This window comes from Lygodium microphyllum, chromosome 1, assembly GCF_053477565.2.
Source record: "Lygodium microphyllum isolate KBCC chromosome 1, Lygodium_microphyllum_v1.1.10, whole genome shotgun sequence".
Classification (NCBI taxonomy): Eukaryota; Viridiplantae; Streptophyta; class Polypodiopsida; order Schizaeales; family Lygodiaceae; genus Lygodium; species Lygodium microphyllum.
This window is the reverse complement of record NC_141135.1, coordinates 97,254,894-97,326,982: the sequence shown is the minus strand read 5'-3', so window position 1 is coordinate 97,326,982 and position 72,089 is coordinate 97,254,894. Positions and strand designations below refer to the sequence as shown.

The window sequence follows — 72,089 nt, the reverse complement described above, 5'->3', positions numbered from 1 at the left end:
ACAAATAATACTTTGTTTTTTTATGATTTTGGTCTTGAGGGGTCACACAAACTTCCAGAATGCAAGAATAGACATGAACGAAGGATTCTATATCCCTAGAATAGCAAATAACCTCCAAAGTACAAATTGGCAAGCAAATCAAACCCTCTTTCCCTGTTTTGACATTAGAAACCCTAATGCTGATTTTCTTTGTTTTTCTTTGTTTTCTCCTACTCTAATGCATCCAAATCACAAAGTAAATACCTACACTACTCCATCTCACAACATAGCTCTCGAAAAGCAAAAAACCTACTTCCCAAGGAGATCGAATACCATCTTCAACCCCCTCACTACCTACCTATCTCAAGCATCGGTTCGGGGAAACCCTTACTTTGATGCTCGATTCGAAGAACGCAAGCGCTCAAGGCTTGAATTCGTTGGTCCCGGCAATGGAACCAAAATGAAGGGGAGCTATAAGCTCTACCCCAAGACCTACGGACCGCTTATTGGTCAAGCGTTTCAAGCCGAGCGGCAATGGCTACCTCTCACATAGCCGACGCGCCATGCCTACCTTACGAGTGTAGTGATCTTACCTTGATGCTTGATCGAGTACCCTCCTCTCTCTTGCACACCGGTAGCTCCACGATCCTTGTGACAAGCTCAAGATGATGCCATGAGGCATATTTCACGGTGGATTCCATGCCACGGTCGATTCCGTGAGGTTTTACGGTGGATTCCGTAAACTTTGATGACCGGGGCTCATACACAAAGTGGATTCTTTGTGCGAGAAGTTGATGGGGACGCCTATCCTTTTCGGGCGTTTCATTAATTTAGTGTGTACATGGGTGATTCCATAGCGGGTGATTCCGCAAAATGCATATTAAATTAATAAACGTTTATGAGTTTTGAGTGCGCACTCGTAATAAATTAAGGTTAGGATTTATTTCTAACCAGTTGATTTATTTATGTAGCTGAAGACTGCTAGGTATTCACTTTTGTCGGTTTAATTGTATTATTTTACTAACGATTGTGAATGCTTCAGTTGATGTGTAGAGATAGCAGCAGTGGCGGAGGAAAGCATTGGAGGATAGCGAGTATTCGATTTATGGATTATATTTTGATAGGCGCCACGCCTATATTTTGTCATGCCTATTTATTGAGGCATTGATTATTTATTATTATTTTGTATGCGCATGGGCGCACGGTTATGTTATTTCTATTTGGACATTGTATTGGGCGTGCCAGACTCTTTGGGCACGTCCATTAGCTTTATTCCTATTTTTGTGTTAAAGCAAACTCAAAAGCTAAAAGCTTGCTATTTTTTTGTAAATTGGGCTATTATTGAGCATGAAGATGAAATATACATAAAATACATACTTTGTGGAGCGCTCACACAAGGCCATAGAGGTATCATATCTACTTTACGTACATTAACTGAAGATTTTTATTGGCCGCATATGGATACTGATGTATCTAACTTTGTTTCTGAATGTTTGATTTGTCAAAGAGTTAAGAGACATCATGGTAAACAGTATGGATTACTTATGCCTTTGTCTATTCCATCTAAACCTTATGAACAAATTTCTATGGATTTCATTACTGGTTTACCTAATACTAAATCTAACCATGATATGATTTGGACAGTTGTAGATAGATTTAGTAAACAAGCATATTTCATTCCATGTAAGAAAACTTCAACAGCATCACAAGCAACACAGTTGTTTTTGAAAACTGTTTTCACTAACCATGGATTGCCAAAAGTTATTATTTCAGATTGTGATTCTAGATTTTGTAACAACTTTTGGATTACTCTGTTTGCTAACCTAGGCACAAAGATTGATTTCTCATCTGCATTTCATCCAGAAACTAATGGACAAACAGAAGCTACTAACAGCACAATTCTAGATCTTTTACGTACATATACTATCTCTAAACCACAAACATGAGACACACATTTGCATTTATTACAATTTGCATATAACAATACACCACACACATCTACAAAGAAAGCACCGTTTGAAGTGATTTATGGATATAGATTATCTACACCTGTTGCATCTTTGTCAAATAGAATTCAAAATGCTGATGATATTGCTAGTATGCATAACACTATTTTTGATAAGGTTAAAGATATGATTGCTAAAGCCCACCAATCATATACTAAACAAGCCAACAAGAAAAGACAAGCAATGAATTTCAAAATTGATGATTATGTTTGGTTGAGAATAGAAAAACGTAGACTACAAAGTGTAGATAGACACCCAGTTGTCAAATTAGCCCCTAGATTCTATGGACCATTTAAGATCATTCATAAAATTAATGACAATGCATTCAAGTTAGAATTACCACCTCATTGGAAAATTCACAACACATTTCACATTAGTTTATTGAGACCATTTAGAGGCCAATTACCTGTACACCCTGTTAATGAAAACCCACATTTGTTAGAGGAAGAGACTAAAATACTTGAACCCGAAGCTATTATAGACACTGACTTTATGACCACTAGAACTGGCCGAATATATTCTAGATATCTAGTTAAATTTAAGAACCATCCTGTAGAGGAAGCACAATGGATGCACGCTAGAGACTTAAATGCTTTTCCCACTCTATTAGCTCCACATTGAGCTAATAGCAATTGAGGTCAATTGCTATCCCACCCCGGGGGTATGATGCCAGGAGGCATATTTCATGGTGGATTCCGTGCCACGGTGGATTCCGTGAGGTTTTACGGTGGATTCCATAAACTTTGATGACCGGGGCTCATACACAAAGTGGATTCTTTGTGCGAGAAGTTGATGGGGGCACCTGTCCTTTTCGGGCGTTTCATTAATTTAGTGTGTACATGGGTGATTCCATAGCGGGTGATTCCGCAAAATGCATATTAAATTAATAAACGTTTATGAGTTTTGAGTGCGCACTCGTAATAAATTAAGGTTAGGATTTATTTCTAACCAGTTGATTTATTTATGTAGCTGAAGACTGCTAGGTATTCACTTTTGTCGGTTTAATTGTATTATTTTACTAACGATTGTGAATGCTTCAGTTGATGTGTAGAGATAGCAGCAGTGGCGGAGGACAGCATTGGAGGATAGCGAGTATTCGATTTATGGATTATATTTTGATAGGCGCCACACCTATATTTTGTCATGCCTATTTATTGAGGCATTGATTATTTATTATTATTTTGTATGCGCATGGGCGCATGGTTATGTTATTTCTATTTGGACATTGTATTGGGTGTGCCAGACTCTTTGGGCACCGTCCATTAGCTTTATTCCTATTTTTGTGTTAAAGCAAACTCAAAAGCTAAAAGCTTGCTATTTTTTTGTAAATTGGGCTATTATTGAGCATGAAGATGAAATATACATAAAATACATGCTTTGTGGAGCGCTCACACAAGGCACGGGGGGAGATTGCACCCAATTGGTCTCTTGCTCTTGTCGTTCATGCTTTTTACCTTGTAACTTGTGCAAAAAGTAGAGTTCGTTGTTCTTGGGGACTTTCTGGCATTCACTACGCGAGCATACAGCATCCGATCTGCGCACCACAAGCAACCTCAATCCCTCTCCCATGAGCTCTATCCTCCATAGCCACGCGCGAGACAAGGGAAGAGAAGAGAAGAGAAGAAGATCGAGAGAGGAGATGGAGAGCTTCTTCTCCACGATCCCTCACTCTCACACTCACTCCCTCACCCTCTCACACTCCCTCACTCCCTTTCTCAAGCACAAGCAAGAAGGCAAGAAACAAGAGAAGAAGAAAAAGAAGCTTTAGCCACACACAAGAATGAGCTTCTCGTTCACTTTTCAACTTTATATACAAAACCCTAAATCCCTTTTGGGCGGTCATCCCCTTTTCCTCTTTTTTACATGGCCGACTGTAGCTTAGGCCCTTTTTCCCATTGTTCTTCTATCTTTCTAGCTTCCTTTCCACCGCCCGTCTACATTTACAAATTGCACGGGTGAGAGCCCGGTGCTCCTCCTTGAATTAAACCATGATGCACTTGCGCTCTTTTACAAAAGTTTTGACCTGCGCTTTTCCTTGTGCGCCTTTCTCTCTTATTTAGGACTCTTCTCCTTGTGTGTCTTTGTCTTCCGTTTCTCTTTGCCTTGGCCTTTGTCTTTGTCTTCTGCTTTAGCTTTTTCGGATTTTCCACCTTCATTCGTTTGAGGGTTAACACAAGTGATTATATATCTTTCTAAAGTATATCATAACCTTTCTATTTTTAGATTGTTGAATAACTTAAACTTCTGATTTAAAACAAACCCTGCACCATGGAATGGAGGTTGTGTATTTTCCTAGCACACTTCTGTAATCCTTGTGATGGTTCCCTTCTCATGTGATGTGAAGAAATGAGCTCCTTAATCTTTTTGTTAGCCTTATGAAAGTGCCTGTAAATATGTCCTATCACAAATTTATCCTCATTAATAATGTGTAGCATGAGTATAAAAGGTTTCACAACTCAATAATTTGGTCCACTTTTTGCCAAAAACATGTTGCTCTAAATATCCTTGACATAGTTTATTGTGGTTTTGGTAGATTGTGAATATTCTTTACAAATCGAGCATGTAGTGGTCTATTGAAGAGCATCCGTGATCTCTTTCGATTGACTAAGGACAATATATACTGTGCCAAACTAAGTAGTACAAAAAGTCTTGAGAAAGTCCTTTAGCAGTTATTTGAGTGTTGTTGAAACAATGTATATGTGCACTGATGTTCTCCGATTTCACAATATGATTTGCATTTGACAACACAAATTGTATAAATGGAAATCTTTCCCAATCCTATAACAATAAGATAAGATTGTGAGGAGCAAATAGAACCCAAGTAATCTCTAGATATTTTGCCATTATGTGCTCACATGTACTCTTATAATATGAAGCATTATCATATGTAATAGCATTTATGTTATTTGAATCTCTTAACTTTGCTATCGATCACTTGTAGATATTATTTATGAAGCGTGCCATGTTTTCTTGAAGTGATGTATCAATTGGTTCTAGAAAACTTCCACTTGGAAATATAGTTACTACATTAATCAATGGCTTAAGTTAATTATTTGTCCAACCATCCAATGCAATCGTACATCCATAAAATGGTATAAAATCAAATACATAGCATTTAAATTCATATCCAATTCTATTTTAATCCTATCTAAGTATTATGTGTGCATTTTGTTGTAGTCTAGCTATATGAAGCCAGCTTTAACTCTCAGGGAGCTCGACGTGGATAACTTATGGAAGCACGTGTGTAGGGAAAAGGGGATTTTTTCAAAAAGTGCATGTGTATACATTAAGGATAGGCCCCCATTAATTTCCCCCTCTAACTGTAATACTAGAGGGGGAGAGGTGCAATTGGGGGGTGGCACATGGGAAAGGGAGGGGTGTGGGAAAATTGCATAAAGATTGGAATATTTAATATAGCCCTTTCTTTCAATTTCTAAGAGCTTATATTGACTAATTCATAGGCATCACCATTTATTATACATTATATCAACATCAACCTACCCTTACCCTCAATTCATGCAAAAGATGGCAAAAGATCATTTCTCATTAATATTTCCATGTGTAATTATTGTGTTCGAAATGTTCTAATCTTTTAAGCTTAGTCAAAATGAGAAATTGAACAAAATACAAAATCTTATATCTAAAAAAGGGGGGTAAAAAATATTTTTTTTGATACATCATAGAAGAGTAAAAAGGGGTGGTCATATGACTCTTGCACACATCGTAGATAGGGGGTTTTCCAAGATTCTTTGCTTGCAAAAGTGACATGTCTCCTTTACAAAGAGTGAAGTTCCCAACTTTCCTTATTTATATTAAGATATCTTGAAATATAGGATTTGGAATGACATTGAAAGGAATGCCACATGCTACAAATGCTTGTGTCCACTTTAGATACATGTTGAAACCAATTGTCTCAAGAGTAGATTGTGTTGAGACATCTGTAGAATGGGACAATTTGCAAACATGATTCATATTTCCCCTCATCAAGTTTATCAACTCTAGATGCACTTGTAGATCCTACTACTTCAATATTATTAACATGTAAACTTTTATTTTCTCTTGTTTTATATTTGTTATTTTCTCAAAACTTTTTGAATAAGATCTTTTACATTTGTTGACGGATTTGTGTAAGCAACTATATTTTCTTAAATTACTAATAAATGTTTCTTAATATGTGAAACTCCACCTTTAAATTCATGCCCACAAAGTACACACTCCATTTGTGAGTTAGTAGGACCTCGATATACCTGCCTTACATATTTCCACTTAGGTCCATGTCTCATCATTTTGAAACTTATCTCTAAATTGTAGTCTTGATCATTTTTTATTTGTTGTGAGTATGTTTGCTAATGTGCATGATATAAAAAATAAATTACTCAAGATTAAAGGGAGTGAGCATTGAAGTGGAAGCACGGAGTGGAAGCAAGAGCTATGGTGGAAGAGGAGAGAGAGAGAGAGAGAGAGAGAGAGAGAGAGAGAGAGAGAGAGAGAGAGAGAGAGAGAGAGAGAAGATGTGGAAACTCCATTAGTCAAAGAATAAAGAATGACTGACCTTCCCTTTATTCAAATGTCACTCAAAGAATAAAGAATGAAGTGATAGTCATGGGTACCCATCACCTACAATGTACAAGTCTACGGATAACTAATATACGGGTAGCTAGGCACATGCGCCTTTACCCCCAACAACCTCCCACTTAAAGAAAAATATACCCCTAGTGAGGAGAGAATTTAAAAAAAGTGACAAAGGACAAATGTACATAAGTACAATAGGATGAGGAAAGATGTCATCTCATCCAATGCCCATCAACTTCCTAAGGAAGGCAAAACACTCCACCGAGAAACTTTTAGTGAGTAAACCTATAGGATTTTGATCAATTTAGATCTTGACAAGCTCAATGACCTCTCTAATAAAGTGGTAATGCACCTCAATGTGCTTCATCTTTGTATGGAAGACAAGATTCTTAGCCAACTGAATAGGGCTCATCGAATCTAAATGCAATATAGGGACCTCATTAGTAATGATAAGGTCTAGATAATGGCCTAACCAGAGAGCCTCCTTGTAGGTCATCTCAGTGGGTGACTGCAACATACTCTGCCTCTGTAGTAGATATGCCCGTGCATTTCTGCACCCTAGACATCCAAGAAACAACACCTCCAACAAAGGTGAATACATAGCTAGAGGGATGCACTTCCTATTGTCTACATGTCTTGCATAATCCGAGTGAGTGTATCCCATGACTCTTGTATCTAGCCACCATAAAAAATGCACATAGTTGTTGTTCCCTTTAGGTACCTCATGATACCCTTGACAGTATCCCAATGTCGTTGGCCAAGTGTAGCCATATAGCTTGCCACAACTCCCACTACAAATGCTATGTCAAGGTGAGTGGCTATCGTGGCATACATCAAATTTCCCACTGCGGATGCATAAGGGATCTTGGTTATCTCGATCTTCTACTCATCAAACTACAGACAATCAACTTGACTAACCTTCACATGAGAAGGTAAAGGACAACCATCCTACAGATGAAATCGCTCAAGGACCTTCTGGATATACTCCTTCTATGGTAAGTAAAGTATGTTAGAAATCAAGCTCACCGTCAGTGTGTCTTCATCTATGACCGACATCTATGACAGCTAGTGTGTACAGCTGTCTACATGTGACTACATTAAATAAGTCGGGTTAATAGTCAGTCAGTGACCTGACTAGAGTTAGTCAGTCTAGTCTACATTTACACTAGGTCACTTTATCTTGTAGTGTGTGTGTGCTTTTCAAGAGAGAGTGTGGAAATGAAAGGATGAGCTTGAGAGCCTGAAGGCTCATGGATATGGAGTTTCTCCCTTTCTCTCTCTCTACTCTTTGAACATGGTATCAGAGCTTCATCCATGAGGTTGTCGGAGAATGGGCATGACAACTTGCAAATGAAGCCATAGTCAAAGGAAGGAATCAGCGTGGACTGCCTTCTGAAAATCATGGACTGCCTCCTGAAAATCAACAACCTGTGTCTGAAAATCGTGGACTGCATCCTGAAAATAAGCAACCTGTATCTGAAAATCTACGTCTGCTGATATGAATGGACAGCAACCTGTATCTGAAAATCTACGCCTGCTGATCTGAATGGACAGCAACCTGTATCTGAAAATCTGCGCATGCTGATCTGAGTGGACAGTAACCTGTCAATCTTCAGTGGGGCACCTGGACAAGGTTCATAGAGCATGTATGCTCACTATTGAAGGTATTTGAAGTGTGCAAGGAGTAAATGCTTGTGTGGGAGCTCTGTTATGAGCTGGAGTGACAGACACAGACCTGTAATCATTTCTGAACTGCTGTAAACATGAATGGACAGCATGCATTCAGTCATTACTGACACACAGGAGCCTTGTACTACACTCAGAAGGCATCTTTGGAGCACAAGAATGTGTCAAAGCATGTATACATTGGATCAAATGTCTTGGAGCTGAGATCTCTTGCTCAGAATACTCAGATCTGAAAATCAATGACAGGCTGAAAACTGTCATACACAGTTGCTCAGAATACTCAAATCTGAAAATCAATGACAGGCTGAAAACTGTCATACATAGTCAATGACAAGTACTGTGCATTACTGAAGCAATACAGGTCATCTTGGGGGTTCCATCATCTATATGAACTGGCCTATACATGCTGAATGCATGGAGAATTGAAGCAAGCAATGAGCATCATTGAAAACTGAATTTTGAAGCTGAAGTAAATGCAGTTACACTGTCCTGATTAATTACAAATAGCTCATGAGGTTTATGCCATTGGTCAATGAAGACAGGTTGTCTATGCCTACTCAGATGCTCATGTATTGAACTTGCCACTACAAAGTAAATGTATGACATGGTCAAAAGACATTTTGGAGCTGCTTGGAGCTTGGTACGTTGAATTCTGGTTGACTGCAACCTGAAACTGAATTTGTTGAAACACTCAGTTTTGGACTTGAAATTGCTGCTGGTTACTCACAGTTTACAGTTTTCAGACTGCATGTATGTACCCTGGTAGTGAGGTTACATAAGCTTAAGCTGAAGCAAACACATAGCTTATGTATTGACAGTTATATCTACAGTTGAGACCACTTGTTTGTGGGTTGTTTTGGGGTGTCAGTGGGCTGAAATACCCTAGTTTTTTTCTGCAATTTAGTGCAGAAAACTATCATAAACTGTTACGGACTGAACTTAGTCAGTCATACTTATTGGACTGCAGGGAGTCAGGCACTTGATAGACAGTCTATTGCATCATGGCTAATGCACATGGGACTGACAATATCACTCAGATAGTTGGAGAGAAGTTGGATAATAAGAACTTTACATTATGGAAATTCAGAATGAAAAACTTTCTGGTTGGCAGAGGTTATTGGGATTTATGTACAGGAGATGAAGTTGCTCCTGAGTTGCCTGCACACAATCCAACAAATGAGCAGAAAAGAGCCTATAGGCTATGGAATGAAAGAGCATGCAAGGTGCTGCATTGGTTTTTCTTATGTATATCTGATGCTATGGTAATTCAAATCACTGGATGTGAGACTCCGAAGGATGCTTGGGACATACTGATGAAAATTTATGGAACCATGACACATGCAAGAAAGATCCAGTTGAAATAGCAGTTCAACAACATGTCTAGGAATGGCAAGAGCATCCAAACATATACCACGGAGATTAAGACCATAGCTGATCAACTTGCTACTATTGGCTCAAGTGTATCAAAAGATGATATGATTGTTGTTGCTTTGAATGGCTTAGGCAAAGAGTACAAAGCTTTTGACACTTCCATTTCTGTCAGAGAAGAGCCCCCCAGCTGGGAAGAGCTAGTTGCTTTGTTGCTGCATGAGGAAGTCAAACTTGGTTTGAATATAGGTTCTAGTGCATCTTAGAGTAGAGACACTGTGTTGTACTCTAGCCAGTGTGGCAGAGGATCTAGAGGCCGTGGTTCATTTCGAGGTCGTGGTGACACTCGCAATACTTATGGACAGCAGCAGCAGCAGAGTAATTGGCACGGTGCAAATACACAAGGCCAGTGTGGATCTGGTGGGTTTAGAGGCAGGGGGAGATCACCTCGAGGAAGAGGAGGTGGATCTGGATCTTGGCAGTCTACTGATCAATCCAACAAGGACAAGGACTGTCATTATTGTGGTAAGTATGGGCACATAGCGAAGGAATGTTACAAAAAGCAGAATGACATGAAGACAAAAGGGAAACAGCATGGGCATTATGCATCCTCTAGCGGTGGTCAAGATGATTAGGTTGATAGACTCTTTGCCATGCAGCATGTGTCCAAGACTGCGTCAGGGCAGAACAGAGATGACAGGTGGTACATTGACTCTGGAGCGTCAAACCACATGACCCCGCATGGAGAGTGGTTTGATGAGATGGTTGCAGGTACACATGGTCATGTATGTACTGGGGATGATACCCAACATGACAGAAAGCATAAAGGGATTGTTCCATTAATGATGTCTGATGGCAAGAAGAAAGGCCTGCATGATGTCTTACATGTACCGACCATAACAAAGAATTTGTTGTCTGTGGGTCAAATGGCAGAACAGAATCTGCAAGTGAGGTTTAACAAGGATGGATGTTTCATTGAGGAGTATGGAAATGGCTGCAAGCTAATTGCCAAGGGCAAAAGGGATGGCAGGATGTTTACTTTGGAAGCGACCATTCCTGAACTTAAAGCAGCTATGTTTGCTCATGATGAGAGTGCCATCAGAGATGTAGAGATTTGGCACAAGAGAATCGGACATGTCAATGTACAAAAGCTGAAATCTATGCAGCAGAAAGGAGTAGTACTTGGATTACCTAAATTCTGTTGGGGGTAAAGGCGCCTCCGCTGTGCCGCCCCGTGTATTACTACACTGACAGTACCCGCCACTGCACACTGCAGGTGGCGGGCGCCCGTCACGTCACTTTATTCTTTATTCTTTTAGTGACAGTTTGAATAAAGGAAGGCCCGGTCACACATTGTGACTGTTGGAGTTCCCATTTCTTGTCTCTCTCTTTCTTGCTCTTGCTCTCCCGCCATAGCTCGCGTGCAAGCTTCGATCCTTCTCACCTTTCAACTGGTATCAGAGCTTGGCATTCTCTTGCTCGAGCTCGACTCGGTGCTTCCCGACCTTCGCATCGACTCGCTTCACGCATTGGGTCTCCATCCCGGCAGCCATAGCCGACCTCTTGAGCTCCCGACTCTCCCCGGCTTCCCGAGCTCCATCCTGGCCTTCTTGAGCTTCATCAGGGCCTTGCCCTTGAGGTATTGCTTCAGCATTTGCAGGCATTTGAGTGTATTCTCAGATTGAAACAGGGCAGGAACAAAGGGCAGCCACTCTTCTTGAGCTCCATAGCTCATATCTTCCCTCCCCTTTGCATTGGGCCTTCATGGCTTGGTATGTGCCTACCTTGGGCCATCATTGAGCCCCCCATTACCCCCTTTTCAGCCCATGTGGAGCAACAGCAAGTTCAGCACCAACAGGGCAGATTGCATCATTTTTTCCAGGCTGTGAGCACTCATCTACTTCACCTCCACACTTGGCCATTGCTTCTTGCTCTCTACCTTGATCAAGAGGGCTATAGACTTCATGTTTGATGTCATTCAAGCTTTGGGCATTGGTCTTGATCTTTCGGGGATGATTTCTTCAGATTTGGGACTGTCATAAACTGTCATAACAGGCTGAAAACAGGGCAGCACCATTGGCATTAGCATTTGTTGCTTATACTCCATTCCGGTTGTGCTATTTGATGCCCGTATGCGGTCTACATGATGCCTAGTGCCTTGGGAATGTATGCACATGATTATGCCATGATTTTGGCTTGAAATATTGGCTGATTTGGGACTGTTATTTACTGTTATACAGTGTTGGAAATAGGGCAGCCACACTTGGCATTGGCATTTAATGCTTATACTGCCCGTATGCGGTCTACTTCCTACCCGGATGTATTGGGGATGTATGCATTTGGTTTGACCATGATTTTGGCTTGAATTTGGGGCTGAAATCTACTGTTTAGAACAGTAAATACATGCTGGAATAACAGTGGGCTGAAGGTACTTTACATGCTTTGGCACTTACCTACCGATACCGGATGTATGCTTTGAGCTTTGGCATGATATCTCTGACATTTGGGGACGACTTGGAGCATATGTATGAGATTATGGGATGCTTTTGAGCTTCACATTAGCTCCGTCTTCACTGGCATTTGGACCGATTCGGCATGCTCGTGGACCGCCTATGCCTCATGTCTCTGCTTGACAGTTAGGCTTTTGCATTACATGCTTTGGTTCGTGACATATGCTATTTGGTTCGTGTATGCCATACCGACATTTGGAGCTTGGATTTGGATGTATTTGAGCATTCCCGGCTTACTTGATCACTGATCTTGGTTGCTATTTGGATGTCATTGAGTTGACCGAGAGCTTATTTGGGCTTATGTATTGCTTCATGGTTAATACGACCGGTGCTTCATGTATGTCATGCTCTCTCGGATGCGCTTGATGCATTGACAGGGTCACTTATCACTGGTGCTTTCTCTTGGGTTGTTTGAGCTTCTGAGCTCGCTTTGTACGCCTTTTGTGCCAGTGGGAGCATTTTACATGCTTTCTTGACCTTTGACAGTTGCATGCTATTGGAGCACTTACATGTATTTGGAGCAGTTTATGTCTTGAGCAGCTACATACACATTGAGACTTTGGGATCATACTCCGATCTTTATGGATATGCATTGATGTACTCTTGGTTCACAGGATGCTTATGAGCTGAGTCTCATATTTGGATCTTTCTCTTTGAGCAGATACCTATTTGTGTCAGGTTTTGGCAGTTACAGGAACACTTTGCCTAGAGTGTCTAGGGGTGTGCCTTTCACTGGCAGATGTTATTTTGACATGCTTGGTGTTGAGCTCATGTTATTTTCACTGTCATTGGCCTTGCTTATGTCCGTTTCATGCCGGCTTTGGACCTAGCATTGTTTGCTTGACATTGGATCCTATTTTGGGACAGTTTGCTCTCTAGACTGCATACCTGCAATTTATTACAGCAAGCAGTTATTGGTGGACTGAGGTGTACTTTTCATGCTGAAATATCCTGATTTGGTGTACCGCACCTAGTACTAAGTGGGCAGCAACTTTTGGCACACTTTGCTCACCCTTTGGACCCCGTTTTGGTCATTTTTGGGCAGTTTCTGCAGTAAAACAGCAAGTAGTTTTGGACTGTTTGGGCATTTCCAGCCTGCATAATGGCGTCATCTTCGCATGATAGTGCCATCTTTAACATTACAAAGTTGGATGGTACCAACTACTCTTACTGGAAGAGTCAAATATGGCAGGTTTTGGTGCAGAAATCTCAGATTAAGCCACTTCGGTTGAGTGGGGAGCAGCTTGAAACTATGGACATTGACGACTGGCTTGAACTTGATGAGCTATGCAAGTCCACGATTGTATTGTCTCTCACTGAACAGGTACATTATAATGTATTTGAGGAAGCACAGAGTGCATGGGATCTATGGAATAAGATCAAGAATCTTTATGATAAGAAAAGTCCGGCGAGTCAGATGTACTGGTTGAAGCAGCTTATGGATCTGCGCATGAAGGATAATGCGACTATGTCTGCTCACTTGAGCCAGTTCCATGCTATACTGAAGAACCTGACTTCGCAGGATATCACCTTTCGAGAGGAAGTAACCCCTCTTTTCTTGCTTGGAACTCTGAATGAGTCATGGGATGTATTCCGCACTGCTCTTTGTGCCTCTAGTGCTACTCTAAAATTGGCAGATGTTGAGAGTGCTCTTCTTGAGGAAGAGGTGAATCGCAAAAACTTGGATGCCTCTCGTGGTAGTCATGCTTTGACAGTTAGAGGCAGGAATGACAGGTATGACCGTGGTAATGGCCGAGGCCGTGACTCGCAGAAGGGTCGGTCTAAATCTCGTGGTGGCAAGTCGCGTAGTAAGTCGCGTGGACGCAATGCAAATGTCACTTGTCATCATTGTGGGAAAAAGGGCCATATTAGACCACAGTGTCATGAGTTGCGCAATGAGAAGCGCAAGGATAAGGGGAAAGATAAAGTGCAGGAGAAGTCCTCTGATCGCAGCATAGTACCTGCAAAGTCCAACGTCAAGATTGAGGAAATTAATGTCACGCAGACTGAAGAGTCCGATGGTGGTGATGAGTTTATACTTGCAGCTAGTTCTTCTGATGCTTCACACTTGACTGAGACACCTAGTATGTATGCACAGTGCTGGTTATTGGATTCAGGTGCGTCCTTCCATGTGACGCCTTACCGTGAGTGGTTTCACTCTTACCGTACTGTATCTGGATCAGTCAAACTTGGAGATGACAGGTCTCTTGATATTGTGGGCTGTGGAGATATTCAGTTGCAGTTTTCCACTGGCAGTTCCTTTTTGCTCAGGGATGTACGTCATGTACCTGCGCTTACGCGTAGTCTTATGTCTACAGGACAGTTGGATGATGCAGGATTTCATGTCTGTTTTGGGGATTCTACCTGGAAGATTACCAAAGGCAGACTTGTGATTGCTAGAGGCACCAAGGCTGGCAGCCTCTATCCTCTTGTTGTATCTGGGTCTTCTGTAGACCATGTTTTGGCAGTGGGCTCTATCCCACATGTATCACTTTGGCATGCCCGTTTGGGGCATATGTCTTTGAAAGGAATGATTCTAGGAAAGTGTGGGCTTATCCCATAAAGCAGAAGTCCGATGTCTTGGCAATTTTTCAGAGATGGCTTGCTCTTGTTGAGAACCAGACTGGGTATAGGCTGAAATGCCTTAGGACAGATAATGGGGGAGAATATGTCTCGCATGCTTTTGAGCAGTTTTGTGATGACAGGGGTATTAAGCGTCAGTTGACCGCCCCTTACACCCCACCCCAGAATGGTTTGGCTGAGCGCATGAACAGGACTATTCAGGAGCGTGTGCGCTCTATGCTTAGCCATGCAGGCCTACCCCCGAGTTTTTGGGCTGAGGCAGTTAGTACGTCAGTGCATGTCATAAACCGATCGCCTTCCAGTGGATTGGATTTCCAGGTTGCAGAGGAAGTTTGGGCTGGTAAGCCACCCTCTTATGCGCATCTCCGTGTCTTTGGATGTGAGGCATTCTGCCATGTGCCCAAGGACAAGAGGAGTAAATTGGATCCAAAGAGCATTAAATGCATATTCCTTGGCTATGGTGAGTCAGGAGAGATGGGCTATCGCCTATGGGATCCGCAGGCGCGAAAAATAGTACGCAGCCATGATGTCGTCTTCCATGAAGACAAGATGCACAGGCAGCCTGAGAAGGTGGTTGAGATCCGCAGAGTGATCTTTCAGGAGGAGCCTAAAGCTCCAGCACAGCCAGTAGTACAGCCTGCAGCAGTTCCTCCACAGGGCCAGGATGTTGGACAGGTAGTTAGACAGGCAGCAGAGCCTGCGGTGAGACGGTCTGCTAGAGATAGACGTCCACCTGACAGATTTCAGCCCTCTATGCATTATGTTTTGGTTACAGATGCAGGAGAGCCTTTCACTTATGATGAGGCTATGCGCAGGGGTGACAGTCACTCCTGGGAGAGGGCTATGCAGTCTGAGATAGACTCCCTGCATAAGAATGAGACTTGGGATTTGGTTGCCTTGCCTAAGGGCAAGAAGGCTTTGCCATGCAAGTGGGTGTACAAGCTGAAAAGTACCCCTGGACACCCCAAGCCGGCATACAAGGCTAGATTGGTAGCAAAGGGTTTTAAGCAGGAACATGGTGTGGACTTTGATGAGGTATTCTCTCCTGTGGTTAAGATGACCACCCTGCGCTTAGTCTTGGCTTTGGTTGCACAGCTTGACTTAGATCTATATCAGATGGATGTCAAGACGGCTTTTCTACATGGGGACTTGCATGATGAGATCTATATGGATCAGCCTAAGGGCTTTGCAGAACCTGGCAGGGAGCACCTAGTGTGCAAGTTGAAGAAGAGCTTGTATGGCTTGAAGCAGGCACCTAGGGAATGGTATCATAAGTTTGATGCCTTTATGCAGTCACAGGGCTACAGCAGGAGTGCTATGGATCCGTGTCTTTACACGAAGAAAGCCCGTGATGGCAGTTTGCTTATCTTGGTACTCTATGTTGATGATATGCTGATAGTAGGGAAAGCTCATGATGAGCTAGATGCTCTTAAATCTCAGCTGAAGAAGAGCTTTGAGATGAAGGATTTGGGCCAGGCCTCACATATACTTGGGATGCGCATTAAGCGCGATAGGCATCAGGGACTTTTGTATCTCTCACAGCGGGAGTACATTCATCAAGTCCTTCAGCGCTTCCGCATGCAGGACGTAAAGCCTATTGGCTGTCCATTACCTTCTTATGTGAAGGTATCACAGGCCGATTGTCCGCAGACAGATGAGCAGAGGGCCGAGATGGCCAAGATCCCTTATGCATCAGCCGTGGGCAGTTTGATGTATGCCATGATAGCCACTCGTCCAGATATTGCACATGCAGTTGGTGTTGTGGCACGCTATATGGCTACACCTGGCAGCAGACATTGGGATGCCGTGAAGGGTATCATGAGGTACCTGAAGGGCACAGCAGATATGTGTATTTGCTATGGTAGCCAGGATACAGGGGTCGTGGGGTACACTGACTCCGATTATGCAGGACATGCAGATAGTAGGAAGTCCACTTCTGGCTATGTATTCACCTATGCTGGAGGGGCTATCTCTTGGATGTCCAGGGTTCAGAAGTGTACGGCTTTGTCTACCACTGAGGCCGAGTATGTTGCAGCCACTGAGGCTTGCAAGGAGGCCATATGGTTAGGCCGTCTAGTTGCTGACCTTGGGATTGATGCTACACCTACACTGCATTCGGATTCTATGAGTGCCATTCAGTTGGCTAAGAATCCGGTCTTCCATGCGAAGACGAAACACATTGAGGTGAGGTATCACTTCATACGTGGTGTCGTGGAGGACAGGTCTGTTGACCTTGTCAAGATCTCCACTGACGAGAATCCTGCAGATTTGCTCACGAAGAGCCTCACTACTGAGCGCTTTGCCTTCCTCAGGAGGTTGATGGGCGTTGGATGAGATGTCACCTTTCCTCATCCCTTGTACCTATGTACATTTGTACTGTCTTTTCTTTTTCTTTTCTCTCTCACTAGGGCAGATTCGCCTTTAAGTGGGAGGTTGTTGGGGGTAAAGGCGCCTCCGCCGTGCCGCCCCGTGTATTACTACACTGACAGTACCCGCCACTGCACACTGCAGGTGGCGGGCGCCCGTCACGTCACTTTATTCTTTATTCTTTTAGTGACAGTTTGAATAAAGGAAGGCCCGGTCACACATTGTGACTGTTGGAGTTCCCATTTCTTGTCTCTCTCTTTCTTGCTCTTGCTCTCCCGCCATAGCTCGCGTGCAAGCTTCGATCCTTTCAAATTCAAGTATAATGATTTTGGTCATGTATGCCCTGCATGTCAGTTTGGGAAGCAGGCACGGTTTCCTTTCATGAGACATGTAAAAAACAGCACTAGGCCTTTACAGTTGGTACACTCTGATGTCTGGCGTCCTTCACATAATGCTTCCTTTGGCGGTGCACGATATTATGTCTCATTTATTGATGATTTCAGCAGGTACACTTGGCTTTATATCTTGAAACATAAGGATGATGTGTTTGATGCATTCAAAGACTTCAAGAAACATGCCGAAAATGAATTGGGCTGTTACATATCATGTTTGAGATCAAATGGAGGAGGTGAATATGTCTCAAACTACTTTGACAGGTATCTTGCTAAACATGGGATCAGAAGACAGCTCACATGCAGTTATACACCGTAGCAAAACGGTGTTACAGAGAGGAAAAACAGGGTTTTGATGGAGTCAGCTAGAGCTATGCTGAATGAAAAATGTTTGCCAAATGGTTATTGGGCTAAAGTAGTGGTGACTGTTGTATATGTGCTGAATCGAACCCCTACAGCAGGGATTCATGATGTCACTCCATATGAACGGCTGTATGGTCATAAACCTGATATTTCACACTTGAAGGTATTTGGCAGCATTGCATATGTGCATATACCGGATGAGAAGAGGAAGAAATTGGATCCTAAGGCAGTGAAAAGTGTGTTTATTGGATATGCACAGGAACGGAAAGCTTATAAGTGTTATGTACCTTCTACGCATGAGACACTCATAAGCAGAGATGTGGTATTTGATGAGTTAGCATCTTGGTATGGGAATCCTGTTGCAGTGCCTACTGATAGCTCACCCAGTATGAGTCATGCTGAAAATACTCCTGCAGAGAGTACTTCCATGACTGGTCAGACAGGTGATGTATCATCTACAGTGAGTCCTTGGACAGGACGATTACGAAGTCGCACTACTGCATCCACTGACACGGATATGTCAGTGAGGGGGAGAACAGATAAGGGAAAAGAAAAGGTTTTTGAAGATGTAACAGGTCCACTCACTGCAGGTTATGATTCATCTAGCAGTGACAGCTTAGATAGTGAATTGGGGATTCTGTCTGTTATGACACCAGGTGCTAGACAGAGCCGTTATGTGCCGCCTCATGAGAGGCAAGCTCACAGTGAGCCACAGCTCAGGAGATCAGAGAGGGTCAGACGACCTGTTGACAGGTATACTTACACTGGATATTTAGCCCGTCATTATGCTTATATGACGAAAGTAACAGGTTTTAGAGAACCAAGTAAGTTTGATGAGGCAGTTTCATATGAGAATTGGCGTGCTGCTATGGATGAGGAATATTCAGCTTTGGCTGAAAATTGTACATGGGATTTGGTACAATTGCCTGAGGGCAAAACACCTATTGGATGCAAGTGGGTGTATAAGGTAAAATGTAAATCAAATGGATCATTGGAAAGATATAAGGCCAGGCTGGTTGCAAAAGGGTATGCGCAGCAGTATGGTCTTGATTATGAGGAGACTTTCAGCCCTGTAGCAAAGATGGCTACAGTTAGAACTGTGATTGCTTTGGCAGCAGCTAGAGGCTGGAAACTATGGCAGATGGATGTAAAGAATGCATTTCTCAATGGAGAATTACAAGAAGAGGTTTACATGGAACAGCCTGAAGGCTATGTACATCCAGAATTTCCAACACATGTATGTCGGCTGAAAAAGGCATTATATGGGTTGAAACAGGCACCCAGAGCATGGAATGCTCGCATCAGCAGTTATTTACAGCAACATGGTTTCCGATTGGGAGATGCTGATCATAGTTTGTTTGTGAAAAAGATAGATAATGGCTATGTTTTCCTAGTTGTCTATGTTGATGACTTAATCATTACAGGAGATAATGAAAATGGGATTGCTGAAATAAAGACATGTTTACAGACTGAATTTAAGGTCAAGGACCTTGGAGAGTTGAAATACTTTTTGGGGATTGAGGTTGTCTCTATACCTCAAGGCATATGGCTGCTACAGAAGCAGTATGCTCATGACATGTTACAGAAATATGGTATGGCTGATTGCAAGCCTATGGATACGCCTTTGGAGTAGAATGTCAAGCTACAGATTGATGTTGGGACAGAGATTGAGAATGTTACTATGTACAGACAAATGGTAGGCAGCTTGATCTATCTCACGATCACTAGACCTGACTTGAGTTATGCTGTGGGGCTGATCAGTCAGTTCATGCAGAAGCCTCACAAACCACACTTGGATGCAGTCAGAAGAATTCTGAGATATGTAAAGGGTACCACAGATCATGGGTTGTTTTATGCATATGGGAAAACCCTTGACTTGATGGGGTACACTGATGCTGACTGGGCTGGTTGCACATATGATAGGAGGTCAACCAGTGGCTATGCATTTGGATTGGGTAGTAGCATGATCAGTTGGCAGAGTAAGAAACAGCCTACAGTTGCATTGTCCAATACAGAAGCAGAGTATCGTGGTGTGGCCTTAGCGGCCTGTGAAGCTAAGTGGTTACAGAAGTTACTGAATGACTTGGGAGTACACTTGGACAGCAAAGTCAAGCTGTATTGTGACAATTTGAGCAGTGTTATGTTAGCAAGCAATCTTGTTTATCATGCAAGATCAAAACACATTGAGGTTCACTACCATTTCATCAGGGAAATGATTTTAGCAGATCATATTGACTTGGAGCATGTGAAGACTGAAGACCAGGTAGCAGACATCTTTACCAAATCACTTTGTAAAGATAAGTTCATTCACTTTAGAGAGCTACTTGGAGTGATGCAGATGATTTGAGTTTTGATTTTGAGCTTGAGGGGGAGTGTTAGAAATCAAGCTCACCGTCAGTGTGTCTTCATCTATGACCGACATCTATGACAGCTAGTGTGTACAGCTGTCTACATGTGACTACAATAAATAAGCCCGGTTAGTAGTCAGTCAATGACCTGACTAGAGTTAGTCAGTCTAGTCTACATTTACACTAGGTCACTTTATCTTGTAGTGTGTGTGTGCTTTTCAGGAGAGAGTGTGGAAATGAAGGGATGAGCTTGAGAGCCTGAAGGCTCATGGATATGGAGTCTTTCCCTTTCTCTCTCTCTACTCTTTGAACAAAGTAGCCTCTTAGAGCGATCACATGTAATGCACATTCCAATAATATATGAGGCATGTTCCATGTCCTTCATCTCAAAGATTTTCTTGAGTTGACCTTTCAAGGCATCCATCTCATCATGAGTACTCCCATCAATCAACATATCATCCACATAGAGGATCAAAATCATAAGGTTACCATCATGAGCCTTCTTCGTGTATAAACATAGATCCATATCACTACAAGAATATCTCTGTGAATGCATAAAAGAATCAAACTTGTGGTACCATTCTCTATGTTCCTACTTAAGGCCATAAAGGCTCTTTCACAATCCACACACTAGGTGGTCCTTGCTAGGTTTTGCAAAGCCCTTAGGCTAGTCCATGTAAATCTCATCATGCAAGTCCCCATGAAGAAAAGTTGTCTTGATATTCATCTCATAGAGATCCAAGTCAAGTTGAGCAACCAAAGCCAATACTAAGCATAGGGTAGTCATCTTCACAACATGAGAAAAGACTTCATCAAAGTCTACACCATGCTTTTGCTTAAAACCCTTAGCAACCAATTTGGTCTTGTATGCTGGCTTTGGGCATTCAAGGGTATTTTTCAACTTGTACACCCAATTTCATGTCAAAGCGTGCTTTCCACTATGCAAAGGAACCAAATCTCACGTATGATTTTTCTACAATGAGTCATACTCTAATTGCATGGCTCTCTCCCAAGAGTGACTATCACCTCTATGCATAGCCTCATCGTAGGTAAGAGGCTCACTAGCATCTATCACCATAATATAATCCATAGAGAGCTCAAACCGCACAAGTTATCGTATATCTCTAGTACACTACCTCAAAACAAGCTGTGGGCCTATATATCTTGTGGAGCATCAGGGACTTGGGCCACTGGAGCACCAACCGATGCTGCAGACTATCTAATTGGTTGTACAATAGTAGGACGCTCCTCTTAAAATATAATCATGTATACCTCAATGACATGCTCAAGTTACTTATGCATTTTCTCATCATGGAAAACAATATCATGGCTATGGATAACCTTCCGAGCAGTGTGTAGATCCCATAGATGATAGCCCATCTCACATACATCCCCATAACTAAGAAAAATGCATTTTCTAGACCTAGGATCTAGCTTATTACACTTGTCCTTGGGGACATGGCAAAAAGCCTCACAACCCAAATACATGGAAATGAGCATATGAGGGAGGTTTTGTAGACCATACCTCCTCTGCAACCTCATAGTGAAAAGTTGTACATGGGGACTAATTAATCAAGTGTATAGCTGTAGTAATTACCTTAGCCCAAAAATTCTATGGTAAGCCTACCTGGCTAAGCATACTATCCTCATACCATTCTAGGATAGGGAGTGTAGGGTAGCCAACTGACCCTTAATACCCCTATTGTCACAAAACTACTCAAAATCTTTGGAGACATACTCACCTCCATTATCGGACCTAAGGCATTTCAGCCTATACCTAGATTAGTTCTCAACCAAAGCAAGTCAATGCTAAAAATGTAGCCAAGACTTCTAATTTTTGCTTAATAGAATATGCCCAGACCTTATACATATAGTCATCAATGAAGGTAATGAAATACTTCACGTCACCTAATGACTTGCAAGGCATGGGACCACATACATCCAAATGAATAAGAGCTAAAGACGCACTGATGCGTGTCATACCGGGCTTTTTATGTGCATTACATGTTTGCATGCCATATAAACAATGATGATAAGACTGAAAGTACTTATAGAGTCAAGGGATGGAAGATAGTGCAAATGGGTAAGCATTTTCATTCCTTTCAAGGACATGTGCCCAAGGTGACGATTTCAAAGAGATACATGTGGAACTTAACCAAACATGGTCTACTTACCCAAATACAAGTAAGGGCTACTTCTTCACCTCGTGAAAGCACCTTTCACTTTCGTCACTCCACAGGAGCTCCTCAGAGTGGGACAACTATTGCAGTGTCCAAAGTACTAGCAGAGATAAGGCTCTTCATGAGAACTAGTATACATTATGTACATCATGAAGAGTAAATGTGCTACCTGAACCAAACTGTAGTTGGATATCACCAATACCAACAATCTATAATGCCATGTCATTATCCAAATTGATAGATCCATTTAAATATCCATAGAAGTGGAACCACTCTCTATGAAGGGTCACATGAAAGGAAGTCCCTGAATCTGTCAGCCCCAACACTGAGTATATCCTTACAAAGCATCATTCATCAAGAGAAGAAGTTGCAAGTATGAAATCATCCTCAAAATTAGTCTGCATAACATTAATCTCTTGAATATTAACACTAGACCTGCTAGGGACAATGCTATGACCATTAGTTTTGTCCTCTACTTTACCTTTGCCCTTCTCCTTACCCTTATCGTCGTGTATTTTATGGCATTGTGGCCAAATATGTCTTTCCCATAGTAATGACAAGTCAATGTGAGGACTTACGATTGTGGGACCTACTACAAGATTGTCTGCGTGACTGAGAATAAGACTGTTGAGAATCTCTCCCATGGCGGTCATACGACACCTTCTATTATTTTCTCTAACTATCAAAGTATGAGAGGTGTAGAAAGCATCAACATTCTTTCTGTTAACCTCTTCATTAAGAGGGTACCCTCTACATCCTATAACTTTAGTCCATCAATAGACATGCTTATACACATAGCACTACGATATTTATCCCATGATTCAGGTAGTGTAACCAAGAGGAGAAAAGGGGAAAGATTACCCTTGAATTCAATCCCTTATGAAGACAAATGGTTGAGAATAGAATGAAACTCATTTAAGTGGATTGACATGGAAGTGCTCTCCTTGCATTTTCTACACTAAAACTTGCTAGATTTGGGCCTTTCAATAGCTGTAGTTGGTGCCACATCCAACTTGTTAATATTAAAGATAGCACTATCATTGGAACCATCAACCATATTGAGACCAAGTAGATGAACAAAATGGAAAAATAGACTAGTATAATAACCTGCAAATCAGCCCCAAAAACTCTACTAGATCAAGCTGAAAACAAGGGGTACTAACCAAGTAATGAGCTATTCACAAACTCAATGCAAAGAACTATCAAATGGAGGTGCAATAAACTACAATTACAACACACTGAAAATGAGTACAATGATAAGGAATCAATGCCAAGGAGGGGCAATCACTAATACAAGACAAACATCAACTACCATGGAATAGCTCCAACTAGCAGTGTGAGTGAATATGCAAGTGGCACCAAGAACTATCAAAGGGATCAATATGTTAGACTAAGATACATCCCATAGGCATAACCGTCATCCATAGAGTAGGTCTCATGGGTAACAAAAGAGACCAACAAAAGGCACAACCAACTAAGCAATGTAACAAAAGCTCAATACATAGACAACCAAGATGCATACCTCAATGTGACAACATCATGCACAGAGATAGATGCTAGCCTAAAAGCAATGTCAGATTAGTCCACTAAGCATCAACTACATACTTAAAGCATGACAAGAGCATATACATGCCACCAAGTCCTACGATCTCACTATAAGACCCTCAATCTCAACTGCATAACCAAATGCTCAATTAACATCCAAGTGTCAAGTAGCGGCTCTCATTGGAACAAAATTCGAATGCAAAATGAGCAAAAAAAGCTCAAAACATCATGCGGAAGGCATCCATACATCCAAGATCCAAGTAGCATATATTCGAGAGCATCCAACCCAAGTAACTTACAAAGCTCTTTTTGTAGCATCAAGTGACCACACATAACGTGGATGACAACCAATGTCAAGAGTCAGAGCTCCAATCTTAGCTCAAGAGTATGTAAAGAGCATAAGAAAGCATGTAAGATCAATGGTATACCCTAGTGTAGGATCCAAAGTTCTTGGGAAGCGTCAACAAGCAATAGGCATGAAGTTTCTCTAATAAAAGAGTATGCAGCCCTGCATATTCTAATAAGTGAAACCTCTATATAAATTGAGCAAATGGAGGCAAACCAGGGCCAAAATCATCTCACATCAATAGCATAGCATCCCCAAATATAATAGCATCATATAGGCACAAATAGGCATCATATGACCATCACCAATGAGCATGAGGCATAAAGATAGGGGGCTGCCCTGTTTCTCACAACCTATGGATTGTTATTCACAATCAATGGAGCTGAAGTATGAGCTCAACCTCAATGCTAAGTGTTGAAGCAATGCCAAGACTTAACACTAAGCATCCAAGAGTGGTTTCAAGCGCTTAGTGATCTACCAATGAGGAGGAGATGCTGAAGAAGTTGTGCTATCCCAACCAGCCTAAAAACATGTGCAAATTGGCATGATGTTGCTACTGCCTCTACTTCCCATAGTGATCAATGACCTCTAACAAGGTTCTAGATCGTGCCTCAAGAGGTCTTGAGAAGTGCTAGAGCAATGGATGATCAATATAAATCTCAAGTGGTGAGGCTATGACTGCCAATAAAACAATGAGCTAAAGGTATTCTCCACAAGCTAAAGCAAGGTTGGGTTGAGCTCCTCAATGTTGGTGCAATGGCTCTAATACCAGTTGAAGGGTGTAAGCCCTAAATTGGAAGCACAAAGCGAAAATAAGAGCTATGGTGGAGAGAGAGAGAGAGAGAGAGAGAGAGAGAGAGAGAGAGAGAGAGAGAGAGAGAGAGAGAGAGAGAGAGAGAGAGAGAGAGAGAGAGAGAGAGAGAGAGAGAGAGAGAGAGAGAGAGAGAGAGAAGATGTGGGAACTCAAATAGTCATAATATGTGACTAGCCTTCCATTCATTCAAATGTCACTGAAAGAATAAATAATGAAGTGACAGTGATGGGCACCCACCACACTTGCAGTGTACATGTATGTGAGTAACTAATACATGGTGCAGCTAGTAGTATCAGTGTAACTAATACATGAGTAGTTAGGTCGCACATGTGCCTTTACCCCCATCAAAGATGTTACTATGCTCTGAGTTTCTCCAGACTCTTAAAAAATCCTATACTTATCAAGTAAAGTTTTAGTAGATTTTTAACTTTTTACATACTAAACATAGGTTAGTCAAAAGAATGTTTTGATTTTCAAATTCTATTACTATTTATCTTTTTAAGTTTTTTAGCTACTCTTTAGGAGGTCTATACTTAGAAAGTTGTAGTTTGTAAGTCTACTTGAAGAATGATTTCATTTTTTAAAAATATTGTTACTAGTTATATTTTCAAGTTTTTATCTCCTCCTAAGCAAGTCTATACTTAAATAATAATTTCAAGTAAAATTATTACTATTCTCTACATTTTTCCCTACTTCTAAACACATCTACTTTTTTATGAATAAATTCGTTAAGGAAAGTGGTTTGTATCTTCTTTTACTATCCCTAAACAAGTCTGCTTGAGGAATAAATTCATCAACTAAAGCTATTTTTAATATTCTTTTCCTATCGTTAGATAGGTCTACCTGAAGAATAAATTCATCAAATCAAGCTAAATATTTTTTAATTTTTATATTCTTGATTTAATTAAAATATTTTATTAAATTTATTTATTTATTTATTTTAAAAGCCTCAACTTCTTAAATTACATTACAACCCATTGTGCAAGGCAAAGCTTAATATGAATTATAACATTTTTATTATTCTTTCTACCTTTGTTGTATTAGTCCCACAACATAAAAGACTAGTCAGTCATGTGAGCTAAAGTACATGTGTTTGTTTTTATGGGGGGATATCCTTCATACAAAAAAATATTCTAGCCTTTTGTATGAAAAAAAACCTTTGTTACTAAATACTCTTTCATATAAAATAATATCTTACTTAGTCCAATATAATAATCCATGTATTTGCTTATGTGTCCATGTATTATAACCCATATTATAACTCCCCTAATTTGATCTTCCCAACACTATATATAACTTTTAAGAATGTCTCCCTTCTTTGGTCAAACCAACATGAGATTTATTAACAATGGTCACTAAACATTGGACCAAGTATAATGGAATATCTAGTCATGCCTAAGTTTCCTAGAATAACCCACTCTTTCACCTCCATGTGGCACTTACCAAGAACATCATAATGAATTGAGTGATAAGATAGAGGAAAAAAGCTAGCCCCAAACTCCCCAATCTTCTTCCATGCATGTTTCAGATGATCATTGCCTACAATTATGATTGCATGGCTTGAGAAAAAGATAGGTTTTGCCAAGACTATTTGCGCTTGTTTTAGGAGTGTCAAACAAAAACTCTCATAAAGGGTGAGCACTAACTTTGCTCTTAAAGGAGTAGCTTCCCTCTTTGTGCCATACTTGAAACATTGCAGAGTTAGAAGTAAGGGGTGTTTGTTTGCCTAGTTGTCAATGTCAATATGCAACTCACATATATCAATATTAGCGCATGACACTCTTGTAGTGAAGCCCCTCTTGCTTTCATAATGCTCTTGAATGAATTTAGCTACTTAGTATGGTGGCTGGGTGTACTGACACACATATATGGACTTCTTCACACTACCAAGAAAGTGATCGCTTATGCGAGATGCATCACTAGACTTTACAATGTGATATAGATTACACTCCCAATGCATATATCCACCTAATAGGTTCTTTGCAAATTGCCATTCTATCCCTAATGACTTCCTTTTACAATTGGGGCCTAACTTTGCATTATGCTAATCAAAGGAAGAAGCATTGATCTTCATTGAAAGCTTGGGAATTAGTGTCCTCATTTTCTCAAACATTGCAATGCATATAGAGCCAACAAGTGATCAATGATCATAGATGTGTAATGCTACTAGCCACATTGCATGTTCATAATAGTACAAAGTAGGCAAATAAGCAATATAATAATTCATGGAACAATCAATCATTTAAATTTTTACCATAATCATATGAAATTAAGTGAACTAGAAATCAAAATATATATCCTCACACATGAATGTTATCGCACTATATCATTTCAACTACCATATAGACATACTACTCACTCTTGCAACAATGAAGTGAAAATGTGTAACCAATCCAATGTGTTGCATATGTAATGTGATTTGGTTTCGAATCTTTCATCCAAATTTAATAAACACCTAATGCATGTGTCCTAAATAAATTGTGAAATATAGAAGGAAGTAAACATGCAATAATAATGTAATAGTTTTTACACCTACTTTCAAACATACCCTAACACAAGTGTATGTACACACACTTACATTGCATAAGTAACGATTCTTATATGCATACAAACTTTGAACATAATGCAATTCAAGGAATAGCAATTTGCAAATGAAAAGATGAAGTTAAATGCAATTGGCAAGCAATATTAAATTCAACTTGCAACAAGCAATAAGTGTGATATCAAAACACATGTTTAAACTAATGACCAACTTAAGTTGATGAGCTAATTTTGCCCAATGAGAGACAACGTAGTTTAATTAGCACCAAACAATAACCAAACCATGAACTAATAGTGTCCAAGTTAGGATATTAGTTTATTAAAAAAGATCGCACATAATTTTTCCTAATGTCTAATCCCATGCTTCATGTTCAAGATAAGTGCAGCACATAAGAGTGCCAAATACCAAAGATATAAACCACTTTTTGCGATAGTCACAAAATCTCTTCAAAACCAAGAAGAAGACTAACAAACAACTGAGAATTACCTCTTGCACACACTAGAATAAGTAACTTGGTCTTGTTTGACACATTCTTTTATTCTTTGTTTTTAAGTATCTCTATGCAAAGAATGAAACCTCACTCATTGAAAGATTCTCAAAGACATCCACTCAATGCATATGATACTCTGAGGGTTTTGCCTCATAAGACAGTTCTTCACCAAAGCGAGGGTGCACTCTTGGAGAGACTCACTCCACAGTTAAGGAAATACAAATACAATCAAGATTCTCGACTTATAGAGGTTCCTTTCCATGTGTAGCAAGTCCATCGAGATGTGAGATATTCCTAGCGGATTGATCACCTGTTAATGCTAAATTTAACATTATTAACACAAAATCTCAGAGTTAGTTATTATTCTGATACATCACATAATGTCTCTACTAGTATTGACATGCTAGGAGTATTCACTTTTAAGAAACTACTCTTATCACATGCATTTAAGCCCATATTAATAAACGCATTTCATATATATTTATGGAAATTTAGTGTCTCATTTATTAAATGCCCATTTAATTTAAGGGTCTTTGTAAGTACACTTTTTTTGTCCTTGAATTTAACCACCCCCTATATGGAAGATTGTATAAATTCATCCCCTATGTATTTGGAGGCTACATAAATTGAATTTGTTTGGCCAACTAGCTTACATGACATGATGCATTTCAGAAAAGTGAGCACCTCTAGTTCACACATAGCATGCAGTAACCATGAATGTATCACATGCCATTAAAATCCAAAGTTAAGTGTCATACGATTGTTCAATACAAGGAAAACATTGAAATGTTAAAAGCACATGTTAAATAATTTTAGAAATTTTAGGGACACCTTAGTTAAAATATGTTGCTTACTCACATTGCTTGCTACCATTAAATCAAGTTGTCTTGGTGGTTTTGAGAACTAGTGTCTCAAAGTATATTTGAATACATGTTAAGTGTCTAGAAAAAGCTTAAGTGAAAAGAATCTAAACACCATATGGATGCTGCATGCATGCATTGTTTTTTGATATTGGCAAGCCGGAATGTAAAAGCATGTATGAATTTATTTCTTGAAGGATTGCAAATAATTTTAAATGGTAAGTGCTATGCAAAAAGGCCAGTAATGTGTATGGTGTGATAGCAAATCAAGCCTTGAGTTGCATAGACCTTTTCGTAGGAATACCAATGAAAAATTGAGTTTAAATGTCAAATGCCAATGAAAAATCTTATTTTTGTTGATAAGAAATGTGACAATTCCACATGAAATTGAAACCGGTTGGTCATAAGTGGTATTTGGTTTTACTCCCCATGTCTCGAAGCTTTTCATATTGGTTACTTGAAAGATACACATAAGCACTTTGAACTTGTTCCCACAGAGTTCTTGACTCACTATACCAATTGGTTTGCAACATGAAGAAGTTGTTCTCGTATCTAAGAACCAATTTGTGTGTGTGCTAAATTTCTAAATCTTGAATTATTACATGTCATGAGGTGGAGGAAATGTTGAGGTAAGAATGATGAGGTGGTTTGCAACCACTCTAGACGATGCCCTCCTCACCCGTGGCCCATAGTGGTAATGACTTTTGAAACTAGTAGCAAACTTAAAGGCCCATAGTGGTAATGACTTTTGAAACTAGTAGCGAACTTAAAGGCTATGGAAACCCAACAATTGGATCACTAGCTTCAAGCCCAAGGGGGAGGGACTTCCTAGTGGGAAAGTGTCCTTGGTTGGGGGGGGGGGGGCAACCCCATGGTTTGAGAAAAAAGAGAATCACACACAAAGTTTTAGACATTTTCTTATGTGGGAAAAGGGGTTATTTCTCTTGTTTTTCCCTATAGGTGTTCAAGAATCAAAATCATGAGGTGTTGTTGGGAGCCACCAATTTTGGGCTGGAGCCTGGAAGACCCCTACCCGCAACCACACCTAGCTAGGTATGGAGTCTCGCTATCGCCGTAAAAAGCGACGATGCTATCATAATTCACAATGTGGGAATTAACGTGGGAGCTAATCTAAAATTTGGGGGTGTGACAATGAAAAGTAGGCGTTGGTTAAGATCTTTTTAACTGTGCGTCGTGGCACAAAATTCTCTATCTTTCTAGTCGTAGCAAGCCATAGAGCTCAATTCCCAACACCTAACAGTTCTTCCTTTCTTCTTTCCTTGTTTCTTTCTTCTTCTTCTTCTTCCTCCTCCTCATTGAGTTAGTTGTGACTTTTGAGAGACACAGAGAGCGCACTATTCCTTTCTTCGTCTTCTCCTTCTTCTTCATCTCCTTCGTAGGTACTTTTCTTCTTGCCATGGCTCCCCGTGCCCTTTCCCCCTTTTAAAGTCTCCTGCTGCCTCTCTCGGTCTCTGCCCCCTTCACCCTCTCCTCACGTTCTTTTCTGTCGCACCCCCTCCCATCCCCCCCCCCCTCTCTCTGTCTGTGCATTTCCTGCCGCCCGCCCCCCCCCCGCGTCACAACCTGCTTTCCCCCTTTTTCACTTTCTCGTCTCAATGTGAGTTTCTTTTATAGCAAGTTTGTCTCCCACTTCGTTCCTAACCTGCAGTTGCACGCAATTAGGCCTGTTTACTGAGCTTTCTTGGTCGATTTGCTTGAATTCGCACCTGATTAGACCTGTTCCGTAGGGTTTCTTGGTGGTTTTGCCTCTCTATCTAGTCAATTAAGGTATCTGTGATGTGTTTGAGCAGACGTAGTGTGCCCCCGTTTGGTTTTGAGAAGAAATAGTGCGTCCATCTCCAAGTTTTAGGGTGCCATCTGCGTCATACAGTTGTAGACCTACCGTCAGACATGAAATTTGTCCAAATATCTGTTTATTTTTCCAAGTTTTGCAGGGATTGTGACCGTTTTAACTCCGATAACCCGGTGTATGCAGCAAGCGAGGAAACAGAATGGCGACAGAAGCTCCTGTGCTACACGAGGTCGTCAACGGCGACGCCAAGAAGCCCGAGGTAAAGAACTTTGCCGGTTGTTTGGCGAGCTCGTTAATAATCTTGTTATGCCAAAGAACTAACGGCCAGCCGCGTCAATTGAGGCTAACCTTTTGTCCAATTAACCCTGTATACAGTCCCCGTAACTAATTAATACATTTCTCGTTGCCATAATGCTGCAGTGTTCTGGGACGTTTTCGCCACGGTCAGTCTAACCGTCATCTTGGCCAACTAATTGCCTCACACTCTTCTAAATTAGGCTTAACTACGGCTGATGTGGGTTGATGCAACACTTTCTCACAAATTTTGTGATTTTAAGCCTGCTAACACCTGTAACTGACAAATTCACGGCTAACGGTCGTGCACCGTGACAAAATTGCCTGTTTGCTAACGATGGTCGCTTGAAGCGTGGTTCTGACGCAATTAATTGCCAAGGATTAGCCATTGCTACAGTTTGTGGCACCTTCTAACAACGCAGTTTCTTCTAAACGCGGGCTTACGTTCATTTCCTGCTACAATTTGTATGAACTGCTTAGTTTTGTTGTACGCAGGCTAACTTGGCTTAGGCTTTTGAACAGGCGGTGGAGTCTGTGACCACAAAGGAGTCACTCAAGCAGCCCCCGGAAGAAGAGGCGTAAGTCACTAGCCTCAACCCCTGGCTTTGCTCCAGGCCCGAGCCTAGGGATGCTCTACGGTCTAACCTAGGGTGCCAGAGGCGTTACCTCCGAGGCGCAGCCTTGTGCCTGCTAGGGAGGTACAGATAGCCTGAGCCTTGGCCTAGGCTGCGCCCGGCCGCCGCTGTCAAGATACGGTGCACATGCGCCTTAGACTTGGCCGCGGCTGCGGCTGTGCCTGAAAACCTGCATGTGGCAGGTGTAGCTATAGCCAGCCACGGTCTTCAGCCTGGCTGCAGCTGCGCCTGCAGCTAGCAGTGTGCGCCTCCGGCTGCAGACGGCAAGAAGCCGCCTGGACCTTGAGGTTTGGCAACCTCCTGGCGTCAGTGCGCAGCCCGGACGGGGGCGGAAGCCATGCCAAGGCTCCGCTATTCCTCGGCCACGCTCCCTTCCCCTTCCTTTTCGTCTTTTTTTAAGAATTTCGAAGATCTCCCTTAATAAAAATGCTTAAGAATGTTATTGTTTCGGTCCTTTTGCTGTCGTGTTTCTCTGTACGGCACGGTGAGGCTGATGATGGTGACGATGATGCAGGGCTGCGCACGCAAACGGGAGCAAAGAATGTATCGACAGCAGTTGTGGCGATGTTGCTGCTGCTGCAGCGCAAAAGGTTGGTTGTGGACTGTTGTGTGTTGCAAGATCTTCTGTTGCTGTTCCTTACGTGACTGATGAGCGAGCGCGTGAGAGATGACGTTAGAATGTTGACACTTGGCCTCTTGAGTCTGTTCGCTCTGAAGTCATTTTAGAAATTGTGTGTTTTTCCTAGCGTCTGTTCGCACCGTTGCTTTCTTATGATATGAGAGAGAGAGAGAGAGAGGGAGAGACTGTGTGTGTGTGGGTATTTCTGGTTACACCGTTGATTTCTTGAATTCTGCGTATATACATATTATATGTATGTATGTATGTATGTATGTAGAGAGAGAGAGAGAGGGATTCTCCTGTATTTGCTATCTCTGTTTACACCGTTGATTTCTTGTTTCTTACAGACAGAGAGAGAGAGAAAAGGGAGGGGGGGGGTTCACATGCACTTTTTACAGCAGGCGTAGTTGGCTTTTTTAAAGCATTTTGGTCCCTGGATTTAGCCCATGTGGTTTGTAGTAGTTGGCAGTTCCTCATGCGGATGTTAGTACTGTTCACAACGATTTATGCTGGATTGATGGTTGTATGGAAGATGGTCCTTGTCCCTCTTGCCCTACTGCTCATTGTACTCATTTAATCTTAGTCCGTCTTACGTTCTCATGCGCACCCAGTCTGACAGCGTGCATATGTGCTTGCAGGGAGAAGGCAAGAAATCTGCAACCAAGAAGGTCCATGATGATGATACTGAAGGAGGGGAAGAGGAAGTTTATGAGCCTCAGGACGAGGACGAGTATGGTAGTCAAGGGGAGGAAGATGAGGATGATGAGGAGAGGGAGGAAGCCAATGGGGAGCAGCAGTTTGGGGAAGAGGAAGATGGGGACTATGCCGAGGAAGACGACGATGACGACGGCGACGAAGATGAGAATGAGCCGCCAGTGAAAAGAAGGAAATGAGAGAGAGAGAGATTCACCATGGATGAGAGTGGGAGGGAGATGTAGAGATAAGAGAGCCCTCGACATGCCTTGGCAAACGAATGAGGGCCGGGGGACCTCCTTCTTTTACTCTATATTTTGTATGGAGTAAAGGCACACCAGAAGTTAAAAACAGATCATTTCTGTCAGTTTGTACTTTATTTGACAATTTAACTAGCAACTTTCATGTTTACAGAGCAGCTTAACGGCATTTGCTTGCTTTCCAATGTTATGGCCTGATGTAACGTCTGTGCAGAGTCTTTAGTTGCTTAAAAGATAAGAGATTAATGAAGACAAAGCTAACAGAGCTAGTTTATATCGTAGTTTTCTTAGCCATAATCTGTGCCCCCCAAATTGGGCAGATGTATTCCAGAACCATTTTATTTCTTAGTTTTGGACTGGCTGCTAAAAGTTTTACAAGATGTCTTACCCCAGGATGCTGCTAAACACATTCTATTAATGACCAAAACCATGACAGACAATTGACATGGTACTTCGTCCTAACCACGATAAAGCATGATATGACACTTCCATAGAAAAGAGAGTGCATGACATGATGCCTTGTTTTCTCATGGGCTCTACTCCACGCCGGTTGCTTGGTTACTGTCACGAATAATACCTCAGCAAGCCTGTAATGACTCGCCCGGGGCGTGTATCACTTTCATCTGGCTAGGCTATCAAAGGAATTATATAATACGCACATGAAAGTAAAGTGGAGAGGATGTGAAGGCCAGGTCGCCTCCGCGTTGAGTGTGGGGGGGTAGGGGAGCCTCACTCCCCCCCCCCCCCGGTTCTCACTCAGCCGCACTACCTTGGCTAGCAACTCAACGGTGAGGGGAGTTAAACCAGCGTTAACTAGCCCAATCAGATGCGGTTCCTGACGCCTTTGTTATGCCTTTTTTATTCCTACTTACAAAAAACCTTTTGAGGAGCAATAGGGTGCAAGTGAGGGAGGTTAACCGGCCCAATGAGATGCGGTTCGCAACGCCTTTGTTATGCCTTTTTCACTCCTCAATACAAAACCCTTTGAAGAGCAAATAGGGTAGACGACCATAGTGGAACGAGTATTTCATGACCCCCTTAACCTCACTGCCTCCAAGTGCTATGGCGCTCTACGTTAGCCTAATGGAAAATTTGAAAATCCCAATTAACAAATGGGATGGCCGTTGCCTATAGTGATGTAGAAAGCCGAAATTTCGAGGACTATCCATCAGTTGGAGTATAGTCAAAGTCAAGTGGGGGAGGATTGGTGGCTAGTAGGGACATGTCTCACTAGGTCTTTGCAGCTAGGTTGTGAACTCCTAGTTGAATTTGCTAGTTCTCATGGCTTGGGGTTTGCCATTGACTATGAATTGGTAACCCTTTCCAACCAATAGTCAAAGCATTGCCCAAGAGAATTTGCTCCCAACTTCACCCATGCAAGATTTTTTATTCGCTCATAAATGTCTTTTTGCTCTAAAAAAGATTATTTATTTTTTATAAATCGACTTACACGAGGCATAGATTGGGAGCCATTTCCCTAGTGGGAATATGTTCTAGTTTGTCTTTCATCATATTGGCCTTGCAAAGCTCATGAAGGTTGAAAGCTACTCGAATCCCTTTGCAATTATGAGAATGGGAAATCTAAGAAGATAGGTGAAACTTGAAGTATTCAAGCTTTGAATATGCCAATGTTATCAAGGGCCAAAACTCGGATATGGAGCATGGATCTTGTCCAAAGAAAGCTTTATGTGACTACCAAGTGAAGCTTCGTAGAATGTTGAGAAAATCTATAGCATAATTGAGTCACCTTTTCCTTGAGTAGATATTCAAAATTTTGTGGTTGGACTATGTTGTTATTTACTTGCCAAGGTTCCATGGTTTGTTTAGAGCGAATACATCCTAGGTAAAAATTCACAATGCTATGTTGTTAAGCTTGCTTGACCACACTTGGCCTTTGTGTTAGAACTTCTAAGGTTGATGGAGTGATTGAGTACCTCTAAAACTGGAGATACTCCATGAACTAGGTGAGTTCAAAAGACATGGCGGTGATTCATTGGTATGTTTTGCATTCTCTCTGAAGGGAGTGTGCGCGAAGTGGAAGCACATGAGCGGAATAAGAGCTATGGTGGAAGAAGCAAGAGCAAGAGAAAGAGAAAGAGATGCACAAAATGTGAGAACCCCAACAATCACAATGTGTGTTTGGCCTTCCCTTTATTCAAATGTCTTTAAAAGAATAAAGAATGAAGTGATAATGATGGGTGCTTGTCACCTACAATGTATAGGTGTGCTAGTATTGTTAGTATAGTAATACATGGGTAGCTAGGCACATGTGCATGTATCCCCAGCAACCTCCCACTTAAAGGACAATGTGCCCCTAGCGAGGAGAGGACAAGAAAAGAGTAATAAAGGACAAATGCACAGAAGTATAACAAGACGAGGAAAGATGTCATCTCATCCAACACCCATCAACTTTCTAAGGAATGTAAAACACTCCGCTAAGAGACTTTTCATTAGCAGATCTATAGGATTTTGGTCAATTGAAATCTTGACAAGGTCAATCGACTTGTCCTCAATGACCTCTCTGATGAAGTGGTAACGCACCTCAATGTATTTTGTCTTCGCATGGAAGACTGGATTCTTGGTTAACTAGATAGCACTCATAGAATCCACATGTAGAAGGACCACATCAGTAATACCGAGGTCTTCCACCAAATGGCCTAACCAGAGAGCCTCCTTGCGAGCCTCAGTGGTGACTGTGGCTGTAACATACTTGGTCTCGGTAGTAGAGAGAGCCGTGCATTTCTGCGCCCTGGACATTTAAGAAACATCACCTCTCCAACAAAGGTAAAGACATAGCCAAAGGTGGACTTTTTACTATTTGCATGTCTTATATAATCAGAGTTAAGTGTACCCCACGACTCCTGTATCTAGGCCACCATAACATATGCACATAGTTGTTGTGCCCTTCAAGTATCTCATGATACCCTTGATGACATCCCAATGTCGTTTGCCAAGTGTAGCCATATAGCATGCCACAACTCCCACATCAAATTCTAAGTCAGGAAAAGTGACTATCATGGCATATATTAAACTGTCCATGGCAGATGTATAAGAGATCTTGGCCATCTCAACCTTCTGCTCATTAGACTGTAGACAATCGACATGACTAACTTTCATATGACAAGTAGAGGAAAACCAATAGGCTTACCATCTTGCATATGAAACTGCTCAATGACTTTTTGCATATACTCTTGTGATAGATAAAGGAGCACTTTTGCACAATCATGTGTGATACGCATCCCAAGGATGTGTGAGGTTTGTCCCATGTCCTTCATCTCAAAAGCTATTCTTGAGTTGAGTTTTCAAGGCATCCAACTCATCATGAGCTCTCCCAACAATAAGCATATCGTCCACATAGAGTAGCAAAATCATAAGGTTGCCATCACGAGCCTTCTTCGTGTATAAACACAAATCCATAGCACTACAACTATATCCATGTGAATGCATAAAATTATCAAACTTGTGGTACCATTCCTTAGGTGTCTGCTTAAGGCCATAAAGGCTCTTTCTCAACTTGCATACTAGGTATTCCCTGCCTTTTTCTTCAAATTCCTTAGGTTGTTGTATATAGATCTCATCATGTAAGTCCCCATAACACAATATTAGTGAGTTTAGAAATCTCCCAATTTTCATTTTTCGAATACTAAAAAGGTGGCACCTGGATAACATACCCATAAGTTTCTCAAAACCATATGATGTGATCTATCATTGGAAAGTGCTTGAAAAATGGAATCTATTGAGCTATAGCACGCTCAATTTGGAGTTATAACGTTCAAGTTATGACGAATCCAAAGATTTGACCACGTGTCCCAAACTTATGGGAAATTCCCATATTCCCCAATATGGTGTTCCATGTAAAAAAGCCGTCTTTATATCTATTTGATAAAGGTCCAAAGGAGTCAAACTCTGATTACATATCCCTGTCCCATGAGTGACTATAATCTTTGTGCATAGCCTCATCATAAGAGAGGCTCACCTATATTTTTCACCATAACATAATCCATGGAGGGTGTAAAGTGCTCAAAGGCGGACATCTAGCTCTAGTAGAGCATCTCAAAGTAGGCTGATCCTACACAACAGGTGGGGCTTGGGCCACTAGAGTATCAACTACAGTAGCAAGCTATCTAGCTAGTTGTACGGGAGCAAGAGGCTTCTCTTGAAAGGTCACCCTACGTACCTCAACCACCTGGTCATGCTGCTTATGCATATTTTCCTCAGGGAAAACAACATCATGGCTATAGATAACCTTGTGAGCTTGTGGATCCCTTAGGTGATAGCCCATCTCACTTGCATCCCCATAACCAAGAAAGGTGCATTTCACGAACTTAATATCCAACTTATTGCACTTATCTTTGGGAACATAACAAAATGTATCACAATCAAAGATCCAAAAATGACAGAATGCATCACAACCAAAGATGCACAAATGAGCATATGATGGAGGTTTCCTAGTCTAGACCTCCTTTGTAACCTGGCAATCAATAACAATGCAAGGGGACTGGTTGATCAAGTGTATGGCAATAGTAATTACCTCAGCCCAAAAGTGCTATGGTAAGCCCACCTGGCTAAAAATATTTGGACTCTCTTCTGAATCGTCCTATTCATGCATTCAACAATACCATTTTGGGGAGGGGTATAAGGGGCGGTCAATTGATGCTTAATACCCTGTTGAGCACAAAACTACTCAAAAGCTTTTGAGATATACTCACTCCCATTATTTGACCTTAGGTATTTCAACCTATACCCAAACTGGTTCTCAATAAGAGCAAACCAACGCTAAAAGATAGACAAGACATCTGGTTTCTGCTTAATAGGGTGAGCTTAGACCTTACAAAGTACTTTGCACCACCTAGCGATTGACAGGGCATGGGACCACATGCATCCAAATGAACAAGAGCCAAAGGCTCACCCATGTGCTTCATGTCATATTTCTTATATATACTATATGTCTACCTACCATATAAACAATGATTGCAAGACTCACCCCCATTATTTGACCTTGGCTATTTCAACCTATACCCAAACTAGTTCTCAACAAGAGCAAGCCAACACTGAAAGATAGACAAGACATCCGATTTCAGCTTCATAGGATAAGCCCAAGCCTTATGTGAGTAATCATCAATGAATGTGACAAATTACTTCTTTGCACCAACTACTAGCGCGATTGACAAGGCATGGGACCACATGTATCCGAATGAACAAGAGCCAAAGGCTCACCCATGTGCTTCATGTCATACTTCTTATGCGTACTACGTGTCTGTCTACCATATAAACAATGATCATAAGTCTAAAAACACTTATAGTCTAGGGGCGGAAGATATTGTAAACTAGTAAGCATTTTCATTCCTTTCAAAGATATATGCCCAAGGCGACGATACCAAAGAGATATATGTGGAATTGCAGCCACAACCAAAACATGGTGAACTGACTCAGATACATGCAAAGGATAGAGGACACTAAACTTAGCACCATGTGCAATAACAAGATTTCCACGAGTAATCTTCTATGGGGAATCACCAAAAGAGACAACATAACCTACATCATCCAAGGTGCCAGCTGAGATAAGACACTTTGTGAGAGCTAGTACATGACATACATCATGAAGAGTGAACATGCTGCTGCCTGAACCAAAATGTAGCTGGACATCATCAATACCAACTATCTCCAATGCTAGGTCATTACCCAAACGGATAGATCCAATCATATTGGGATAAGAGTGAAATCACTGTCTATGAGGAGTCATAAGAAAGGAAGCCCCTAAATCTATCAACTAACACTGAGTATATCCTAACAAAGCATCAACTAGTTATTGTGAAGCATTCAAAGAAGAAGCTGCCAAGATAAGATCATTAGATACATCAGGTAACACCACATTAATCTCCTCAATCTTGACAATGGACTTTCTAGGTACAATACAGTGATAATCATCCTTGTCTTGCACTTTACTCTTGTCCTTTTCCTTGGGCGTGTCTTCTTGCATTTAATGACACTATGGCCGAATATGACATGCTTTCCCACAATAATGACAAGTAAGACCTGGCTTACAGCCATGAGACTTATTGTGAGACTGTTCGTGTATCCTAGACTAATACCTCTCAGAGTCTCTACCACGACCATTTCCATCTTGCTGCCAACCTCTCACATTCAATGCATGTGACATACAAGAAGCATCCACATTCTTTTTGTTCACCTCTTCTATCAAGAGGGCACTCTCAACATCCTACAATTTCTTCCCATCCTTAGCACAAAGAGTCGTACGAAAAGTGTCCTACGACGACTTAGGTAGAATACCAAGCATAAATAAAGGATGCAAAGTATCCTTGACCTCAATCTCTTGTGAAGCTAAATGGCTGATGATGGAGTGAAACTCATTTAAGTGTGTAGACATAAAAGTCACTTCCTTCATACAAAGGTCCATTAACTATTTTAGCAAGTAAACGTGAGATACAAGACTCTACTTGTCATAAAGATTCTTACTCTATATCCAAAGCTCATATGTAGTTTGATTTCTAGTTACAACATTGTAGTAAACCTGCTTAGAGAGCAATAAAATGATTGTGAACTTGCATAGCTCATCCAGTTCATCCCAATCCTTAGTTGACACCCCCATTTTTAACTGATCTAACCTGTAAATTTTGCACTAAAATTTGCCATATCTGGGTTTTTCAATAGCTGTAGTTGTCCCATCCAGTTTCTCATTATTAAAGATAGCATTGTCGTGAGAACCACTAGCCATAATGAGAGCAAGCAAGTGCACAGAAGAGCAAATTGAGCTACTATAATATCTTGCAAATTAGCCCCAAAACCAATGCTAAATCAAGCCAAAAACAAGATGTATTAACAAAATAATGACCTATCCACAAATTATAGTTAAGAAACGATAAATACGAGTGATTGTTGTGAAATAGAATGCATAAAACTGAAATGACGGGTGGTTGTAATAAATTGCAGCAATATGCCAACAACCAACTGTGAGCAACCAAGAGGAAAGAAGCCAAGAATAATTGGCATTGAAGACTATCACAACTGCAATGTGTCAAAAATCATATATGCAATAGGTGTAGATGTCATGCACAGGGTAGGTCTCAAGGGTAAATGAAGAGAACTGCAAATGCATAACCCATTGAAAAAAGCTCAATACATAACCCAAAAGCATATAAATACTACTAACAATACCCTGACAGATATAAGTACCATGTCCAAGCCAAGAGATCAAATTAGCCCACAATAGGGTAACTGCATCCAATAAATATATCAAGAGAGTATGTACATGTTACGACGATGAGTTCCACTGTCTCATTGTAATAAGCTCAAGCTCAACTACATAAACCAAATGCTCTGTAGTAGTACATCCAAGTGCCAATGTGGCTCAATACATAAAGCTGAATATCTCCTAGTGAAGAAAAAGTCGAATGCCAAATGAGAAAGCAAAGCTTAACACATCATCTGAATGACATCCACACATTCAAGATCCATAGAGCATACATCCATAAGCATTGAACCTAAGTAGTACCCATGACTCTGACCGAAGCATCCAAGGACAGGAATGATAGCCAATGTCAAAGCATCCAAGCTTCAATCTCAACTTAGGAGCATATCATAAACATATCCATATGCATACATGACAAGCAAAGTGTCTATACATCCAATACGTGGTACCCGAGTAGCTTCAAAGCATAATGAGTATAATCTTTATCATACAATTGCTTTCTATCCACTATGAACAATAGTGATATCTTTGTTAAAACTAAGCAAATGAAAGCTCAATCGCAGCCCAAAAGCATTCTAAGACATGCATCGAGCATCCCCAAGTGTCAAACTAACATTTGAGCATAAATATCAAGCCCCGGAAGCATCAAATGACAAGATGCATATGCTTTTCCTAGATAAATGACATTCAGCCATGTTATTATAGCAATGAAATCTCTGAGAAAAGTGAGCCAAATGTGTGTTGAAATTACGAATAGACATGGACATTCATATATGAATAACAAGGCTAGTACAAAACAATAGAAAAAGGTGTAACAACCAACACAATGCAACAAGGGATTGTGATATTCTTGTGATTCCTAATTGTGTTGTATTAGTCTAGGGTGTGCCCTGAAGAACACAATGTGATGAGCAATTTGGGGATGCTCCTGGTGGACTGTAATCACATTATATCAGTGTAGGGTGTTTTGATAATTTATTACAAGATAAGATTGATGGTGTCTAAAATTTATTTTTTGGTAGCGAATAGACAAAATTAATGGTGCCCTTCCATAGTGGACTAAAATCCCCATTAGGAGTGGAAAACATTAAAATTGAAGACCAAGAGGCCAAATAACAAAGAAATTGTGAAAATACCCATTGTGACTAGCACAACACAACAAGGCCTTTCCAAACATTTTGGGATTACCTTATAGTGTTATGCTAGTCACAATAGGCACTTTCCTACTTTGTTTGTGATTCGGCCACCATGTGTCTGTTTGAGGGTTTTTGATTCGATGGGGAAAAGGGTAGAAAGACGACACTAGGAGGTCAAATTACTAAGTAATTGAAAAGGTACCCATATTGACCAACCCAATGAGAGAAGGACTTTCCAAAATTTTTGGAAAGCATTCTACAAGTTAGCATAGTACTTTCCCAATTTCTTTGTAATTTGGTGTTCATGTGTATGTTTTGATTTTTTGACTGGGATGACAAAAAAAAGTGCTCAAAATAGAAGGGTCCATGCATGATAAGGTGATACATTAGCTACTAGGTTTTTGGATGAGAGGTGGCCACACTTGATAGTTGATATTCCAAGTGGTGGGGGGGCATAAATATTTCACATGCAAGAATGAGATATAGATTCTTTTTTCTATCTACCACATTGTTTCATGAGTGCATGTCATGGGGGATCATACCTTCTTCTTTTTAGTTTCTCATCATCTTACTGGTTTTTTTTCTCCCATCATCATGGAGACTAGAAAGAGAAAAATGCCTTCAAGAAATACAACATCATTTAGGACATATTAGAGTAGATGACGAAGACAAACAAGGAAGAAGGGTTTAGTCTAAAAGAAGAGTAAGTTGATAAACAAGTAGAAAGATCTAGGAAGCTACAAGGTTCATTAAGTAAACTCATGACCTTTAGAAGATTCGATCCCTTCTCTATCGGTCTCGTAACCTCATGTGAGCACACTAGCTTTTATGAAGAAGACGTCTAGATGGCAGCTTGCACATGTAGACTTTGATAGAAGAGTGTTTTTTGCATGACAAAGGAGCAGGTCCATGAGTTCCACAATCTCAATGATACTATAGAGATCGTAGGATGCTTATTCAGGATGATTTCAGGTTTGATGACTAGATGACCATCTTATTAAGGTTCCTAGGAGATGAAGCAAAGTGAAATGCAAGTCAATAAAGAAGGAATTTTGGCCGATACATTGTTCATGTCAATCTACTAGGACCTAGGAATTATCACATGGAGGGAACAACAGCCTTTATCAAAGGCTTTCTCTATGGGCATCTTATGGGATTGGTTAACTAGGTGGAATTTGCAAAGAGCATTGTGGCCAAGATGGACTCGAGGAGGCTCCTAGCAAAAAATAGAAGTGGGGGCAGCATTCCACTCAACTACTACACCTCAGAGTTCTCGATGGGTTGACAATGGTCACAGAAGTAGATGATTGTGATGCAAAAGAAGGGGTAGTTTTGAACACATTGGCACACATGCATTTCGGTCTACTACCACTTTCTTATTTACATGGTCTCTTGGAGATGGTGGAATGCAACCACCACATAGCTATATCAAAACTTATTGAGATTGTGGAGCAGCTAGATGGGGCAAAAGCTGAATTTCATCATAATGAGGGAGCCATGGGCCTAATCAAAAGCTTGACAAGACATCTCAAAGATGCCAAAACTTGTTTCAGAAAGCTCGAACTGACTGGGTACATTGATGCTATCAAGTTTGACGAACTCAAGAGTAAAGTGATTGTACTTTCTATGAACAAGATCTGTTGATGATCTGAGTGCTATTCAAATAGAGTTTGACATGAAAGAAATACATGCAAATGTCAAAGGTTCCTAGATGAAATTTGTTAGATAGTTGTGAGGTAGAAATTGATTTGTGTTGCTAAAAGTACCATGTCCAAATATTGTAGTTGGAGATGTGGACATGGCTTACATGCCACTAACCTGTGCTACATGTGGGTTGGTAATATTTGATGAGGAGACCTTGGGTATCTTCATGCTACCTTGTATGCATGAATATCACCTATATTGTGTGAAAGGTGCGGGATCTAGAGCATGGCAGTGAGTTATGGTGGATGGAAGGAGAAGTGTGGACTCATGATGGAGAAGACAAAGACACTGTTTGTTACACAAGTGAATTAGGTTCCAAGACTGAGACTTGGACTCATAAACACAATCTTGTGTATGTGGTCAATGACACTGACACTTCACTGAAAAGAAAAGAGTACTATCATTGCATTAAGAAAAGGAAGCAAGTACAATGCTTTATAGGAAAGTAGGAAACTGCAGTAAGCACCACTGTGCATATGGGATAGGTTAGCCTGCATGTCCTTGGCCTTGAAGCTCCATACAAAGAGGCTGTTTAGTGAGTGTGATTGCTGAATCTCAACACCCCTCCTCAATCACAACTAGAAAGGCATAAAGTGTGTAGAGGCTGTAATGAGAACCACCTGCAAAGTGTAGGCACACCACAAACATGGTAGACACCAGAGGCTATAAGTGTGGGCACCAAAACATGATGGACATCTAGAGGTTGTAACAGGGGCCTCATAAAGTGTACAGGGACTGTAATGTCAAGTTACATGAGGAGTTTACAAAGCTTATGGCAAGAAGCATTAGGGCAAGGAAATACAAGGCTTTTAAAACAGTCTATCAGAGTAATGATAGTAGAAGGACTGATGAGTCTTATCCTTCCGATCCTGGTGGTCTTTATCTTCATCTTCTTCTTCATCTTTTGGTCCATGGTCTTCTTCTTCTTTCACGGCTGCAAGATAGGCCTTTTGGGACCTCTTTCTAGCATGACAGAACTTCTCAGTGTGTCCGGTCCTTTTGCAGAAGTCACAGAAGAGCGGTTCCTTTTTACCTTTGTATCTGTTGTTTACATATAACATTTGTTCATCCTTTGAAGTGCTGGGCTCTTCTTTGCTTTTAAGTTTCTTTTCTTCCTCTAGCAGAGAGGCTTTAATATCAACAAGTTGAGGATCAGGCATGTTGGTTAGAGTGGTTGATACATTATCATAAGCAGGAGGCAAACTTTTTAACAAGACACCAATACAAACATCTTCATCCATTTTTAGCTTTATTCCTGCAAGTTGAGTAAGCAGGCTTTCCATGTAGTTCAGATGGGATGCCAGGGATGTATGAGGCTTCATATCAAGTCGGAAAAATTCAATTAATAGACCATACTTAGACGACTTTGACTGTGCACCAAATAGGGTATCCAATTTATCCCAAGTGTCATGGGACGTGTCACAGGCATCCACATGATGGATGTAGCTGTCGCCCAATTCCAGTTTGATGATGGCTTGTGCCTTGTCATCATTCTTCTACCGAGTAACTGCAAGGTTCGCATCTCGAGGTTTCTTCTCTTTGCCATTTGTGATGGCCCAAATACCCTTCTTCATCAGGATGAGCTTGATGCGGGTTTGCCGAGTGTGGAACCCAACTCCTTTGAATCGAGCATTTGGAGAGTCTTTTCCCATGTTGAGGTTGCAAGATCAGCAGCAAATCAACACCAGAATTTTGAGATTTTATCAGTAGAAGAGCAGATTGCAATGTGTCAAGAGACATAGGTAATGACCGTGTGAAAACACACTATGTCAGTGTTGATGTTGAGCTTGATTCTTCTTGTTCGGGATCGTTCGATTGTTCTTCAATCTTCTCAGGTCCTTCCCCTCCTTGATTTGGTGCTGGAACAGTAGATCAGAGTGGCAGTGGGTTTCTCCAGGTGGTAGGAGAGAAAAAAATGATGAGATTTTTGAGCTTTGATGAAACTGGCTATGGCTGACAGTTTAGGGTTTCAGATAGGGGACTGGTTTTTTGCAGATTGCAGGAGCTATGGTTGATCATTTCCAAAACTTTTTTAATGGAAATGTAGCTCTTTCCAAGGCCTATCAAAGCCCTATGATCTTCATCAGCATCGTGACGTGTGCAGGCGGAATTCGACGTACGAACAGCAGCAGCGCAGTCTGGACAGCCACGACGAATTTTCGCAATGCTGGAGTTACAAGTCACCAATGTTAGGGATTGAGGTGTTGGGATGAAGCGCCTTGAAGTGGGGAAAATTTCTCAGAAGGAAGCAAGTGAAGATATGCCCTGTAAGTGGAGATCTAGCTCCTCCAACAGAGGTAGGTTGCAGGTTGGCTATGGCTGCCAAGGGGTAGAGAGTGAAAATGGAGTTGGAGATGAAGTCAAACACTTGAGCTGAGCTCGATAGAGATTGTGAGAAACTGAGAGAGCAGAGAGAGGACCTGAAACATGCTAAGCCATGCTCAGTTGCGCTCTGATACCATGTGAAAGGTGCGGGATCTAGAGCATGGCCGTGAGTTATGGTGGATGGAAGGAGAAGTGTGGACTCATGATGGAGAAGACAAAGACACTGTTTGTTACACAAGTGAATTAGGTTCCAAGATTGAGACTTGGACTCATAAACACAATCTTGTGTATGTGGTCAATGACACTGACACTTCACTGAAAAGAAAAGAGTACTATCATTGCATTAAGAAAAGGAAGCAAGTACAATGCTTTATAGGAAAGTAGGAAACTGCAGTAAGCACCACTGTGCAGATGGGATAGGTTAGCCTGCATGTCCTTGGCCCTGAAGCTCCATACAAAGAGGCTGTTTAGTGAGTGTGATTGCTGAATCTCAACACCCCTCCTCAATCACAACTAGAAAGGCATAAAGTGTGTAGAGGCTGTAATGAGAACCACCTGCAAAGTGTGGGCACACCACAAACATGGTAGACACCGGAGGCTATAAGTGTGGGCACCAAAACATGATGGACATCCAGAGGTTGTAACAGGGGCCTCATAAAGTGTACAGGGACTGTAATGTCAAGTTACATGAGGAGTTTACAAAGCTTATGGCAAGAAGCATTAGGGCAAGGAAATACAAGGCTTTTAAAATAGTCTATCAGAGTAATGATAGTAGAAGGACTGATGAGTCTTATCCTTCCGATCCTGGTGGCCTTTATCTTCATCTTCTTCTTCATCTTTTGGTCCATGGTCTTTTTCTTCTTTCACAGCTGCAAGATAGGCCTTTTGGGACCTCTTTCTAGCATGATAGTACTTCTCAGTGTGTCCGGTCCTTTTGCAGAAGTCACAGAAGAGCGATTCCTTTTTACCTTTGTATTTGTTGTTTATATATAACATTTGTTCATCCTTTGAAGTGCTGGTCTCTTCTTTGATTTTAAGTTTCTTTTCTTCCTCTAGCAGAGAGGCTTTAATATCAACAAGTTGAGGATCAGGCATGTTGGTTAGAGTGGTTGATACATTATCATAAGCAGGAGGCAGAATTTTTAACAAGACACCAATACAAACATCTTCATCCATTTTTAGCTTTATTCCTGCAAGTTGAGTAAGCAGGCTTTCCATGTAGTTCAGATGGGATGCCAGGGATGTATGAGGCTTCATATCAAGTCGGAAAAATTCAATTAATAGACCATACTTAGACGACTTTGACTGTGCACCAAATAGGGTATCCAATTTATCCCAAGTGCCATGGGACGTGTCACAGGCATCCACATGATGGATGTAGCTGTCGCCCAATTCCAGTTTGATGATGGCTTGTGCCTTGTCATCATTCTTCTACCAAGTAACTGCAAGGTTCGCATCTCAAGGTTTCTTCTCTTTGCCATTTGTGATGGCCCAAATACCCTTCTTCATCAGGATGAGCTTGATGCGGGTTTGCCAAGTGTGGAACCCAACTCCTTTGAATCGAGCATTTGGAGAGTCTTTTCCCATGTTGAGGTTGCAAGATCAGCAACAAATCAACACCAGAATTTTGAGATTTTATCAGTAGAAGAGCAGATTGCAATGTGTCAAGAGACAGAGGTAATGACCGTGTGAAAACACACTATGTCAGTGTTGATGTTGAGCTTGATTCTTCTTGTTCGGGATCGTTCGATCGTTCTTCAATATTCTCAGGTCCTTCCCCTCCTTGATTTGGTGCTGGAACAGTAGATCAGAGTGGCAGTGGGTTTCTCCAGGTGGTAGGAGAGAAAAAAATGATGAGATTTTTGAGCTTTGATGAAACTGGCTATGGCTGACAATTTAGGGTTTCAGATAGGGGACTGGTTTTTTGCAGATTGCAGGAGCTATGGTTGATCATTTCCAAAACTTTTTTAATGGAAATGTAGCTCTTTCCAAGGCCTATCAAAGCCCTATGATCTTCGTCAGCATCGTGACGTGTGCAGGCAGAATTCGACGTACGAACAGCAGCAGCGTAGTCTGGACAACGACGACGAATTTTCGCAATGCTGGAGTTACAAGTCACCAATGTTAGGGATTGAGGTGTTGGGATGAAGCGCCTTGAAGTGAGGGACAATTTCTCAGAAGGAAGCAAGTGAAGATATGCCCTGTAAGTGGAGATCCAGCTCCTCCAACAGAGGTAGGTTGCAGGTTGGCTATGGCTGCCAAGGGGTAGAGAGTGAAAATGGAGTTGGAGATGAAGTCAAACACTTGAGCTGAGCTCGATAGAGATTGTGAGAAACTGAGAGAGCAGAGAGAGGACCTGAAACATGCTAAGCCATGCTCAGTTGCGCTCTGATACCATGTGAAAGGTGCGGGATCTAGAGCATGGCAGTGAGTTATGGTGGATGGAAGGAGAAGTGTGGACTCATGATGGAGAAGACAAAGACACTGTTTGTTACACAAGTGAATTAGGTTCCAAGATTGAGACTTGGACTCATAAACACAATCTTGTGTATGTGGTCAATGACACTGACACTTCACTGAAAAGAAAAGAGTACTATCATTGCATTAAGAAAAGGAAGCAAGTACAATGCTTTATAGGAAAGTAGGAAACTGCAGTAGGCACCACTGTGCATATGGGATAGGTTAGCCTGCATGTCCTTGGCCCTGAAGCTCCATACAAAGAGGCTGTTTAGTGAGTGTGATTGCTGAATCTCAACACCCCTCCTCAATCACAACTAGAAAGGCATAAAGTGTGTAGAGGCTGTAATGAGAACCACCTGCAAAGTGTGGGCACAGCACAAACATGGTAGACACCAGAGGCTATAAGTGTGGGCACCAAAACATGATGGACATCTAGAGGTTGTAACAGGGGCCTCATAAAGTGTACAGGGACTGTAATGTCAAGTTACATGAGGAGTTTACAAAGCTTATGGCAAGAAGCATTAGGGCAAGGAAATACAAGGCTTTTAAAATAGTCTATCAGAGTAATGATAGTAGAAGGACTGATGAGTCTTATCCTTCCGATCCTGGTGGCCTTTATCTTCATCTTCTTCTTCATCTTTTGGTCCATGGTCTTCTTCTTCTTTCACAGCTACAAGATAGGCCTTTTGGGACCTCTTTCTAGCATGATAGAACTTCTCAGTGTGTCCGGTCCTTTTGCAGAAGTCACAGAAGAGCGGTTCCTTTTTACCTTTGTATCTGTTGTTTATATATAACATTTGTTCATCCTTTGAAGTGCTGGGCTCTTCTTTGATTTTAAGTTTCTTTTCTTCCTCTAGCAGAGAGGCTTTAATATCAACAAGTTGAGGATCAGGCATGTTGGTTAGAGTGGTTGATACATTATCATAAGCAGGAGGAAAACTTTTTAACAAGACACCAATACAAACATCTTCATCCATTTTTAGCTTTATTCCTGCAAGTTGAGTAAGCAGGCTTTCCATGTAGTTCAGATGGGATGCCAGGGATGTATGAGGCTTCATATCAAGTCAGAAAAATTCAATTAATAGAACATACTTAGACGACTTTGACTGTGCACCAAATAGGGTATCCAATTTATCCCAAGTGTCATGGGACGTGTCACAGGCATCCACATGATGGATGTAGCTGTCGCCCAATTCCAGTTTGATGATGGCTTGTGCCTTGTCATCATTCTTCTACCAAGTAACTGCAAGGTCCGCATCTCGAGGTTTCTTCTCTTTGCCATTTGTGATGGCCCAAATACCCTTCTTCATCAGGATGAGCTTGGTGCGGGTTTGCCGAGTGTGGAACCCAACTCCTTTGAATCGAGCATTTGGAGAGTCTTTTCCCATGTTGAGGTTGCAAGATCAGCAGCAAATCAACACCATAATTTTGAGATTTTATCAGTAGAAGAGCAGATTGCAATGTGTCAAGAGACACAGGTAATGACCGTGTGAAAACACACTATGTCAGTGTTGATGTTGAGCTTGATTCTTCTTGTTCGGGATCGTTCGATCGTTCTTCAATCTTCTCAGGTCCTTCCCCTCCTTGATTTGGTGCTGGAACAGTAGATCAGAGTGGCAGTGGGTTTCTCCAGGTGGTAGGAGAGAAAAAAATGATGAGATTTTTGAGCTTTGATGAAACTGGCTATGGCTGATAGTTTAGGGTTTCAGATAGGGGCCTGGTTTTTTGCAGATTGCAGGAGCTATGGTTGATCATTTCCAAAACTTTTTTAATGGAAATGTAGCTCTTTCCAAGGCCTATCAAAGCCCTATGATCTTCATCAGCATCGTGACGTGTGCAGGCAGAATTCGACGTACGAACAACAGCAGCGCAGTCTGGACAGCGACGACGAATTTTCGCAATGTTGGAGTTACAAGTCACCAATGTTAGGGATTGAGGTGTTGGGATGAAGCGCCTTGAAGTGAGGGACAATTTCTCAGAAGGAAGCAAGTGAAGATATGCCCTGTAAGTGGAGATCCAGCTCCTCCAACAGAGGTAGGTTGCAGGTTGGCTATGGCTGCCAAGGGGTAGAGAGTGAAAATGGAGTTGGAGATGAAGTCAAACACTTGAGCTGAGCTCGATAGAGATTGTGAGAAACTGAGAGAGCAAAGAGAGGACCTGAAACATGCTAAGCCATGCTCAGTTGCGCTCGGATACCATGTGAAAGGTGCGGGATCTAGAGCATGGCAGTGAGTTATGGTGGATGGAAGGAGAAGTGTGGACTCATGATGGAGAAGACAAAGACACTGTTTGTTACACAAGTGAATTAGGTTCCAAGATTGAGACTTGGACTCATAAACACAATCTTGTGTATGTGGTCAATGACACTGACACTTCACTGAAAAGAAAAGAGTACTATCATTGCATTAAGAAAAGGAAGCAAGTACAATGCTTTATAGGAAAGTAGGAAACTACAGTAGGCACCACTGTGCATATGGGATAGGTTAGCCTGCATATCCTTGGCCCTGAAGCTCCATACAAAGAGGCTGTTTAGTGAGTGTGATTGCTGAATCTCAACATATTGTTTTGCTAAACTTGCTCAGAGCATAAGCAAGTGCATGGAGCCTAGGTGCAACCAAGGCTTCTCTTAGCACATCAAGTCTTTTATGTTGTTTGACAATTGTGCATCTTCAAATGAGTGCATTAAGAGAGATACTCATTAAAATTTATATTGTTGTAATAAGAATACTAACTAGTGAGATTTTTCTAGGATTATTTTTGTTATAGTTGATATATTTGGTAGCTAGTTATTATGTGGGGAGCTAACTAGTGGGTACTAGGGTGTATTGGTACGAGTAGTGTATGCATGGTTATAATGGAATTAGGGCCTCATAAAGAATGGATTCAAAGAGGATTAATTTTTCTAACCTTAGAAGCAAAGTGGGCTTAGATGTCATTGTAGAAATGTTAGATCTAGAGTATGGCTAGGTTGAAAGAGGAAGAGTGAGGTCATGAGGTAATAGACATCAAGACTAAATGCCACACAAGTGAATTAGGTTCCAAGATGGAAGCTTGGACTCATAAACAAAATCTTGTATAGTGGACTAACAATGAAACAGACACTTTGCTGGAAGTACAAAAGTACTATGACATTGCATTCAAAAAGAGAGCAAGTACAATGCTTAGACTAGGCTGCACTTTCCAGCACTGTGCATATGGGATTCTACATCCTGAGCCCACATTGCTCCATACAAAGAGGCTAAGGTGAGTGTGATTGCCAATATCTCAACACCCCTCGTCAATCACAACCAGAGAAGTACAAAGTGTGTAGAGGCTTTAGTGAGCAACCACATGAAAAGTGTGGGCACACCACAAACATGGTAAACACCAGAGGCTGTCTACAGAAAAGGCCAAGTGTGGGTACCAAAGACGTGGTGGACATCTAGAGGTTGTAACAGAGGCCTTGCAAAGTGTACAGAGGCTGTAGTACAAGGTTACATGAGGAGTTTGCAAATTTATGTAAGAAGCATTAGGGTTAGGCAATACAAGGCTAAAGAAGTCTATCAAAATAGAAGGATTGATGAGGTTTGTCCTTCTCCTGGTGGTGGTATTATTATTATTATTATTCTTCTTCTTCTTCTTCTTTTGTTCCATGATTTTCTTCTTCTTTAATATCAACTAGATAGGCCCTTCTGGACCTCTTCTTGGCATGACAGAATTTCTTTGTGTGCCTGATCCATTTGCAAAAGTCACATATCAGTTGATCTTTCTTGCACTTGTACTTGGTACCTATATATAACATTTGTTCATCTTTGGAGGTGCTTGGTTCTTCTTTGGATTTTACATTCTTTTCTTTTTCTAGCAAGGAGGCCTTAATGTCAACCAGTCTAGGACTAGGCATGTTGATCAATGTAGTTGACACATTATTATAGTTAGGAGACATGATTTTTAACAACACACCAATACAAATAACTTCATCCATCTTGAGATCAATTCCTGCAAGCTGATTTAAGAGATTTTCCATGTAGTCTAAGTGAGTTGCAAGAGATGTGTTTGATTTCATATCTAGCCTGAAAAATTCAATCAGTAATCAATACTTGGATGACTTTGATTGCGCACCAAACAAAGTATCTAATCTCTTCCATGTATCATTAGAGGTTTCACAGGTATCCACATGGTGGATGTAGCTGTCATCCAATTATAGCTTAATGATGGCATGTGCTTTGTCATCATTATTTTTCCAAGTGACTACAAGGTTCGCATCTCGAGGCTCCATTGGTAATGGCCCGAAGACCCTTCTTCATCAGAAAGAATGAGCTTGATGCGGGTTTTCCATGTGTGAAACTTGAACCCTTTGAACCAAATAATTGGAGAGTCTTTGCCCATGTTGGAGCAAAAATTTAGCACCAAAACACTCAGATTTGAGCAGCAGAAGATTTAATTGTGCCAAGAGACACAAGGAATGTAGTGTCAAATAACACTTGATAAGTATCAATAGATACTATGCTTTCAGGAACTTGAGTTTGATGCTTTGATGCTTGGATTTCTCCCCTCCTTGCTGATTGGACAGGAAATGCTTTCTGGAAATATCTTCAAAATGGATTAACTTGATTGAGGTTGATTATTAACCAAGTTGACTTGCAGTGTGTTGAAAAACACAAGCAATGGTAGCATAAAATTTCGTTATCCTTGATGCTTGTACTTTAATGAAAGCTTCAAATCTTCAAAATCTTTCCAAGGCTTGCTTATTGGATATTGAAATATTGCTAGAAACTTCAATTCTCAATGGATCAGAGTGGCACAGGTTTGTGCAAGAGAGAGAAAATGAAGGAAAAAATGAGCTTGAAGGTAAGTGGCTATGGTTGCCAGTTACAGTTTCAGGACATCATCCTGATATTTTGGTTGTAGTAGCTCACCCAATGAACCATTTGAGTTAAATTTTTGTCAAGAGGTAGCTCATATGATAAACTTCAAAATCCCTATGGAAGCCCTTGACATTGTGAGGCATGAAGATGGCGCCATTAGTTGAACAGTAGCAGGCTGCTGGCTATGGCTTCCTGTAGTACCACATCTGAGTAATCTTCTAATATCTCTATGCTGGAGTGGAATTTTATCAAGCCCTCTTAGCTAAAGTAAGTCACCTATATGAACAAAAAATGCTCTATGATAACTTGTGGAATAATGCCCACAATGGGGAGAGAGAATAGGTCCAATATACAACGGTGAAATTTGCTTGTGTTTTTCAACAATATTGAGCTATATGTTGCACAATGTTAGGAAATTTTGGGCTAGAAAGATGCACCTTGACCTAAGGAACAAGTCTTGAGAAGAAAGCTTGAAGAGATATGGCTGCTCCAATAGAGGTAGATAGGTGCTATCTATGGCAGCCAAGAGAGATAGAGTGAAGATGGAGGTGGAAGATGAAGGGTTTATGTCAAGATGAGCTAAGCAAAGATTGAGAGGATTTGAAGGAGTGATTTGTAGAGCTGATCCATGCTTGACTAGGCTCTGATACCATGTAGAAATTTCAGATCTAGAGCATGGCTATGGAGGTTGAAAGAGGAAGAGTGAGCTCATGAGGTAACAAACATCAAGACCAAATGTCACACAAGTGAATTAGGTTCCAAGATGGAAGCTTGGACTCATAAACACAATCTTGTGTAGTGGATTGACAATGACACAGACACTTTGTTGGAAGTATAAAAGTACTATGACATTGCATTGAAAAAGAGAGCAAGTACAATGCTTTATAGGAATAGACTAGGATGCACTTTCCACCACTGCGCATATGGGATTTTGCATCCTAAGCCCACACTACTCCATACAAAGAGGCTAAGCTGAGTGTGATTGCCAATATCTCAACAGCCATGATGAGAGAATTGAGCAAAAAAAAGGTGATATTTGTAAAAGAAGGAAAAAAACAAGTGTAAAGTATCACCTTATAATGTCTATTTTGATGTTGTGAACATAATACTAGTTGTTAGCCTAGTGGTAAGGCCAAGGGCCTATATACTAGGGGTCTAGAGTTCAAACCCCACACGAGCAACATTGGAAAAGACAATCTTTGTTATTGAGAAAAAGGCTTAAATGCTACATGTAGCATTGAATTTCATGGTGCTTGTCTCCTAATAACGATGGTACTACTTGTACACGTGGCACACATGCCAAAATGTACAAGAATCTAGCCTTGAAATTCAAATATTTCTAATTAAGAATACTCATTTTGAATTTTATTTTCAATCTCCCTCCAAAACATGTTAGACAATGAGCCTATTTTTTGGAATTTTAAATTGCCAAACCACCTCACTTTTGGGAAAAAACCATATTGTTGGACCAATGGTAGAAAGACAACCTTTTTTGCAAGATAGAGATGTCAGAAGGAATATACTTGATGTTGTGCATATAGATGTTTGGGGGCCTACACAAAACACATATCTTGGTGGCAGCAAATATTTTGTCACATTTATTGATGATTGTTTAAGGAAGCTATGGTGGGTATATTTTACTAAGGAAAAGAATGATATATTTGAGCACTTCAAAACTTTCAAGGTTGCTATTGAGATATAAATAGGCTTTAAAGTGCTTGAGGCTAGATGGAGGGGAAAAGTTCCTCTCTAAAATGAGTTTAGTGACCCCTTGAGGTCTCATGGGATAAAGAGACAATTTACTTACAAGTATATCTCGTAGCAAAATGGGGTGCATAAATAAAAAATACACATATTACAGAAGTTGCATGGGCATTGATGGATAATAAGAATATGCCAAAATATTTTTGGTCTAAAGCTATTCTCATTGTTGTCTATAATTATGAGCAGAATTCCACAACTGTAGTTCATGGGATGATCCCCGAAGAATTCTTTATAGGCAAGAAGCCCGATGTGTCACACTTAAAACTATTTGGCTGTATTGTATATGTTCATATGCTAGATGAGCTACAAAAGAAGCTTGATCGAAAAGTTTAAAAATGTATTTTTATTGGATACTCTTTAGAGAAGAAATGGTATTGTTGTTATAACCTTGTCACATGTGAGTTCAGAGGAGCAAGAATGTTATATTTGATGAGATGAGCAGTTTGGTATGCATCTAGGTGATGCACTGGATGATGATGGTGATGATGATAGCTATGTGTAGAAAGAAAAAAAAGAATCATAGAGCCTTAGTGGAATAGAAACATCATTTGATACTACATCTACAATTAGCCCTTGATCTGGGAGACTAAGGTGTATCCCCACATCTTCAGATGCATCTACAAGTGTTGCAAGTAAATACAAAGGGAAGAAGAAAGTGTCAAATAGTAATGATGCATCTACTAGTCATTTGGGATTTCATGGAGATTTTAATGGTTTAGAGAGTTTGAATGATGAGTCTGATATTCCTTTAGTCAAGATACCAGGTGTACAGAGAGCACATGGTAATGTAAAGGCTTCACTCAGTGATCTAGTGGTATGTACATCTAACATGGTCACTTATCCTATTAAAATATTTGGTTTTGAAAGTTATGCCGTTCACCATTATGCTTATATGTTAAAGGTGCTTGAGGATGTTGAGCCCACTTGTTTTGAGGATATTGTTGGTCATGCTCATTGGGATGCAATAATGGATGAGGAGATGGCTGCATTAGAAGCTTGGGATCTAGTACCATTTCCTAAAGGCAAGAAAGCTATTGGCTATACGTGGCTTTAAAAAATCAAGCATAATGTAGATGGTTCTATTAGTAGATATAAGACTAGGCTAGTTGCAAAAGTCTATGCTCAAAGATATGGCATAGATTACGAAGAGACATTGAGTCTAGTTACTAAAATGACAACTATTAGGTGTATGATTGCTTTGGCAGTAGCCAAAGGTTGGAGTTTGTAGCAAATGGATGTAGAGAATGCCTTCTTGTATGGTGAGTCACAAAGAAGAGATATATATGGAGCAACCAATAGGTTATGAGAATTTAGAGCATTCTGCATACGTGTGCATGTTAAAGAATACACTCAATGGGCTAAAGCACCCACCTAGAGCATGGTTTGACAAGATCGGAGAGCACCTTATCAACATTGGCTTTTATGTTTTTGATGATGATCACTCACTTTATGCGAAAAATGGAGATGAAAGCTCGGTCATTATAGTCATTTATGTGGATGATCTAATTATTACAGATGATAGTGATAGTGGGATTGCTGAAGTTAAGTACCTTTTCAAGAAGAACTTTGAGATGAAGGATTTGGGTGAGTTGAGGTACTTTCTTGGTATTGAGGTGATCATATGTGATGATGGTATATGGATATCTCAAAGGTAATATGGCTTGGATATGTTATCCAAGTATGGTATAATAGCACGTAAGCCTCTTTCACTACTATTGGAGAAAAATGTGAAGTTGAGTGCTGAGGTTGGGGATGAGATAGAAGACCCTACTATATTCACGAGGATAGTATGGAGATTGATTTACATGACTGTCACAAGGCCAGACTTGAGTTATCCTATTGGCCTTGATAGTTAGTTTATGTAGATGCCTAGATAGCCTCATTTGGATGCTGTTAGATGCATATTGAGGTATGTGAAGCATATTGAGGTATGTGAAGTCCATTTTGCATTATGGGATTTTTTTATAAGGTAGGTAAGGTTATACAAATGTTTGGATACATAGATGTAGATTGGGCTAGTAGCATGTCTGACAGAAGATCTACTAGCGAGTTCATGCTTTCCCTTAGTAGTGTAGTAGTTACATGGAGCAGCAAAAAGCAACCTATAGTTGCTTTATCAAGTACAGAGACTGAGTATAGAGGTGCTACTATGGCAACATGTGAGATGGTATGGTTATAAAAGTTATTGGGTGATTTGGATGTGTATGGGGATGGTTTATTTGTCATTCATTGTGATAACATAAGCAATATGTAGCTAGCTAAGAAGCCAATGTTCCATACTAGGACAAAACACATCGAGGTGCATTACCACTTTGTGAGAGAGAAGGTACTTGTAGGAGAGATTGACTTTGGTATATGTCAACACACATGATCAAATAGCTAACATTTTTACAAATGCATTGGATGTAGAGAAGCTTCAAAAATTTTGAAGCTTACTTGGAGTTGTAGAGATATAGTTGAGCTTGAGGGGGAGTGTTGAGATGGCACGCTCAACACATGTAGACATTGATGATGGACCGCTTGTCTAGATGGATCCGCATGTTTACACTTAGCATGCCAATGGTCATTATGATCCTCACATGGCCACTGACTTATCACTTATTATATTTAGTTTATTGTACCTACATACATCTAGCATACTTATAGTGCTAGTCGATTAGTGTAGTGAGTCATGCATTGTTTGACTTAGTAGGCCACTTTCCTTTATGTTATATCTTATCTATACTTTATGTACATTGTATTGTGGGTGAGAGAAGAAGAAGAAACCAGCAAGAAAACATTTCGACCTCCATATCTCTTCTTGTGTCCTTGAGTGAGATTCCTCTTGTATGTATGGTGTGTGTTTGGCGCAACAGCTCAAGCAAGCCCTCCCCACCACATGCGATTTCTAATACACTCTTGAATTTTAGTTGTTAGGTGACTAGCCAAATTCATGACTGTATTAAATAATGTAGAAATAAAATCTTGAAGATTCTTCCAATCATATTGTAGTAGTAAAAAATATGAACATTTCATCTTTTTACATCTCCAAAAGTTATTGGATTGAGAGATATCGTGCCTACAAAACTGCTTCCTTCAAAGGTGGTAGCTAGAATTTTCTCCTTGGTTGAACAAGACTTTTCCATAGTTCATACCCATGTGTTTTAGTATTAAAAAGTGCTTTCATAGTCGATTTTATGAGCTTAGGCACATGCTTTTCTATCATACCACAATTGTAATATTAGCATTGACCTTTGCTACCCCAAAAGCATTGTTCACAACTTAGTGAAGAGATGGTGCGAGTTTGCATATTTTAACACAAGGTGCAATATCATCCAATATAGATTCATCATGGTAGAGGCTTCTTTCAGATTCTAGGGTCAAAAAAGGAGAAAGAATGGCTCCTATCCTTCTTAGTTGAATTCAAAGGCGATTTGGTTCATTGTCTGCCCTCATCACCGTATTTTTACTAGGAAATTCACTATTTCTTAAGATAGATCAATGCTAAGAAGATATTGGATGGAATCTAAAAATGTGAAGAATAAATTAGACCCTCCCAATCTATCGTATTACCTACAAACTTTTGAAAATTGAAATAGAAGGATATTGCATATTCTTCATAAATAGTTTGTGTAATGGTATCGCTTATGTTGGGTAAGTTAGCCCTAAACAGAAAATTCATGTCTTGCTTAAAAAAGTTGAAAGAATTGTACTCATCATTTCTTTATTGGGAGGATTATACTCATTAGATTGTAAGGTTATCTTAGGTTAAAGTCTACCTTGGCTATGTGAAGCTGTGAGCTGTACGATGGTGTGATTGTCATTGCTTCATTATATGTTTGAAAGGATTGTTTGTGTTTGCTAGAATCTAGATCTTTGATTAAAAACATTGACAAACATGATAAAAGGAAAGATGGAACTAAGCTACCCCCAAGCTAGCTGTGAGACCCTAATCCAAGACAGTCAAGGTTATTGATTTGAGAGGCTTAGACCAGCTCCATAGCTGAAAGGTCTGTCCATAGGGATAGTCTCGAGTAGTAGGAAATGTGGATGCCAGGGGGGGATTTGGCCATAAATTCCACATTACTCCTAGAATCTCACGAGCCTTTTTGTGACCTAGGATGGGATCATGGAACCCTAATATTAGTTACAAGGGAAGAATCTTGGTGGGCAGAATATCCTTGTGGAATTCTGTATATCTTTCGCAGGATCAAAAAGATGAAAATTGTAATAAACTTCTAATATAAGTAACTTAAGGTTTGTTTGAATTGTATGCGTGTCCATGAGATAAATTACGTGAAGGAACATGTGATTTAACAGACTAATTAAGGAAGTTAGTTGTATATGTTTCAATAAATGTGATGTAGCTAATTAAAAAACTAAAGATAATATTGTTATCAAAAGAAAGCGGGCGAGCGTGACTCCTGATGGGTCCCGTCCAATGGTAGGGTGGTTCTGGTTAGCTGGGAGTTTTTTTAAATTGGTGATAGAAATAGAAAGACGATAAATTGACTAGCTAGTCACTAGGTAGAACTGTCTTGCATTATTTCAGGGGGTCGGAATGGGATTTTGCCTTATGGGCAAGAGGGTTGACATTCTGCACTCCCCTTCATCTCCCATTCTCTTTGAATCAAGTGCAATGGCAAGTTTGCTTCAATTCAAGTAATCCTTTAGGAAGTGGAAACTCAAAATTACTAACGCTAGCTAGTTGTTAGGAGACTCAACTCATTTTAGGAACCTAAAAGTTCAGGTTGATCCTAGTGGATTCGATCGAAACTCTTATGTTGTTGCGATGTAGACTCAGTAGGGTCTAAGTGACAAACCCCGTGATACTCGAAGGGAGCGCCATGTAGTGTTATTTGGAAAACCTACTGATGGACTACAAAAAGATGTGTCTTAGAGTGAGCATGGCGGACACCTCAAAGTTGGTATTAGAGCACGCGTTAGTATAGAATACAACATAGGCTTAAGAGAAAACAATTGGATTGTAAATATAGCCTAGGACATGTTTTCTTCTCTTCGTTAATGTATGTTTTTGAATTATAGCATAGTAACGAATCTTGGAAACAATTCTTGATCTTTTGAGTAATGTTTATGTCAGCTATGCATTCACCCAGTCTTACTTGGAGGAATAAGATGATATGGATATTAAATTAGTTGTATAATCCCTTGCCTCTATATTGTGAAAGATGGTGATGATTAACAGAGGACACTGCTATATCGATGCAAGCCTTTTCATTTATCTTTAGAATAATCTGAAAAGGGTGAAATGGATGGAAGATCTTAGAGTTGCCAAGATCTATCTATTTTATGAAGCCAATGTAAACTCAACTTTGTATACTAGGGGCAAGAAGATCAAATGAAACTCGTATATCTATGATGAAGTTACAAAGATCCTTCCAGCGCCGAGACAGAGTAAAAGTTGTAGGTCACTCTAGCTGCTGCAACTATGAAAAGGATGGATTTCCTGATCTCCCTAAAAAACATAGATTCCTAGATATCTACTCTCAAAATCCAAGTTACTTCAAAAATGATGTATCAGAGTGTCATGCTTAGATTGTAGTAGGGAATCCTTTTCTGAAAAAAATAAGATGAGCTTGTGTGCTATCTAATTAATGTAGTTTTTCCCATTTGACTACCTTGTATATCTATTGTAATAAAGATTGATTGATACTTTATCAATCAGAGAAATAATGGAACCCTACTTTTCCCTTGGAACCTCTAAAATTGCAATTTAACTTTAGCAATGGGAAAAGAGTTTTATTTGAAATTGTTTCAATAAATTAAGCAAGAAATAAATTGTGTATCAAACTCTAATATTAACACTGTAAATTTCGTAAAGTTTAACTTGGGAACTGTTGAAAATTTTCTAGAATCTCATGCCCATAATAATTCCCAAGATGAAGCCCAAGAAAAAAGAAAACTTTTGAAGCAAGTCAAACCTCTGAAATTCAATGGGAGTGGCGAGAATGTGGAAGCCAATATAGAAATTTAGATTGAATCCATGGAATATTATTTTACTGATGCTGGAACTATCCCAGCCAACCAAGCCATGATAGCTAAGCTAAAATTAATTGGCGAAGCTCGACTCTAGTGGAAACAGTGGTGCCGAGATCAAGGTGTCCCTGAAAATACCATTACTTGGGATTTATTGAAAGAAGCTGTAAGAGGAAGGTATTTACCTCCAGCTTATTGCACCTAGAAGATGAATAAGTTCTTTAATTTGAAGCAAATGGGACTGACACTAGATGCATATTACTCTAAGTTTGTTTCACTTCTTAAATATGCACCCTCCATGGATATTGGTCAATAGGTGTCCAAGTTCTGCAATAGGCTAAATTCTCCTCTAAACACTTGTTTGGAATCAATGCCCCCAAACAGACCTTGATGATGCTTTGATTCAAGCTACTCCTATTGTGCGAGAAGTACAATCAAAACCTAAAAAAAGAACCCAAGGTCAATTTCACTAATGTCAAAAGAAAAAGGAAAAATCTAATGCAGTTGGAAATTTTGTTCCTACCCAGGGAAATAAGGATGGTCTTAGGTGCTTTCACTGTAATGAACCAGGGCATTTAAGGAGAGATTGTCCAAAGCTTAGTGGAAACCATCGCCAAGGCCAAATTGAGGTCAAGGGAGAGCTGTCCAAGGCCATGGTCAAGGCCGTGGTCAAATAGCTATGGAAAGAGGAAGAATGTCAAATATTACTCTTAAAGAGATTTATAAGGAGGAAGACCCTACTATGGAAAAAGATATTGAAAAAGCAAGTGTTCATGTTGCATTCCACAAGAAGGGTCCAAATCGTCAATATTCGATAATACAAACACCAGCTAGTCACTGAGGTAAATCATTTAAAGTTTTGATTGATTGTGGAAATACACATTCACATTAGGAGAAATATGGACTCTCTTTTTTCCCCCTTAAGGAGTGAATAAAAAAACATAGGCCTAACCAATGAGAGAGCTGGGATTCCAGATTCATGTAACATGAATCTTCTAGCCATATCTTGGTCCAAATCTTCCCTCAAAAATAAAATAAGGAAAAATGTGGGGAATACAATGCTGACACTTCTTGAAAGTTTGTGACTCGAATTTTTATTTTTTTATTTTTTTATGTTTGAATTTTCATTTCTCCCCTTTTTAGTTTTCCTCTCTTTCTTAGGTGGAACTCAAATTTATCATATCTCTTTCCCTGCTACTTCTTTCATGATGAAATCTTATAGCCTCATTGTTTCTTGCCGTATCTGTAACCTTGTGAAATTTCATTTCCTCTACACAAACACAGAGTGAGTGTTTTATGAGAGTAGAGCTTGTTCTACCAAAGCCCTAAGATTTTCTTCACAAAACTTTACATGTATATTGTTCTCTTCCATGGATGTTCTATGGTAAATTTGTTGAGATGACAAGCTCAACACATGTGGACATTGATGATGGACCACCTGGTTAGATGGGTCCACACGTCTACACTTAGCACGTCGGTGGTCATTATGACTCTCACATGGCCACTGACTCACTACTTATTGTATTTAGGTTGTTACACCTATTTACAGCTGGCATAGTTATAGCGCCAGTCGACTAGTGTAGTCGGTTATGCATTGTTTGACTTAGTAGGCCACTTTCCTTTTATCTTGTATCTTATCTATACTTTGTGTACATTGTGAAGTGTGTGGAAGAAGAAGAAGAAATCAGCAAGAAAACGTTTTGGCCTCCATCTCTCTTCTTGTCTCTTGAGTGAGCTTCTCCTTGTGCATTCTGTGTGTGTTCGGCGCAGCATCTTGAGCAATCCCCTCCACCACGCGATTCTTGACATGGTATCAGAGCCGCACCACTGAGAGAGGCTGATTTCGAAGGTTGAAGCAAAGGGGAAGAAGCAAGGTTCGAGCAAGCAAGCCACGGGTAAGAAGCTCTCCCATCCTTCCACTCTTTCTCTTGGATAGTGCCTGTGGAGGCACCGGAAGCAGGGCAGAGCAAAAATCTCAGATTGCAGTGAGATTTGGTGTGCGCAAAGAGCACTGTATATTCTACAGATTATCTCTTTAGGGCTTTCCCGCAGTTATTTTGGGCATTTGAGGCCATTTCAGGGCCCGTTTTAGAGCTGCAAGTTGTGGACAACAGTTTCAGGGTACACTGTGACTTCAGCTGTATCGACCGACAGTGAGTGCGCAGGTTACAGATTTCAGATTTGTAAGATTAAAGGTGTTTACCAGTGAGTAAACACGAGGTTTATCTGCAAACAGGTTGCAGATTGCATGTATTGTTGAGCAGACAGTGAAAAAGGCTGTCTAGTGTATTGCTGTGCACTACAGGTCGAGGATTGCAAAAGATTTGCTTGCTGTTTGGTATTATTCTTGTGATAATGGCAGAGAACAATGGAAGCCCCATCATTGAGAAGCTTGACAAGAACAACTACCCTTCATGGAAGTTCCGTGTCACGAACTTTCTTATTGGAAAAGGCCTCTACGAGTTCGTTTCAGGTGAAGAAAAGGAGCCGGAGGTGAGTGATCCTCCAACTGCAGACGAGATAAAGACACGAAAGGAATGGAATGCAAAAGATAAGAAGATCATGTATTGGTTGTCTGCAGTAATTGACAATAATATGCTGGGACACATTAGAAATGCAGAGAATGCATATGCAGCTTGGACCATACTTGAAAGTATGTTTTCTGTAAATACAAAGGCACGAAAGATTCAACTCAAGCAAGAGTTGAATACATTGAAGAAAGGGAAGATGTCTATCAATGAGTATGCATTGAAGGTAAGGAGCATTGCAGATGCATTGGCAGCGATTGATGCAATGCCCGATGATGATGATTTGGTGTTGTCTACCTTGGGTGGACTTAACAATGAAAAGGCTTGGAAGTCTTTTGTAACTTTCGTATATGTCAGAAAGCCATTTCCAGATTTTGATGAGTTGGTCTCTCTAATGATCACTGAAGAAATCAACATGCAGAGTGAGACATCTGAAAGAAGTGGTGAACAGGTCCAGGTTTTCTACTCCAGTTCAGGAAGGGGACGTGGTAGGTTCTCTTCAAGAGGCCGTGGTACAGGACGTGGTAGTGATAACTAGCAAAATAGATTGAATCAGCAATTTGGCGATATGCAGGTTTCAGGAGGTCGTGGTAACTTTAGAGGCAGGGGGAGCTTTAGAGGAAGAGGTGGATGGCAGAACAGAGGTTCTAACAACTCTGGTATTGTGTGCCACTACTGTGGCAAAACAGGTCATATTGCAGCCCAATGTTATGCCAAGAAAGATGATATTCGGAGTGGTAAGTTGCAGCAAGGAAACTATGTATCGTCTTCACGACAGAATGAAGACAAAAATGAACGTTTATTTGTTATGCAGCATATGCTGAATGTTGTTACAGGAAAGGGAACACATGAAGATGTTTGGTATGTCGATTCAGGTGCATCCAATCATATGACCAGCCATGCAGAATGGTTTGGAGAGATGCAGGATTTGCAGAATGCAGGTTATGTGCAGACGGGTGATGACTCATGCCACCCAATTTCACACATTGGAAAAGTTCCCTTGTCCTTGCATGATGGTAAGACAAAGAGTCTTTCAGATGTATTACATGTGCCATCTATTACAAAGAATTTGGTGTCAGTCGGTCAAATGGTAGAGCAAGGGCTACAAGTCAGATTTAATGCAAAGGGCTGCTTTGTAGAAGACTTCAATGACAAGTGCAGGTTGGTAGCAAAGGGAAGTAGAGTTGGACGTATGTTCACTCTAGATGCCGGAATTCCTACTATGAATGCTGCTATGTATGCCAAAGGAAAAGGTGTTGTTGCAGACATTGAAATTTGGCACAAACGCATTGGACATGCAAATGTACAAAGGCTGAAACTAATGCAGTCCAAAGGGTTGGTTACAGGTTTGCCTACATTTAGAGTTGCAGAATTTCAGAAGGTATGTGAAGCATGTCAATTTGGTAAGCAGGCAAGGCAACCTTTTTCACATGATGGAGATGTAAGCAGAAATATTCTTGATGTTGTACATACAGACATTTGGGGGCCTACACAAAATGTATCTCTTGGAGGCAGTTCATACTTTGTCACATTCAGTGATGATTGTTCTAGAAAGCTGTGGGTATATTTTATGAAGGAAAAGAGTGAAGCGTTTGAGCACTTTAGAACTTTCAAGGCTGCAGTTGAAAGAGAAACAGGCTTGAAAGTAAAGTGCCTGAGGTCAGATGGAGGGGGAGAGTACCTCTCAAATGAGTTCAGTGATTTTCTGAAGTCTCATGGGATAAAGAGACAGTTCACATGCAGGTATACCCCACAGCAAAATGGGGTTGCAGAAAGGAAAAACATGCATATTGTAGAAGTTGCACGCGCCTTGATGGCTGAAAAGAATATGCCTAAGCATTTTTGGTGTGAGGCTGTTCATACTGCTGTTTATATTATGAACAGAACTCCCACAGCTGCAGTTCATGGTATGACCCCCGAAGAATGTTTTACAGGTAAGAAGCCTGATGTTTCACACTTGAAAGTATTTGGCTGCATTGCGTATGTTCATGTGCCAGATGAGTTGCAGAAGAAACTGGATCCAAAGGCTGAAAAGTGTGTCTTTATTGGATACTCTTTAGAGCAGAAAGGGTATCGCTGTTACAACCCTGTCACATGTAAGTTCAGAGTGAGCAGGGATGTCATCTTTGATGAAATGAGCAGCTGGTATGCATCTAGTGGTGATGCATTGGATGTTGATGATGATCATGACACTCATGTACAGGCTGAAAAGCAAGAATCACGGACTCTTAGTGGACCAGAGACATCATCTAGTAGTCCTTGGTCTGGGAGACTAAGGAGTACCTCTACATCTTCATGTGCATCTAGTAGCACTACAGGTAAAGACAAAGGAAAGAATAAAGTGTCAGAAGGCATTGATGCCGTTCTTGATGGAGACTCTAGTGGCTTAGAGAGCTTAGATGATGAGCTTGGCATTCCTTCAGTGAGAACTCCAGGTGTGCAGAGAGCACGGGCTGATGCAAAGACTCCATTGAGTGATCCAGTGGTACGCAGGTCTAGCAGGGTGAGATACCCTGTTAAAAGATTTGGTTTTGAAGGTTATGCAGCTCACCATTATGCTTATATGGTGAAACTAGTTGAGGATGTTGAGGCTACATGTTTTGAGGAGGCTGTTGGTCATGCTCATTGGGATGCAGCAATGGATGAGGAGGTGGCTGCATTAGAGGCTAATAAGACTTGGGATCTAGTATCATTGCCAAAGGAAAATAAAGCTATTGGATGTAAGTGGGTTTATAAGATTAAGCACAATGCAAATGGTTCTATTAGCAGGTACAAAGCTATGCTGGTTGCAAAAGGCTATGCCCAGACATATGGCATAGATTATGATGAAACCTTCAGTCTAGTTGCTAGGATGGCAACTGTCAGATGTGTGATTGCTTTGGCAGCAGCCAAAGGTTGGAGGTTGCAGCAAATGGATGTAAAGAATGCCTTCTTGCATGGTGATTTGCAGGAAGAAGTGTATATGGATCAGCCAGCAGGTTATGAAGATTTAGAGCATCCCACGTATGTGTGCAGATTGAAGAAGGCACTCTATGGGCTCAAGCAAGCACCTAGAGCATGGTCTGACAAGATTAGAGAGTATCTTGTCAATATTGGTTTTTATGTTTCTGATGCTGATCACTCACTTTATGTGAGAAAAGGAGATGCAGGTTTGGTCATCATAGTCATCTATGTGGATGACTTGATTATTACAGGTGATAGTGACGATTCTTGACAAAATTTATATCTCATTTGGACAAAACTTGTGCAAGTTATATGCATTCTCTGACATGTAATTTCTTTTGTTTTGGTACTCTATGAGTCTCTTACAGTCAATAACAATGATCTTTTGAACACTCAACTTCTTCTTCAACATCTTACAGTTTCTTTGTAAACAAAGTTATAGGTATGTTGTCTTGTTTTTTTGCTACTCCATAGTTAAATTTTATCTCGTTTGGACAAAATGTATGCAATCTATATTCTTACTGAGATTTCATTTGTTTTTTTAATACCAAGAGTCTTTGAGGGTGGATAACAATGATTTTTTAAAAACTCAACTTCTTCAACATCTTTGGGCTTCTTTGCAAAGAGAGCCACATGTATATTGTTACTTTTTTCTGTTGCTCCATAGTTAAGTTTCAACTCATGGACAAAGCCTATGTAAGTTATATGTATGCTTTGACTCGATATTTCTTTTGTTTTTGTACTCTAGGGATTTGTTAGTGAAGGAACAATGGCCTTGTTATAAGTCAACTTGTTATTCAATATATCTAGGCTTCTTTGTGAAAAGAATTACAGGTACAATGCTTTTTTTAAATTACTCCATTTAAATTTCATTTTATGTGGAGAGAACATTTGTAAATTATACACATGCTGATAGGTAACTTTTCTATTTGGTTATTATAGATACCTTCATAGAGGAAAAACATCAATAACCATACTTGTAGTGGAGGTATTCAATAGGAAAGACAGTGGTGGTAATTAGATTTGTGATAAGTACTATAAGTTGGATTGTATTTTGATGCACCCAAGTACTCGAGGGAGTTTCAAGGTCAGGCGTAAGGATGTTGTAAACCCTAGAAAGCATTATTGGAAAGGTAGAATTTTAGAGTTCAGAAAAGTGTTTAATGGAACAAGTACAGTAACATAAGTGTTATTCCAACATGTTTATACGCACAAACAAATCTCTGTGCACAACAAGAACTACACTGCAAATTATAAAAAAAACAGTAATTTTTAAAAATTGTTTATTCTTTTACATCAGCGTTGTTTTTAAAAATCTTTGCAGTGTTCCAATTCAAGCTTGTTTTACTGATAGCTCTATATCCATCAACTTTGCATGAATGGCATAATGTGGAATGTTTGAGCGGCAATATACATGTTTGGCATGAAGATATATGTTCTTTGATCTATGATAATAACTCTACAAGTCAACTTGCAACTCAAAATATATTTTTTTACAATTCATTGTATGTAGTAGAAAGCGAGAGATTGCAGCATGTCCCATTGCCACCACTATCTAGTGGTGAATGGTTGATTGGTAGCTTGGAGTTGTCAAGAGCATGTACGATGCGCATCTTAGTTGATTTATTCCATTCTCATTGTTTGCACATTTGTTTGGTTCATGTGATGTTTTGAAAAAAACAAAGATTACTTATCAATGCAAGTGTCCATATGAGGAATGGATGAGTCAGCTATTGGTTGAGTCTTGGCAAATTAAAAGAATACATTTTGATGAGACGATTGAGTGAAAGTGTCCATCTGAGGAATGGATGAGTCAGCTATTGGGTGAGTCTTGGTAAGTCAAAAGAACACATTTTGATTAGACGATTGAGTGCAGGGTCAACCAATCAGATCTCACATTTAGGTAAATCTTTTTTACTACTTTGAATGCCTTGATTTAATTGACATAGGTCTTGCTTAGATAAATCATTGTGTTAGTCGCATTTACTTGCTATTATTTTTATTTTTATTATAGGTATTTCATCGCTAGAAAAACTTTGTGCATTCGATTTTGATATAGAAGATGGCAACTTTTGCGAGGGGAGTGGATAAGCTTGGATCAAGATACGCAAGATGAGACACATATAGCTCTCATAGATGTGGTTATCTTGTGGAATGGTCATAATCCTTTTGTGGTCAGCGCAAAGAGCCATTTGGGCCATTTCTTTTCTGAGAGAAGAAATCCAATTAATATCCAATGAGCCCCTCTACAACTTCTATTTCAAGTTAGATAATAGAAAAGTCAGGATTTGTTGTGAGCAATCAATGATATGTAAACAATGTGCTTCTCCACATATCCTTGAGATAGTGGAATCCTTGTAATTTTTAAAAATAAAGAACAAATATATTTTTTGAAAAACTTATGAGTGCTTTCAATTTAGATAATCTTAGTTTACAGTGATCCAAACATGCGATAATACATACTGTAATTAATCAATCGTGTTGGTTAAAATCATAATTAAATTATAGGATGGAGTTGTATAATCTATGCAATATTGTCTTTGCATAATGATATATTGTAGCTCATCTCTTCTACTCATTTCTTAAATTTAAATATTAAATTGGATTTTGAAGGTCTTTTAGATTTCTTTTCTTAAAAAAATTCTATATTTTCTCTAGTTAGACTTGAATATATTCAGTGATCCAAGATTATTCGAGGATATAATAATGTAGAACGAAGCATTTGTCTATATGAGTAATTTTAACGGTGACTTTAAAGTATTGAAATAAAGAAACTAAGGTAATAGTTTTAATTTAAAACTTTAGGGTTAAAAAAGAACCTTTATTTAAAACCCTAGATACATAAAAGCTATAACTCCAAACTCATTTTCATTTTCATTTTCTACTTCCCTACATTTGTGCTCTCCTTCCTTCTCTCTTTGTGTGCCATGGCTACTACTCTTGCCTTCGCTACAACGATTAGCTCCACACACTGTGCACACATAGGAGACCAGATATACCCTAGGTTGTAACCTTGAGTCTAGAGAGCTCCCTTTCCATTGTAGACCCTAGCTCTAGTATAGTGGCATCGTTTTGTGATGCAGCAAACCCTCTCACTTGGACTCTTCTCTTAGATTGGTCCCCATAGATTTCTTATATAGTTTACATGCTGGATCGAGCCATGCAAAGGTGATAAATCAAGCCCTCATGCATGTGGGGCATCATTTGCACACCAGAGCAATGCCCACCTCATCCTAGGACCACGCCACGATGGATCTCATGGAGCGCGATATAGCATTTGCCATATATGTTTTATGCATTGAGGTGCAAGAGGACAGTATGAAGATATCAACGCACCCTCTCGGCCACAACTAGAGTATTTCGAGAGGGAGCATGAGGAGATCACACTCAATCCGAGCGTAGAGGCAGCACAAAGCTTAGTAATTGTGCACCCACCTCCTTGCCCTGATGAGATGCCGACAAGCGATGAGCCACCCCTCGCTTCTCTCCATGCTATCATCATATAGGGGGTGGATATTTACTCATGAAGGATGTACTAGAAATTTTGGAGCTAAGAGAAGAAGAACTATATTGTATCATGGTGCATGATGCACCTGATGATTTTATAGATTTTGATATACAAGATGCCCCAGCACATGTTGATGAGGTGGCTTGATATGATGACACGAGTGTCGATGACATCTCTGCCAATGCAACACCACAATATGAGATCTCAAATGAGGAGTTCAAGTGGTTGCAAGAAAACATTTTTGGACCTTGATCCGACTACACAATACCTTTCCAAGAGAGAGACGAGGCCTAGTTGTAGGAGCAGACCTGGATGCTCCATTGCAGTAGCACATAGCTTGGGCAAGTTACTCATGAATGTATGTGTGCATCACGTGGATTCAAAATAAGTTATTTTTAAAATATTATTTTTACATATTTTTTACATACATAAGGGCGTAATATAAATGGGTTATTTACGAATTGAATAGAAAGGGGTTATATTTTATTCAAGAAAAATTCACAAGTAAGAATATTTATAAATAGGCTTTGAACACACGTGATGTAGAGGATATATATATAGTAACTTTATTGAGGTGACAGATAGATGATGTAGAGAAGGTAATGCTATCAGATTCACATGAAAATTTGCCAGAAGGGTCTCTAGGGCATTAGGTCCCTAGACGTGAGCCTCCGACCAGGGCTACTGGGGGCCCACAATCTTGGCAAAATTCAAGCCCCCAGATGTAGGCCTCTGGCTGGGGGGCTACTCTTGGGGCCTGATCTCAACAAAATTTCATCTTCATGCTCTTGATGCCCTAAAGGCCCTTCTAGTAAATTTTGGTGCAAATTCAATGTATATATCTTTAGCACACTCCATGCATAGTGAGTCTAATACAGTGAGTTTGGCACTGAACTCGTGTGATGAAAGACATTGTCTATATATATGTATTTTCATATAGACAAGGTGGTAGATCTGGTAGCCAAGGAAGGGTGCAGGACTCGGCATTCAAGGAGTATAGCGGCTAGCTTATGAGCGACATTATTTTATTTCATAAGACATGCTCTCCGGCTTTTGCTGAGAACTTCCTGAAGTTGAGGGCACTATAATGAAGGCTAGGCCCTTAAGACCATCCCAATGAACTCTAGCTTGGAGAAAGTAGTGTTGCTTCGATGTTCGAAGCTCCTCTACTTATTCTCTAGTACTAGGTATGGGCCACTTTATTTCCATGGTGGCCCATGGCATGGTTGTTGGTGTTCAAGACCTCAATGTCATTAGGTAGAAACTACTAGGGCAAAATGTGTTGCTGCTTGACCATGGGGAGTGTAGCTCAAAGAAGCCTAGGAGAGAGTAGATGTACTTATTGCCAAATGATATCTCATCACCAATGTAATGCAAATTGTAATCTTCTCTTGAAGTAATGAAAACCAATATTTGTTGGATTTGTGTGCAATGTAGTTTTCCATACGCATAATTTATTACTGTTTTTTACTTGAATGTTACGTTTATTTATCATATTTATATACAACACGATTTGTACCCTAAATTTAATACATAGTGATTTATGGAGTTCGTGCGTAATATGTATTTGTTCGAACGCATGTAATGATAACTCAAAGATATAAATAAAACAAATAACAAGTGAATAAACAAAAATAAGACGCACCAAAAAAATTGTATTCATAGTCATAACATTTTACATGGGATCCATTACATTACAATCAGGGTTTTACAAAATCTCTTTGGAAGCTACATTCCATGTATGTTTTAGTAGTACACCCCTATCGTTGTTGATCTCCGCGAGGACTATCCTTTCATTGCTGGAAGAACCTCACTATCCGCAAAAACCTATCAGTGATGGTGACTCTCCTTGCATGCACTGCTGCATAGATTGAGTCTCCAAACAAGTCAATGAGGTAAGCTTTGGTAGCTTCTTGTAGTGCAAGGAGGGCTTGGATAGTCCATCGATTGGGTTTTTGCAAGCGTGATCCATTTGGGAAGTGCCTTTTGCTATTCTTAATTTCCACACTAGCTTTTGGAATGGAGCCTTTGGTATTAGGAGGTGCATGGTCTTTTGGCAATGGCGGATCTCAAGAAGAGCCAATGTGCATGGCCTCCATCGATGCTTGCGATGCTAGCGTGGTGGTGGTGGTGGAGTTGGGGGAGGTAGCTTGTGCATGGGATTTCTAGGTGTGACGTGCCTGTCAAGCACATTTTGGAAATCCATCGAGAAACGAATCTAAGTGTCGCCACCCGACACTCCCATGGAATGTCACGAGGTTTGTTGCCTAGGGTTTCCCTAGTCCACCTTGCAACAAAATGTTCGTGGGCGAACCCACTAGGATCGACATGAAACTTGAGTCTCTAGTGGTCAAGGTCTCTTAACAGCATTCTAGCATTGGGTCTTGGACATTCTTTTTTACGCGGAGTTACCCAATCCGAAGTAG

The 72,089-nt window shown here is 40.4% G+C and overlaps 1 protein-coding gene across 3 annotated transcripts; it reads left to right on the top strand.

Moving 5' to 3' along the window:
* Positions 1–30,193: 30,193 nt before the first annotated feature.
* LOC148041439 (uncharacterized) lies at positions 30,194–33,416 on the top strand. 3 transcript variants are annotated; one of them, XM_087679481.1, is made up of 5 exons: positions 30,194–30,351; positions 30,948–31,023; positions 31,581–31,636; positions 32,208–32,283; positions 32,951–33,416. In XM_087679481.1, exons 2-5 carry the CDS (start codon positions 30,964–30,966, stop codon positions 33,203–33,205), a joined length of 447 nt encoding a protein of 148 aa, XP_087535607.1. In that variant the 5' UTR covers positions 30,194–30,351; positions 30,948–30,963; the 3' UTR covers positions 33,206–33,416. The 3 variants fall into 3 exon arrangements, with proteins under 3 accessions (XP_087535607.1, XP_087535616.1, XP_087535625.1); XM_087679490.1 differs by lacking the exon at positions 30,194–30,351 and adding an exon at positions 30,441–30,569; XM_087679499.1 differs by lacking the exon at positions 30,194–30,351 and adding an exon at positions 30,585–30,739.
* The last annotated feature ends 38,673 nt before the right edge of the window (positions 33,417–72,089 follow it).

Coding starts and splice junctions, on each gene's coding strand:
- LOC148041439 (XM_087679481.1), top strand. CDS start 30,964: ATGGCGACAGAAGCTCCTGTGCTACACGAGGTCGTCAACGGCGACGCC. Junction 31,637..32,207: donor CAGCCCCCGGAAGAAGAGGC/GTAAGTCACTAG, acceptor ACGATGATGCAG/GGCTGCGCACGCAAACGGGA. Junction 32,284..32,950: donor CTGCTGCTGCAGCGCAAAAG/GTTGGTTGTGGA, acceptor ATGTGCTTGCAG/GGAGAAGGCAAGAAATCTGC.